The sequence below is a fragment of the Dunckerocampus dactyliophorus genome, chromosome 1, assembly GCF_027744805.1.
Source record: "Dunckerocampus dactyliophorus isolate RoL2022-P2 chromosome 1, RoL_Ddac_1.1, whole genome shotgun sequence".
In the NCBI taxonomy this organism is placed as follows: domain Eukaryota; kingdom Metazoa; phylum Chordata; class Actinopteri; order Syngnathiformes; family Syngnathidae; genus Dunckerocampus; species Dunckerocampus dactyliophorus.
Genome location: NC_072819.1, coordinates 3,330,441 through 3,402,529, shown reverse-complemented (window position 1 = coordinate 3,402,529; position 72,089 = coordinate 3,330,441). Strand labels below are relative to the sequence as shown.

The window sequence follows — 72,089 nt, the reverse complement described above, 5'->3', positions numbered from 1 at the left end:
GTGTCCACGGTTGTCTTATTCAGTCCCGTTCTATTTTGCACCAGCGCTATGATGTCCTGGAGGGAAGACAAACAGATCATAACAAAACCATCATTCATACGCCGTCACACGGAAGCCGTTTATGTCCACGCCCCCTTTCCAGTAACACGACCAACACCACGCCGGACCACACGTTGTTGCTGCTCTTGTTTGTTTTGTTTTTTGAGAAATGTTCCAAATAGTTCAGCTTTTTCATCAATAATCTTTTCTTCTCCTAACATCATGACTTTATTTCCATAATATTGTGACTTTATGCCCACAATATTATGACTTTTTTCCATAATATTAGTTTTTTCCAATAATATTATGTCTTTATTTCCATCATATTATGACTTCATTATGAGAAGAAAATGTAGTCAAAAAAAGTAAAAAAACAAAACATAACAAAAACCAGCATAAATGGGGAAAAACAACAGATGTACTTTTTTTTAGAATAAAGTCAAAATATTAAAAGAAAAAAAGTCATATTCTAATGAGAAAGAAGCTGCAATTTTACAAGAAAAACTAGTAATGTTATGAGGAAAAATAATAACATTTTAGTCGAGGACAGTTTAAATATTCAAGTTTTTTTAAAAAGTAATATGAGAAACAAAACAAAGTTTTTGGAAAATTAGTTTGGGGAAAAAGTGGGAAAAATAAGGGGAAAAAATTGTCATTATAAAAAGAAAACTGAGTAAAAAAGAATGTAAAAATAAAATTTGACTAGAATTAAAGTGAAGAATTTAAATAGTGGCAATTTTACGAGAATAAACTGGTAATATCCTAAGGAAAAATAATGTCATCAGGAAAAATAATGTCATTTTCGCATCATAGACTTGAAATATTGAAGAAAAAAAGACCTTGTAATAGGAGAAACAAAATAAAGTTTTTGAAATGTTAGAAAATGTCCATAATATTTTGAATTTATTTCCATAATATTGTGACTTTATTCCCACAATATTATGACTTACTCCATAATATTATTTTTAGCCAATACTATTATGACTTTATTCCCACAATATTTAGACTTTATTCGAATCCCATTATAACCCCCCCACCCTAATTTTCACAAAACGATAAATATATTTCTGAAAACTGCAACTTGATCCTGTTTTGCTTGTTTCTCATAACATTGTGACTTTAAAAACAAGTATTTTTCTTCTAAAATGAATAGTTTTTCCCCAAATTCCTGCTCGTTATTCCCCATTTTGCTGTTGTTTCATTTTGTTGGCTTGTTTAAAAAAAAAAAAAATGTGTTGAGGGTCAATTAAAAAATGTGAGGGGCCACCAAATTACTGCTCATTTTTGCTATTTCATTTCGTTTTCTTCATTTTTTTGTATTTCATAAACATTTTTAGTTTTTTTTTAGAATGTTCTGAGGGCCAATAAAAAAATGGCACAAGCCACCAAATGACCGCTCTTTTTTTCCCATTTTGCTGTTGTTTTATTTTGTTTTTGTTTTAATTTACACGGCTTGTCAGCATACCTTGTTAGCCGCTGTTACGTTCAGAAATTCGTCAGTGTGTTCCGTCTCGTTCATGAGCTCCTTGTAGCGTGGGCAATCCTCGAGGGGAAAGGACAGCAGCTGCAGAAAACAAAGAAAAAAACACACGTTGACTGATGCGTTCCACTGCTGGAGTGCCACGATATCCACGTGCATACCCTCTCTTCACTTTTTGGCACGGTGTGCACAGGAATGGGCTGCCACTTTATGTTTGAGGAGAAGAGCTGCTCGTCGCTCGGAGGGTAGAGCCCTGCAGGACGGCGCCCCCCACGCGCCCCCCAAAAAAAGGACACCTTCATATTTTTCCATTTTCCCACGCATTACTTGTGCCATGTCAATGCGGGAGATGAAGCTACACGACAAGCAGGGGGGAGGAGCAAACGGGCGGCATCACCTGCAAGGTTGGCCTCGGCGCTCATCAGGGTGCGATCGTAGTCCGTGCTGCGCACCGAGATCTGAAAACGCACAAAAAACTGCGGCTGAAAATGCCATTTTTCTTCAGACTACCAACACATTTCACACGGCCATCTTCCTGCTTATCATCAGGAACACACTCCCATCAATTATTATAATTATTATTATTATTATTATTATTATTACACAAAAACAACTACTTTGCCACTTTGATATTTATTATTTGATTTATTAGTTGTCACACAGGCGAAAAGGTCTTGTTATTGCTAGCAAATTTTTTGCTGTTGCCGTTTTCCCCCCAAAATATTTCAACTTTCTTCATTAATAATCTTTGTCATAATATTTTGACTTTATTCCCATCATGTTTTGGACTTTTACCCCAACCTCATTTTCCAAAAATGACAACTTTGTGTTGTTTTGTTTCTCATAATATTACAACTTTTAAAAAATTATTAAAAAAAGGAATATAGAAAAAAAACCCAGTAATTTTATGAGGATGTTGAATATTAGGCGAATAAGGGCATAACATGAGGGGGAAAAAGTAAAAATAACAAAGTCAAAATGTGATGGAAATAAAGCCCAAATATTTCAAATAAATGTTTTATATTTTCTTTTCATAATATTATGACTTCATTCCCATCATATTTTGACTTTTTCCCCCCCGCCTCATTTTGCAAAAATGACAACTTTGTTTTGTGCATTTCTCAAAATATTACTGGGGGGAAAAAATTGTAATATTACGAGAAGAAAATTTACCTGAGGAAGTTCAAGTATTTGGAGAAAAAAACAGCAAAAATGAGTCAGAATAGCTCAAAGAGTGAAGTAGATATGAATAATCTGGTTTTTCAGCTATATGACAAAGCTCAGATGCAATTTTTATAACTTCATAGCATATTTTACTAAATATCAAAGTGGCAAAGTTGCATCCTTTCATTTTTCACTATGTGGCCCTCATCTAGGGGGGAAAAGGGTTTGTGGACGATCCGGTCCAGGGGTCTCATCTGTAAAGCTCGTGTGTGCACAAAACGAGGCGAAAAAGTTGCGTACTCCGTGCTTCTTCCTACTCCTTTTGGACATGTGGAACTCTGAATTGTATTATGTGACGTATTCCACTGTAACTTGTATGCATGTTCAAATACAATTAAACCATTACCATATCCAATGCACTTCTGCCACCTTGTGGCCGTTTTTATGGGTTAAAACTGCTCTAAGAGAGACGTCCGTTACTGTGGTTGTGCTACAACATTAACTCCTCATAAAATAATTACCATAAATTCTAGTGTATAAGCCGCACCGGTGTGTGAGCTGCACGTGTCCTCATCATAGAGTGGCATACTGGCAGCTCTTTATTTGACAGGAGCCATTGGAGGACAAGCGGGATAGAAAATGGCGGATGGCGCTGCAATGCTGTCTCTGTCCACCAGATAGAGCCAGAGGAGCCCAGAGCACTGACGTCATTGCAGCGCCCCCAAGAGTTTGGTACATGTTTGCATATTTATCAGGTATCCCTATTGAGGGTTACGTTGCTGTGTGATGAGTTTAGTGTCCTTTGTAAGACGACAATCAGTCAGACTGCTGTCAAACTGTTACATATAATGACCTCCTGCAATTTCCAATGGCTTGACAAGGTCGTTGTGAGTCCACTGATAGCTCGTGATTGGCTCCTGCCAAAGAAAGAGCTACCGTTTCCTCACTGACTCGCGAGCGGCACAGTATTTAAACAACTAGTAGTAGTTCTGAAGTAAAGGAGATTAGAATTTAGCCATCAATTAGCCGCAGGGTTCAAAGTTTAAGAAAAAAACTAGCGGCTTATACATTGGAATTTAGGGTATCCATCCATCCATCCATCCATTTTCTATACCGCTTCTCCTCTTTAGGGTCGCGGGGGCATGCTGGAGCCGCGACAGGCGGGGTACACTCTGGACTGGTCGCCAGGGCACATATAGACAAACAACCATTCACATTCACACCTATGGACAATTTAGAGTCACCAATTAACCTAGCCTGCATGTGGGAGGAAACCGGAGTACCCGGAGAAAACCCTCCACAAAGAAATGCCCAAGGGAGAATCGAACCCAGGTATAATATACCTAATAGTTTGATGGTGTTATGGTCATCATTAAGTTCAATATTTTTTACATTTTTTAAATTACAGCAATTAATTTGTGGCATAACTTCATCCCCGTTTTGAGTCTTTGCATCCACCTTTAAATCAAACAGATTTTGCTCAGCTTTTATTCATCTAAAATGTGCTATCAATTAGGAAAAATGTACAAACCTGCTCACTAAAAATGGAAAAATGGCAGCGGACTTGCTAAAGCTTTTTATTGGTTATGCTTCAAAATATGGCACTTTTTCCTCATCCTCGCTGTCTTGCCGCCAGCCGTGATTCCCATGCAATCGAGGCTCTTGCCACGTTCACAAGTTACTTTGAAATTCACCTTCTATGGCCAAGCGGAGGCGTGGAAAGGGCATCACTCGAGGCGGAGTTGCGTACGCGCATTTCTCCTCAAGGTGGAATCTATCGGCCACAAATTGCGTAAATGAATATGTTCGTCCGTACGCACATTTTGGGTTTCCGGCGCGTGGAGACTTTTAGTCAGATTTCTACGCACAGCTTTATAGATGAGGCCCCGGGTCTAGGGGAAAGAGTGCAGCACCTACGTGGCAGGAGGCCCATCCTCCAAATGAGCAGCGAGAATCCCACACAGATGATGTGGGAGGTCATGTGACATCAGGCACTTACCTCGTGTCGGACATAGCTGTCATTGAGAAAGCCTTGGTAACGCTTCCTTAAAAACTGTCCCAGCTCCAAGTGCTGACGCATCCCTTCCTGGGAACACACACGCACACACACGACAACGGATGACTTATTTACGTTTTACTTAGGGTAACTTTCCCCCCCAACCTAATTTTCCAAAACGTTTATTCACGTAAAATCGTTAACTTCTTTTCTCGTTAGAATACAACTTTTTTCTCTTAATATTTGTACTTTATTCTGGTAAAATGACTGTTGTTTTTTCCATCTCTGTTGTTGTTGGGGTTTATTTAATTTTCCAACTATTTAAATTTCTTTCTTGTAATTTTTTTTCCTCGTAATTACAACTTTATTCCCATAACACATATTTTGATTTTCTTCCCAAGCTAATTTTCCCAAAATTACAACTTGATTGTTTTCTTTGTTTCTGGTAATGTTTTGACTTAAAAAAATAAAAACTTCTTGAATATTTCAACTCCACACTGCTAAAATGACACAGTTTCTCTTCATATTTTTAATTTGTTCTTGTAAAATTACAGCTGTTTTTTTTCCAAACTATTCCAACTTTCTGCTTTTAAATTTTCTTCTCATATTATGACTTTATTTGAATAATATTTAACTTTTTCCCCCAACCTAATTTTTCAAAATTTCCATTTTTTTTTTTTTTCTCATAATATTACAACTTAAAAAAATGACACGTTTGTTGAATATTTCAACTCTATTCAACTAAAATGGCATTCATTACCTTCCCTTATAGTATTACCAGTTTATCCTTGCGACTATTCCTTCTTAAATTTTTTAAAAACTTTTTTGGAAAATTACTTCAGATTATTCCTTTTTTCTCTCTTTTTTTTGTTTTCTAGTTAATATTTTTACAACCTGAGCTAATAAGGCATTTGACAAATTTCTTGTACTTGTAAGTACATCTGTAGTCAAAATGATTCAAGCCTCATTCTTTTGTTTTTATGGCAAACCTGCAGTAGTTTCCAAAAAAGACAAAATAACTGACAGAGCTGGACTGGTGACTATTTTTCATAACATGCGCATGGATATAAGGTCCTTTCGAAGGGGAAGGGGGGTGAGAATGAGAACGGTATGGCCTGCAGGAGTCCAGCATAAGGGAAAACAATCCAGAAAGTTTAGGTTGAAGGCTAGAGCTCGGGTTAAGGGTTAAGGGTTAAGGGTTAAGGGTTAGGGTTAGGGTTAGGATTAGTACCTGTGACAGCTGGCCAAAGCCTTGAGGCCAGGCGTTCTCTTGGTACGGGTCAGTGGGGTAGGCCTTGACTGGTGATCTGTCGCCATGGCGAAACAACTACAGGAAACAAAAGCCAGTTTGGTTACTCAAGATTGACAAGAATGCGTTGGCATGTGTTTTTTCCAGTTCTGCTTCCCCTCAACTATTTCAAATTCCTTCTTGTAAATGTTCTTCTCATAATTATGACTTTATTGCCACAATAGCATGACTCTATTCCCATCACATTAGAACTTTTTAGCCAACATCATTTTCCATTTTCCGTTCTTAGTTTTGTTTGTTCTTCATCATGTTACAACTTCTAAAAAAAAACTTTTTTTCTTTAATATTTATGCTCTATGCTACTAGAATGACATTTTTCTTCACAATATTTCAAGTTTATTCTTGTAAGATTGAGACTTTTTTCTTCTTAGAACAACTTTTTTCTCTTAATATTTTGACTTTGTTCTCATAAAATTGCATGTGTTTTTCCCCATTTTTGATGTTTTTTTTCTCTCATTAATTTGGATTTATTCTCATAAAATTGCATGTGTTTCTTCCCATTTTTGCTGTTTTTTTTCTCCTAATATTTTGACTTTATTCTCATAAAAGTCTATGTGCCCCCCCTCCCCCATTTTTGCTGTTTTCTTTAATTTCAATCTATTTCAACTTCCGTCTCATATTACAACTTGAAAAAAAACTTCTTTTCTTAATATTTCAACTCTATCCTAATAAAATGACATTATTGTTCCTCATAATATTGTGATGTAAAACGTTCTCATTAGATTACAACTTTTTTCTCTTAATATTTTGACTTTATTCTTGTAAAATGATTGCTGATTTTTCCATTTTTGTTGGGGGTTTTCGGTGTACTTTTTCTTGTTGGACACCCAAGTTGTAAATATTTCCATGGGGACGTAGAGTAAGCTGCATGTTGTCTGGATTGCTGCTGTGGTGTTCGTGTGTGAAATGACCGATGGCTCCTTAACTATTTCAATTGTCACATCCTCGACACATTCTATGCCTGCCAAAGAAAAACAAAAAAACAGCACACTCTGTGAACCTTGAAGCAGAAAAGATAAACACCAGCATGACGAGCATGCTGAGCACACAAACAACTTGTCAATCGCAACACCTCATCATATCTGCCGACCCTGATTTCTTTGGGTTATAAATACGCAATTTGCAATGAAAGCGTCGGTTATGCCACTTCTAATCTAATGTGTTTCCTTCACGCCGCGTTCAAGCGTGACCTTGATTGTATTAGGGCACATTAGCGGGATCCAAAGTGCGGCACACGGCTGTTTTGTTACTGGCCTGTGGCACAAAGAAAACTAAAAAAATAAGAGGAAAAATCTGCAGTAATTGTATGAAAAAAAAGTCAAAATACAAAGAATTTGGTTTGTAATTTAACAAGGGAAAAAAAATCCTAATTTTACAAGAATACCATCGAAAAATAATGTCATTTCAGTAGCAGAGAGTTGAAATATTAAAGAAAAGTCCAAATATTATGAGAAACAAACAGTACAAAATGAAGTTGTCATTTTTGGAAAATGATTGGAAAATTTACAAGACAAATGTTGAAATAGTTGGAAAATTTTATAAATAAAAAAACAGGAATATTTGCATATTATAGGGAAAAACTAGATGATAGCAATGTCTGAAGACATTGCGTGTGAATGCCCAAGCGTAATGCGGTGGTGGAAAAAATAAAATAAGGGGGAAAAAAAAGAAATAATAAAAGGAAAAAAAATTACACATTTCTGTAAAAAATGGGAATTTTGGGAAAAATTTGAAAACTTGAAATGTGAAAAATAGACACCCTTAATTGTGCAGAACTATTTGATGCATGAATGGTGTGAATCGGGTGAAATATGAAGGAGGAGTTAGCCCTGACGGGCGTTCACGCAAATTTTGGTAGCATGGAGTTGAAATATTAAAGAATTTTTTTTATATTTTTAAAACCAAATAATATGAGAAACAAAGAAAACAAAAACAAGTTGTCATATTTTTGTAAAATTAAGGTTGGAGGAAAAAAAAACATATAATATTATGGCAATAATGTCAAACTATTATGGGACTAAAAACAAAGTTCCATAATGTATTTACAAGAAAGAAGCTGAAACAGTCGGAAAATTAAAAAGAAAAAAAACAGCTGTAATTGTATGAGAATGAAGTCAAAATATTCAGAGAAAAAAAGCTGCAATTTCACGACAATAATAAACTCGTAATATTACGAGGAAAAATAATATGATTTTAGTTAAGTTTTTCAGTTGAAATATTAAGAAAAAATATGAATGTTTTTTAAGTGCTAATATTACGAGAAACAAACAAAACCATCATTTCTGGAAAATTTCTTTGGGGAAGAAGTTCTAATATTATGGGAATAAAGTCAAAATATTCCGAAAAGAAAACTTATGAAGATTATTTAAGAGGAAAGTTGAAATATTTGAAAAATGTTAAAAACTGAAATAAAATAAAGCAAAAATGTGGGGGAAAAAATTATTTTTCAGCTATATGACAAAGCTGAGATGCACTTTTTTTCTTGAAACAGATACAGTATATCATAACATATAAAAGGTTTTGGACACCCGTGGTTTATAGTAGAAATATGTTGAGTAAGTGTGTGAGGCACATTTCAGGATTAAAGGTGGATTCTGTTGTGAGTGAACAGTGGCAATGGAAGAGAGAAGGAAGGGGTTGAGTACGAGTGAAAGGTAAAACAAGTAAGGCCTGTAATGCAGGACTGACTCCATTCAAACTTCACTTGTGAAGAAAAGAGAGTCATTAAAAAAACAAACAGGAAGATAAAGACACTAATGGACACTCTTGAGACGGGGGTGTCCACAATGCTAAGAAGTGATACTACATTGTACATATTTCAAGAAAAGGGCTGCATCACAGCTTTGTCATATAGCTGAAAAAACATATTATTCCTATCAACTTCACTCTTTTTACCCAATTTTGCTGTTTTTTCCCCCCAAATACTTTCTTCTTCAATATCTCAGTGTTCCCTCGGGGTTTTTGAAGCTGTGGTGGTGGGCTGCATGGGAAGGCTGTGTCGTGCCGCTGCTGCGTCAGCCTTGTTTTAATCACTTTTTAATTTTTTTTTAATGGCAAGTAGCAATTTTTTGACTTATTCATGTATTAACTCGTTTGACCTTTTTCTCCAACTAGCAGAACATGAACCGAGAACACTGCATAACTAAAATGCAAAGTTGCGAGTTGAGAGCACTGCCAACATTTAAATTGTACTTTATTTACAAAGCACATCTCCACCCAGTGTGCTCATTTGTCATTGACTAAAGGTGTCACGTTTGAACACAACTCTTACTAGCGCACCAGCTGGTCAGCGCCCAGTTGGAGACCCCTGTGATAGCATCACTGCCTAAAGCCGTACACGCGACGTGTTTCCGTTGCACAACTTTCACACACAACTAGTGTTTTGAAGACAAGCCGTAACTATTATAATAACAGGACAGCAAGATTGTTAAGCGACACTTTCAAAAAGTAAGTTGTGATGGTGATCGTAGCTCACCCGTGGGACAAAAACCAGCTAGCTAGACTTTTTTTTAAAAAGTCATTTTTAAAGGTGTGGCGACTTTATTCCTACAATATTAGAAACTTTTCCCCTGACCTAATTTTCCAAAAATTACAACTTTTGTTTTTTTTTCCCCTAATAATACCAAAAAAAACATGTTGTCTCTAATATTATGCAAAATTCCGACTTGTTTTCCCGCTATAATACAACTTTTTTCTCTTAATATTTTGACTATATTCTCTTAAAATTACACTTACGACCTACAGTACTCTTTTCCCATAATATTATAACTTTTATTCCAATCTAATTTTCTACAAGTTACAACTTTATTTTGTTTTGTTTCTCATAATATTACGACTTCAACAAATGACATCTTTTTTCTTTAATATTTCAACTTTATGCTACTAAAATGTCACAGTTTTCCCGTCATAATATTACAAGTTTATTGTCATAAAATTGCGACTATTTTTCCTTAGAGTACGACTTTTTTCTTTTAATATTTTGACTTTATCCTTGTAAAATTACAACTGTTTTTTTACATTTCTGCTCGTTTTTTTCCGCCCCAACTACAGTATTTCAACTTTCTTCTTCTACATTTTCTTCTTGTAATATTTTGCCGTTATTTCCATAACATGATCACCTAATCTTTTACCAAAATGACAACTTTAGTGGTTGTTTTGTTTGTTTCTCATATTATTACGAGGTAGACAGGTAGACAGGGTTTTTTTGGATACGACTGCTTTAATGTTATATTATAATCTTTGCAATGACACCTTATTCACAGTGGCGCCACCTGCCTGCCCTAACAAGTTCATGCATGCCACTTTGAAATGGGATAAAGACTTTTATGATGAAATAAAAGAAGTTGCATAGTTTAGCACGGGTCGTGAAAGCTGTACCAGCATGCACGTGACGTTAAAGAAGCGTTTCCTGCTATTTTGCCCAATTTGGCAATAAAAGTCCATGCGGTTAGGCAAGCTGTAAACTGATTACTTTATACTGTATGTATTCCGTGAGGGGTGTACTCACTTTTGAGAGGTACTGTATGCTAGCCTTAGAGAGTAATAACACGTGTATTGCTTGCTCGACCGCGTGCATTTTCAGTCCAGTCACTGTCAACATACCCAGAGTGACTAAAACACTCACCACGGTTGCATGGTCCAGCTTTTTTCACCCAGATAAACACTCACCACGGTTACATAGTGCAGCTTTTTCCCGGCTGCGCTGTCTGCGCCGAGCAGCGAGCACATCGCCGACAGAAACAAAACCAATCCAGGGAACATTTCAGAGTCCGTCCAGACCGTCTTCGTGACCGTGTGTCACAAGACACGACGCGCTATTTAGTTACACAATGTGACGCTTTACTACACAGATAAAACACACGCACAATAGTGGTCCATTCCGATTTTCTTCTTCGTCTACGCTTGCAATTTCCACCACACGTCTACGCATTGTGGCTCACTGCTGCCCCCGGCAGGCGTCCAAGCGACATGCAATTGATTTGTGACAAACGAAGCCCAGTTTATGATACTTTTCATTTATCATTTTTTACGATTAATACTAGGTAACAAAAAGCTTAACGTGGACATTGTTAATGTACATTCTAAAAAATATAATTTAACAAAAGCATTTACAAAAACAATAACAAAAAGGGAAAAACCAGCAGTAATTTTACAAGAATAAAGTAAAACAAAAATGAAGAGGAAAAAAGTCGTATTTTAATGAGAAAAAAGTTTCAATTTCAAGAGAATAAAGAAAAAAAGAAAAAATGTTGTAATATTATGAGAAGCAAACAAAGACTAAATAAAGTTGTCATTTTTGGAAAATTAGGTTGGGGAAAAGTTATAATATTATGGGAATAAAGTCAAAATATTAATATTATGACTTTTTTCTTTATGACTTTTTTCTCTTAAATTGTCAACTTTATTCTTGTAAATGTACTACTTTTTTCTCGTAAGTTTACGAATTTATTCTTGTAATATTACGACTTTTTTCCTCTAAATTTACTACTTTTTTCTTGTAAATTTTCAACCTTATTTGCGTAATATTACAAAATTTTTCTCGTAAATTTACAAATTTATTCTCATAATGGTAAAACATTTTTGTGTGAATTTACTACTTTTTTGTCATGAATTTTCAACTTTATTGTAAGAAATTAGGATTTTTTTTTCTTGCAAATGTATGGCTTTTTTTACTTGTAAATTCACAACTTTATTCTCGTAAATTTACAACTTCTTTTGTCGTTAATTTACAACATTATTCTCGTAATTTATGACTTTTTTTCTCATTAATTTGCGACTTTATTCTTGTACATTTCTGAATTTATTCTCATAAATGTACAATTTTATTCTTGTAATATTAGGACTTTTTTTTGTAAATGTACAACTTTATTCTTGTAAATTTATGACTATTTGTCCCGTAAATTTATAAATTATGACTTTTTTCTCGTAAATTTATTCTCATAAAATTACGACTTTATTCTCACAAATTTATGACTTTATTCTCGTAATATTAGGACTTTTTTTCTTTTAAATGTATGACTTTTTTTGCTTAAATTTATGACTTTATTCTTGTAAATGTGTGACTTTATTCTCATAAATTCACAACTATTTGTCCCGTAAATATATTTTAATTTATTTATATATTTATTATCATAAATTTACGAATTTTCATAATATTACAACTTTTCCACTCGTTAATTTGCGAATTTATTCTTGTAAATGTATGGTATTATTCTATTATTCTTGTAATATTAGGACTTTTTTTCTTTTAAATATAAGACTTTTTTTCTCGTAAATTTATGACTTTATTCTTGTAAATTCACAAATATTTTTCCCGTAAATTTAGAAGTTTATTCTGATAAATTTACGACTTTTCTCACAATATTACAACTTTTTTCTCGTAGATTTATGCCTTTTTTCTCAAACTGTATAACTTTATTCTCGTAAATTCACAACTTTATTCTCGTAATATTAGGACTTTTTTTATTGTAAATATATGACATTATTTTTTTGAATGTGTGATTTTATTGTTGTGAATTCACAAATATTTTTCTGTAAATTTATAAGTTTATTCTCATAAATTTACGACTTTTCTCATAAAATTACAACTTTTTTATTATAAATGTACAACTTTATTCTCGTAAGTTTATTACTTTTTTCTCGTACATTTATGACTTTATTCTCATAAATTTAAGACTTTATTCTAGTAAATGTACAATTTTATTCTTGTAATATTAGGACTTTTTTCTTGTAAATTTATGACTTTATTTTTGTAAATGTGTAACTTTATTCTCGTAAATTTATGACTATTTTTACTGTAAATGTATAAATTTATTCTAATAAGTTTACGACTTTTCTCGTAACATTATGACTTTTTTTTGTAAATGTTTAACTTTATTCTCATAGTTTTACAACTTTTTTCTCGTAAATTTATAACTTTATTCTCGTAATTTTAGTAGTTTTTCTCGGAAATTTGTAACTTTATTATTAAAAATGTACGACTTTTCTCTTAATATTACGATAGTCGTAAATTTACGATAATAAAGTAAAAGTAAACTTTTTTCCTTTTAAATGTACTACTTTTTTTCTCGTTAATTTCCGACTTTATTCCTCGAAATCTCCGATTTTTTAAAATTTATTGAATGCGTTTAACTATGTGGCCCTCGCTGCTGGAGGATGTCTGGACGCCCTCCCTGGTGTTTGATTTTGCCGTGGTGGATGTTTATGTTTCTAGTAAATGTGTGACAAATCCTACCGGAGCGGTTTCTGTGTTTTGCTGATACAGTATGTCAGAAGGCGATCATGCTGAAAAAACCTAGCCCTGATCAAAACAGGCAAGGGGGCAAATGTCACACAAAGGCCGCAATCAACGTCGCCCACCACGACAGCTGAGATGTTGGGCTTAGCCTTCATCAGTGGGGAGATAGCAAGCGTCTTATCGTCTACAAATGTCAACATATTAACCCCTATGGTGACTGACTTACCACCTACTTGATGGAACGTGTGCAACTATTCTCCTCTGGTCTCCTACCTTATCTTTCCACCACCAGCACCTTTAGCTACTAGCATATAGCATCCTCTTCCACCTGTCATTTGTTGATGATTAGTATCGCAATAACACGCATGACAAAGATTTTAGGCATACAATATGCCATGAATACCGAATAATGTTTATTACATTTGATAGTAAAAAAAAGACATGTATTTTTATTATATTATTTATTATTCTAAAATATGATTTAAAAAATTAAACGTTTCCCAGCAGCTACTTCACTCTTTGCTCTCTCTTACCCCCATTTTTGCTTCTTTTTATTTCATTTTCCAAATAATTATAACAAAATAAATAAATAAAAAACAGAAATGAAAACATTTGTGATTTTACAAGAATGAAGTCACAACGTGGAGAGAAAAACTTGTAACCGAACGAGAAAAAGACAAAAAAAAACATCATTTTAGGAGCGTAAAGTTGAAATAGTCAAGAAAAAATATGTTATTTTTCTAAAGACGATTATTGAACGCAATTAAATGGAATAAATATACTTCCGGGTCTCAGGAAGTGTAGTTTGTCTGACAGCCCAGAAGATGGCAGTGTTTGTCCACCACATCAAGTCACCCTTCCTGTTTTTCCAAGAACATTTATGACGCATATTAAGCAATAACATCATGCACAAACATGAATTCCGTCACTTTAAGTACAGCTCGTTGATTAAAACAACACGTATTTATTATAATTTAATTTATTTATTATGAATATAATGGTTTGAAAACACTGCTTATGTAACAAGTGAGAATATAGAGCGGCATTAATGTTCAGCCTTGCAAAGGCTCAATCGTCCAAATTAACAGAAGCAATTTTTAAGTCCCCACATGTCACGTGACACAAATCACGCTGTTTTGAGAATAAAAAACCCGGATATTCAATGGGCTTCTGATGTTGTTTTTCTCCAAATGAGCCAAGAAGAAGGGGGGCGTTGCTTGCGAGCTTGAATGATCGAGCCAGCCAATAGGCGGCCACGGACCGGGATGATGGACAGGCACGCCCCCCTATGACTCGCTGTTCCATTCTGTTTTTAGAGCAACGCGTCACGTGTTGTTTTTCTCCACAACTGGATCACTCGGACGGCAGTTTTGACCGCAGCTTTGCCGTCCAACGCGGCGGACATGTTTGCAACGGACTGAATGACAACGCCGTCGCCTTCACAGCTTCCACCTTTGACTTGGCGTGACCCGGATTGAGAGCTTTTTTGCGGGAGAGCAATGGCAAGTCCTCCGGGGACGGCGGGACACCTGTTATCTAATGGCGTCAAGAAGTGCGGCTACCTGCGGAAGCACAAACACGGACACCGGCGCTTTTTCGTGCTCAGAGAGACGACCGAGGGCTCTCCTGCTCGGCTGGAGTACTACGACAGCGAGAAGAAATGGCGGAGCAAGGGCGCCGCCAAACGGATCATCGGCTTGGACTCCTGCCTCTGCGTCAACAAGCGTGCGGACGCCAAACACAAACACCTGATCGCCCTCTACACCAAGGACGAGTACTTCGCCGTGGCTGCGGACAGCGAGCAGGACCAGGAGAGCTGGTACGTGGTTCTGACGGACCTTCTGACCGAGGGCAGGATGTACGACAGCCCCGCGTCCACTTCCTCCCTGGTGGGCTTTGAAGAGGCCAGCTATGGACTGGTCGCCCCTGCTGCCTACAAGGAGGTATGGCAAGTCAATTTAAAATCCAAAGGTCTGGGTCAGGTCAAAAACCTCACGGGGGTTTTCAGGCTTTGTTTGTCCAGCCGGACCATCAGCTTTGTGAAGCTGAACTCAGAAACGGCAGCGGTTTGTTTACAGCTGATGAATATCAGGAGATGCGGCCACTCGGACAGCTTCTTCTTCATCGAGGTAGGGCGATCAGCAATTACTGGGCCTGGGGAGTTCTGGATGCAGGCGGAGGACTCGGTGGTGGCACAAAATATCCACGAAACCATCCTGGAAGCCATGAAGGCCATGAAAGAACTCTCAGAATTCAGGCCCAGGAGCAAAAGCCAGTCGGCCAGCACCAACCCGATCTCGGTGCCCTCGCGACGCAACCTCAACAACTTACCCCCGAGTCAGACGGGCTTGGTGAGGAGATCCAGAACCGACAGCGTGGCTGCGACGTCTCCGGGGAGGAAGTTTACATCCTGCCGGGTGAGAACCTCCAGCGAAGGAGACGGGAGTGTGTCGTGGCCTGTGTCCACGTCGATGCCAGGGACCACGAGTCCCACCAGTCCGAACACTGGCGCTCAACTCAGCAGCTCACACACTCTGAGCAGCGGGCGCACTTGCAGGATGCTCGAGTCATCCTCAAACCTGCATCACAGCCTGTCCATACCGACGCCCAACTCCCCTCCTGGTGCCTCCAGCCCCATCAGCGTTTCTCCTGGGTACCCCGGTCTCTCCACCCCCGACAAGGCTGGCCGGCCCTTCAGCTGCAGCGCCTCCATCTCTGGCTCCCTTAGCGACACCGCCTTCATGCTGTGTGACTACAGCTGTAGTCCGGTCGAAGCAAAGTTCACCCCTGACTCCCTGTCCAGCACCCCCCCGTCCCGTGACGAAGGAGCAGCGCTGGACAAAGCTTACAGGAAGCGAACCCACTCCCTCACCACGCCACGTCAACAGAAGGTGGTGACGCCGCTCTCCTCCGCCTCCCTGGATGAGTACACTCTCATGAGGTTGGCTCGCGATGGACACAACTCCGCTTCACCCAAAGTGAGCTATCCCGAAGATTACGGAGACATAGAAATAGGCTCGTCCAGAAGTTCAAGTAGTAACCTAGGCGACGACGGCTACGTGCCCATGACTCCGGGGGTGGTGCCACTCTCTGGGAAGGTAGACAACTACGTGCCCATGAGCCCCATGTGTGTCTCTGCTCCAAAGCAGATCGTCAACCCGAGAGTGCATCCTCACGGGGCGGCCACCAGGGGCTACAAGACCAGCTCCCCCTCCAGCATCTCACTGGAGGACAACGGTTACATGAGAATGTGGTGTGGCTCCAAGTCCTCCATGGACAGCCCGGACAGGCATGGAGAATACATGAACATGTCACCCGGAAACCCACCTGCACTCCAGACTCCCCCTGACTACTACACGGGGAGGGCGGCGTACCAGTCCAGCTCCTTCTCTCTCCCCGCCAAAGTCCAAGCCTCCAAGAATGACGACGGAAGCCAGTATGTGTTGATGAGCCCTCAAAGTTCCTTCCAGAGGGCGTCGGATTCCGACGACTATTCTGTGATGCAACCACAAGCCTTGCCGCTGAGCCCAGCCAGACACGGCTGGGTGGACAATCTGCCCCACAGAGGGAGGCAGGGCCGGCCCAACAGGCTGTCCCTTGACACTGTCAGGACCCTGCCTAGCATGAACGAGCACCCGCCGCCCGGAGAGCCCCGCAGCCCCGGCGAGTACATAAACATCAACTTCGGTGGAAACCGGTTCTCTCCGCCTTCGATGGGGTCTACAGAGAGCAGGCTGTCATCTTTGAGTCCGCTCGACGAGTGTTCCAGGAGGACTTCCTACGTCAAACTTGAGCTGGCCTCGCATCCACCGGAGGATGCGCTCCCGGAGTTGTCCACGTGTCCGAGCTCAGAAGAGGATGGGGTGTACCATCTGGATGGCGAGAACGGGGCGAGGGAGGGGACTGACGTGGAAAGTGACTACACGGAAAGGACGTTTGGGATGACCAGCTCGCCCCCGCAGCTTGTTCCTCAGGGCCCCACAAGGTATGTGCTTTTTTTCCAAGTCGTTATGGTCTCAGGCTGGGACTGTGCTTCTAAAAATGTAACAAATCCAAATAAGGTTTTTCACTGCATCTAAAAATCTACACCAAGGGTGTCCAAAGTGTGCCCCTGGGGGGCATTTTTGGTACCCAGCTTGGTTTTAATTTTCCCTCAGCAAATTGTAAAAATATATATATTTTTCAATCATAATGAGATATGTTATTAGATATGAAGCTAATTTACTTTGTCAGTTATAACACAGGGGTGTCCGGAGGCCATTTTCAGTCCGTGGCTGTTTTTTTTATTGGCCTGTGGCACATTCTAAAAATATCGTTTAACAAGAAAACAAAAAAAAAACGGCAGCAGCAGAAATGTAAAAATTTGCAGTAATTTTACAAGGATAACGTGGAAAAAAAAATGTCATTTTAGTGGCACAGAGTTGGAATATTAAAGAAAAAATGTTTTTTTAAGTCATAGTATTATGAGAGACAAAACAAAATAATGTTGTCATTTTTTTGAAAATTAGGTTGCGGAAAAAGTTTAAATATTATGGGAATAAAGTGAAAATATTTTGGGACTGAAGTCATTATATGACGAGAAAAAAAAGTACAAGAAGATATTTTGGGGAAAAAAACAGCAGAAATGGAAATAACAGCTGTGATTTTACGAGAGTAAAGACAAAATATTAGAGAAAAAAGTTGCAATTTTACAGGAATAAACTTGTTATTGTATAAGGAAAAATAATGCCATTTTAGTAATACAGAGTTGAAGTATAAGTTATGGTTTTAAAGTCATAATATTATGAGAAACAAAAGAAAATTGTCATTTTTTGAAAAATTAGGTTGGGGAAAAAGTTATAATATTTTGGCAATAAAGTCATAATATTACAAGAAAAAAATGACAAGACAAAAAAAAACAGCTGTAATTTTACAAGAATAAAATGAAAGTATTAAGAGAAAATAAATACAAAAATAAAATAAATACAAAATAAATACAAAATAATGGCATGTAAGTAGCATAGAGTTGACATTTTTAAGAACAAAGACCAGGAATTTTTTTTTTTTTAAGTTGTAATATGAGAAACAAAATAAAGTTGTAATTTGTGGAAACTTAGGTTGGGGAAAATGTATAATATTATGGGAATAAATTCATAATATTACAAGAAAAAAAAGATAGTTGGAAAATCGAAAAAAAAATCAACAACAGCAGAAATGGAAACAACAGCTGTAATTTTACAAGAATAACATCAAAATATTAAGAGGAAAAAGTTGTAATCTAACGAGGAAAAAAGTTGCCCTTTTACACAAATACATTTGTGATATTATGAGGAAAAATAATGTCGTTTTAATAGCATAGAGTTGGAACATGAAAGAAAAAATGTTTACTTTTTTTAAAGTCGTAATGTGATGAGAAACAAACTAAGCGAAGAAAAGGTGTAATTTTTGCAAAATGAGGGTGTGGAAAAAGTTCGAATGTTACGAGAATAAAGTCAAAATATTATGGGAATAAAAGTCATACTGTTCCGAGACGAAAATGAACAAGAAGAAAGTTGAATTAGTTGAGGTGGAGGAAGAGGAATAACTTTTTTGCTTAGGAAGGCGAGGTTCCACTGTACTTTATGACCTGCAAGACGTGCTGGGTAACTTCCTGTTGGTGTGTGCATAGGATTCCCAGCATGCCTTGCGGGTATAATTGTAACCGCAGATTTAAAAAAAAGAGCTAAATTGCAGGAATGCACAGGCTTTGTTAATAATAATTGATAATAATACTAATAATTAGTATTTGTTTATTGGCATGTGCAGTGGCGAGAGCAGCAGAGGGAGGAGGCATTCGCAGGAGGAGCCGGCCGTCGCAGAAGGCATTGGCGTCTTCCTCATGGGGGGTGCCTCCCCGTGCCTCCTGGACCCCGTCGGCTCGGCCAAGGTGATCCGCGCCAACCCGCAAGGACGTCGGCGCCACAGCTCCGAGACCTTCTCCTCCACGGCCACGGTGACGCCCGTCTTCCCTTCGTTCGCTCGCGGCGAGACCGGGAAGAGGCACAGCTCGGTGGAGAACATCTCGTCACGAAGCAGCGAGGGCTCCGACGAGGAGTACGGCAGTCCCGTCGACCGCTCGGCGGGTTACCCGCACGGACTCGACTACATCGCCTTGAACCTCCTGGATGGCAAACGCGACCGGTTGGTCGGCTTCAAAGCGGCGAGCAGCTGCAAAGGCGGCGTGGGCGGATTACACAGCACGCCGTACGCCTGCTTGGGCTTCAAGGAGGCTGCGACCACCGCCAAAGGTGAGACTTCTTACCCTTTCTTGCAGATCAAACACAATCACAGTGGAGTGGTGATGGAAAACTCCGTTCTCTTTACCGACTCGCGTGCTCTTGAGTCACTCATTGGAGTGAATGGGGTACTCCATCCACTAATGTCCCGCGTTTAATCACGCCCTGGCGCCTCGCCTGGTTTAGTTTTTTAAATTCAGCAAGCACGCATGCTGCGCACGGCTTCAGGCGGTTCCGGCAGTTGTTTTTCGGTGGGCTAAGCATTCGGATGTGTTGCACGTCAGTGCGAACTCCGCAGACCCCCTCGCCCTGTGTCCCGAAATATCCCTGTAAACAAAAGAGGCGAGCCTATACGTGGCAAACGTTGACGTGAAACGGGAGCCTGACCTAAAGGTTGATGGCGTGTCAGGCCTGCCGTCGGTAAACATGAAATATGTGTTCCTGAATGTGAGTGGGCGGCTCGGGAGCGGTTCTCGAAGAGAGGTGCTCCTTTTCTCACGGCTTCGTGCTACTCGAACAGAACAGTGGCTTCTTTTTCACCACCACCTCTGACGTTATTCTAAGGTGACGCTGACGTGCTAAACGTAAAAGCACAGCACGGACGCTGGCTTTTGCTTTAGAGTCTTGACTTGTTCCCTGACTTGCATAATAAATCAAGACGAGTTCACGTCCACTCATGTGCACGCTTGTCATATTATTTGTGGCCCTTTGTGATTTATTTGCACCGTACAAGTGCAAATACTGGCCAAGTTTGAATTCATTTCGAATGTTCTCTAGTTTGCTGAGGGTTAGACCAGGGCTTTCCAAAGGTTTCCTAGCGATGAGGGCCACAAAGTGAAAATGAAAGAATGCAACTTTCATATTGTGTCAAATATGCTAAGAAGTGATATATAGTTTGAGAAAAAAGTGCATATTTTCATATTTCCTCTTGTTTTTTTAATTTTCCAAATATTTCAACATTTTTCTAGTAATTTTTTTTAGTAATATGACTTTTCCCATAATATTTTTTGAGTTTATTTCCATAAAAATTAGAACCTTTTCTCAAGCTCATTTTCAAAAAAAATTCCAACTCCATTTTGTTTTGTTTGCTTCTCATAATATCACCAGTGGCGTAATCATGGTGGGCTGTGACGTGTGATGCCATGATGTTGTGGTGATATCATGATGTGTTGATGTCATGTCATGTTACAACATGCTATGATACCCTGATGTCACGCTATCGTGATATTCTAATATAATGTGATATTGTAATGACAAATCATGATGTTATAATATCATGACACCCTGATGCCATGACATTGTAATATGATCATCATGTCATCATGGATCGATGTGACGATATCACGAGGCAATATTATGATGTGATGGTATCATGATGTCATCATGTTATGATTACATGATTTCATAATATGGTGAGGTAATGGAGGGGTGTAATGATGCACTATGTGTGTGTGTGTGTGTGTGTGTGTGTGTGTGTATGTGTGTGTATATATATATAGTGATTTTTTTTCAGCCCGGTGCTCACACACACACACACACACACACACACACACACACACACACACACACATCTGTACCTCCTCTAATGACACACCATCTGCCGCCAAAGAGAGCTTGACCGTCCGCACGATGGAATTCATGGGGGAGATTAGTAACATTCGTGCCCATCTCCTCCAAAATCCCCCGTCTGCTTCACGTCGTTCACGCAGTCCCGTGATGTCATCTGGTGCTCATTCGCTGGACACGCACACGCTACACTTTCCCCGTTCCTTCATTCATGTCAAATACTTGTGTGACGCACCTGGGAAGCCAGGTGAGAAGAACACGTAGCACGAGGTATCAGTGTTGCCAACTTGGCCACTTTGTTGCAATATTCAGCGAGTCGACGGGGGGTGCCTAAAGTGACGGCCTTGGGCCATTTGCTGCCATTCTAAAAATATCATTTAAAAAGGGAAATAAAAACTAGAAAAATCAGCAATAAATTTAATGAGAATAAAAGTAAAATATTAAGAGAAAAAAAATGTAATCTAATCTTGTAACTTTATGAGAATAATGTTGTAATATTATGAGGAAAAATAGTCATTTTTAGTAGAATAGAGTTGAAACACAGTATTTAAGAATTTTTCTTTTTTTAAGTTGTAATGTATGTAATGTAATGTAACTTTTATATATTACTTTTATATACTATAAAAAGTTGTCATTTCTGAAAAATTAGGTTGGGGAATAAAGTCAAAATATTAAGATAAAGTCATATTCTAACAAGGAAAAAGTCATCATTTTGTGACAATAACGTTGTAATATTATGAGGAAAAATTATGTCCTTTTAGTCATATAGTAGTCTAGCTATGACAGTGGCTGAAAATGCTACTATGCTAATGTTAGCATGCTAGCTATGCTAACATTCTAACATTATCATGCTAACATGATAGCGCTGAGTCTTTATATAAGTATCTACTTATGAAAATGGCTAAATATGCTACTTTGCTATCTTAACCTGTTCGCAATCGTAACATGGTAATGTTAGCATGGTAACACCGAGCATGATTGTACAAAGTGTTTCTATATGTGTCTACCCATGAAAATAGCTAAAAATATTAGTATGTTAACATTAGCATGGTAGCAATGCTAACATGGTAACGTTAGCATGATAACACCTAGCATGTCTTAGTATGAAAATGGCTAACAATGGTACTATGCTAAAGGCTAAATGTCCCGAATGAGTAGAGAAGTTTGACTTTGGAACCGTCTGAATCGGTTGAGAAATGTAGAAGTAGCTAGCACTCTTTAGATCAAAGGCATTTTTCATTCCGAAAAATGGGAATGTCAAGAAAAGTGAGAATTCTTGGCGTGTGGAAAATGGCATGGATTAGTTGAATGCTTTGATGTTGGAACGGTCTGAATGGGATGAGAAATGTGGAAGTAGTTGGAACTCTTTAGATCAAAGGCATTTTGTGTTCCGGCCGTGGGAATCTTTGTGCTAATAGCATGAATGTCCTGACTTTGTTGAATGAGTTGATGTTGGAATGAGGCGAATCAGTTGAGAAACTTGGCAGTAGTAGCAGGTAATAATAATTACTTGTATTTTGGGAACATTCAGAATTTTGGATCACCCCCAAAATGTAAACAGTTCTTCCATTTCCCATTTCCGACAATTCCTGAAAATTTCATCCAAATCCATTCAGAACTTTTCAAGTTATTTTGAAGACAAACAAACAAACAGACAGATAAATGCGGAAAATGGGAAAATGAGGTTAAATACATAAACGGGCCGTGTGGGAACCTCTCTGTTTTTGTTGTTGGTCAACAAGCCAAGCTTTGGTTGCTGCGCTTTATGGTGCCTTTCCTCTCTCTCTCCCCCTCTCTGGCAACAACACGGCACGGCCCCTCCCCCATCACTCTGCATTACGTAACTGAGAGCGCGTGCAGTCGCTGGCGTGCTTGCCCTGCCGCGTCCCCAGAGAGAAGATGAAAGCTCGTCGTGTGTGTGTGTGTGTGTGTGTGTGTGTGTGTGAGAGACGTGTATTATGCATACGTGTGTGTGTGTGTGCGTTCCTTTCCTAAAGTTTCATCATTGCTCGTATTTGTCTTTCAGACTGAAGCGGACATCAACAAGACACCAGCACTGACCGCAAAAGATGGCACGCAACCTCCAAGCTACACACACACACCTAAAGATGGCCACCCTTTATGCATGTAGAAGGCAGGACTGATGCGTGTGCGTGCGTGTTTGCTTTTGCTGTAGCCCATATGAGCACGCAAACAAAGGTACCAAGATTCTATTTATTTTGAGGACTCCCAGCGTGAGTGCAGTGTTTCCCCTCCCATTATATTCGGGAACAGACGTCACGTAAGAACATGTCTACACTTCCTCCTTTTTTACATATTTTAGAACTAAATCAGGGGTGTCCAAAGTGCCGACCCGGTCGGGCCACTTGCAGCTTTTTTATTGGCACATTCTAAAAATAGTATTGAGCAAGAAGAAAAAAAACGTTAAAATCAGCAGTCGTTTTTCCAAGAATAAAGTTCAGATATTAAGAGAAAAAAGTTGCAATCTAACAAGGAAAAGGTTTACAAAAATAATGTTGGAATATTATGACAAAAAATTATTTTGTTTTGGTAGCACAGCAACGAAACTTTTAAAGAAAAAAATGATACATATTTTTAAAACACATAATATTATGAAAAACAAGCAAAACAAAAGAGTCATTTTGGGAAAATTAAGTTGCGTAAAAATGTCAAAATATTGTGGAAATAATGCTGTGCGCCAACGAGAAAAAAAGTCGCAATTTTCCGGGAATAACGTCGTAATATTATGAGGAAAAGTAATGTCATGTTAGTAGCATGGAGTTGAAATATTCCAGAAAAAAAAGGAATAAAATCAAAATATTATGCCAATAAAGACATAAAAATACAAGTAGAAAATGTACAAGAACAAAGTTGAAATAGTTGGGGGGGAAAAAAACAGCAGAAATGGGAAAAAATGCTGTCATTTTGCAAGAATAAAGGCAAAATATAAAGGGGAAAAAGTTGTATTCTAACAAGGAAAAACGTGCAATTTTACGAGAATAAACTGGTAATATTATGTAATAAAATAATGTCTTTTAGTAGGATAGAGTTGAAATATTTTACATAAGTCATGGCGTTATGAGAAACTAACAAAACAAAAAATTAGGTGAAAATTAGGTGGGAAAAAAGTTATAATATTATGGGAATAAAGTCATAATATTATTTTTAGAAGAAAGTTTACAAAAATGAAATAAAATAAAAACAAATCAACAGTAGAAATGGAAGAAACAGCATTTTATGACAATGAAGTCAAAATATTCAGAGAAAAAAAATTGCAATTTTATGAGAATAAACTGGGAGTATTATGAGGGGGAAAATAACGTCATTTTAGTCGCAGAGTTGAAATATGAAAGAAAAAATATGTTCTTTTTTAAGCTGTCATATGATGACAAACAAACTAATGCCATTTTTGGAAAATTAGGTTGGGGGGAAAGTTGCAATATGTGGGAATAAAGTAAAAAAACAAAACAGCATTGAAGGAAAAGGGCTGTAATCTTACGAGAATAAAGTCAAATTATTAAGAGAAAAGAGTCGTGTTCCAACAAGAAAAAAAGGGAAAATGAGGTTGGCGGGAAGTTATAATATTGTGGGAATAAATCAGAATATTATGGCAAGAACATTTCCAATAAGAAGGTTGAAATATTTGGAAAATTAAAAAAAAAAAAAGAAAAGGAAAGTGGCAGAGTTGCACCCTTTCACGTGGCCCTCATCTCGTTGCGGGGTGAAGGTTTGTGGACGCCCCGTGTCTATTCATCGACATGACCTATGAACTATTATCATATATTATTTATCAATGATTATTATTAAGTGCACGAATTAAATGGCACGTTTTTTTTGGACTTTTTCTATTGCTTTCTAGTCCCACAGCTACACACCGAGGGGAAACACTCGTGTGTGTGTGTGTGTGTGCGTGTGTGTGTGTGTGTATTAGTCAGTGTACACTGTCACTATGAAATGTATGCGCGGTACACGAATACAGAAGTATATTTATACAGTAAGTTAATTTATTTTGGGAGCATGAATGTCTACGAGGTCCCACCCGATGCCTTATTAAATGTCTACGTTATGTTTTCTATACATGAGAAGCTCTATATTGCTATTCTATGGTCCAAGTATTTTATGAGAGATGGTATAGAAAAGCACACATGGCATTGGAGCAGATCTATCCAAAGTATTTCTACGTTACTCGGAGAAGATATATTTCTAAGCGTGTCACGTTCCACCCCAGCACGCCACTGCTGTGACGTAACGGTACTACTGTGCTTGGGGACGGGGTGGGGGTGGAGGGGGGGCGGGCGGCGCAAAGAAGAGAGATAGTCCCAGTCGGACCTGAAAGGAGGAGCTTTGGGACAACCGGCTGCTTTGAAGGCCGGTAGCATCTTTGCCGTTGCCATGGCGACCACCCCATCCCCTACGTTTCCTCAGCATCCTTTTTGTTAGCATTCTGCCCAAACCCAAATCCTAACCCTCGTGCTTGCGTTGATTACATCACATACTTTGTCCATAGGTGTGAATGCTTGTTTGTCAGCATGTGCCCTGCGATCGCCTGGCAGCCAGTCCAGGCTGTACCCCCCCCGTCTCTCACCCCGAAGAGCAGCTGGGATAGGCTCCAGCATAGCCACCGCGGCCCTCGCGAGGACGAGCACTGGATGAAATGGATGGATGGATAGAATATGACTTTTTTTCTCTTAATATTTTGACTTTGTCATAAAATTACAGCTGTTTTTTCAATTTCTGCTGTTTTTCTTAACTTTGCTTTTGTAAGCTTTCTTCCCGTAATACTACCACTTTATTCCCGTAATATTTTGACTTTATTCTTGTAATATTACAACTTTTCCCCAGCCTAATTTTCCAAAAACGCTTCTTTTTTGTTTGTTATAATGTTACAATGACTTTTTCTTTAATATTTCAACTTTATGCTATTAAAGAGACGTTATTTTTCCTCATAAGATCACAAGTTTATCCATCCATCCATTTTCTATGCCGCTTATCCTCACTATTACAAGTTTATTCTCGGAAAATTGCGACGTTTTCTTGTTTGAGGCAAAATTGGGGGTGAATTGTTGTTTTGTAAACTTGATGTTGTTATTATTTTGTACCGAAAAAATGATAAATCTAAGCATAAAAATGTGACTGTTATATATTTTAGTAGGGGGGGTGGTAGAGCTATATTTTGTTGTTTATTTATTGGATTTGATTTGGGGTTTATTTACCACAGGGGCGAATACGTGAAGCGGGATTCCCGGTGTGTGTGAAGCGGGATTCCCGGTGTGTGCTTTTCCCCGCTCCTCCACGGTGCGATACAGGCATGCCGACTCCGCCCACTTCAGAGTACTAGAAGTAGAAAAGCTTAGAATAGAAGTAGGGTTCCGCTGCTGGTGTTTATGATCTACCTACGTATTTATATACTGTAAATATCGTCATAAAGAGTACACAGATTGAATACATATAGATTTGACAAGTATAATATTCCTGTAAAAAGGATTTTGACTATCTTTTTTTTTGTTTTTGGGGTTGTACTGTGTGTTTTATGCTTTCTCCTTCAAAGTGTAAAAAACAAAATATATATATTTAATAAATCCATCAAATGAATAATAAATCAATTGCCTTGTCGACAGACTTGACCTAATGGTATATATTTCTATATGCAATGGAGACATGAATACAAATATTATCACGTACCACAGCCCAACCAAATGTTTGTATTTCCATTTCATGGTACGTACTGTACACCATCCATATACTGTACGCATTCATCCCTTCTGATCCTCAAATATTTCATTTGTATAGACGGGGGACAACAGAGACATTTATTTATGTGGGTAAAAAATAAATGTATTTATTTCAACCAGTTCCTACTGCCTGGCTTTTTTTTTATTTCAAGTTTAGCACATGATTTATCAATGGAAAATAGATTTTGTATATATATATATATATATATATATATATATATATATATATATACTTTTTAAGAAAATGTTTTAATTTTTAAAAATATATTAAATACATTTTAAATATTTGTAATTATTAATTAATTATAATTTATATATAATGTAATTATTATTTAATTATAAATACATATAAATATCGAAAGAAACAAAAGAATAAAATAGAAATGATAAATATGAATACAGAAATGCAAAATACATCAAAATATAAAATAGAAAGAAATAATATATATATATAAAATAAATGTATATATACACAGTATATCACGATATTTTACTTAAAAAAATGTATACAAAATATTACATTAAATAAAATTAAAAGATTTTTAAATATATAAATAGAAAGAAAAAGAGACTAGAAAGAAAATATAAATACAAAAATGCTAAATATCTAAAATAAAGTAATTTATATTACTTTAAATAAAATGAAAATATTGTAATATATATATAAATATAGTGTAAATAAATACAGTGAAATAAAAAAAATAGAAGAGATACAAAAATATAAATACTAAAATGCAAATGTTATTTGTGACAGAAAAAAATATCTCATAAGAGTTGAATGTTTTGGCAGCACGATGCTGTAGCTATCATGCCAGAACTTCAGTGGTTTTGGTTATTATGAAAGTTGCTACATATCAGCTCTTACATGAATCTCTTATGAGCTATATCAAGAAACTGAGGAAAAATGATGAAGGAAAGAAAAAGTGTTTAATAAAATCCAAATGGATAAGTCAACCATGAAAATAATTAGAATGATGAGAAGGAAAATATTAATAAATAGAAAAAAAATACAATAAGGAGACTAAAGACAATGGATTACATAAGTAGTATTATTATCTGTACGTAGTTGTTGTTTTTGATCATTTTAAATTATTATTATTTTTTTCATGAACAAGTGAATAATAAAAAAACGTAATAAAATTAAAAAATGACAGTAAAAAATGACGATATGTACCTTGTGCAATGATAAAGAGCAAAAAGAAAAGAAAAAACAAAAACAATTTAAAAAGAAAAAATAAAATGGATAAGTGAAACATGAGAGTAAATAAAATAATAGTAAATACAATTCATAATAAACATAAAACAATAATTATTAAATTCATTAGAGAAAAAATAATAAAAAAAACAAAGGGATTAAAGTTTGTGCAGTCATGAAGGGAAAAGAAGAAAAAAAAGGTTCCAAAATAAAAATGGTTACGTGAAAATGTCACCGGCAAGGCCAGGCAGCGTTCCAAAAACAGATGAAAGAGGCTTTTCGAGCTCTTGGCTTCTCCTCGCCACTTTTGCCAGCCATTGCCAGACTTCCTACGGCGTCAAAGAGAAGCATGTGACCTGTGCAGGTACCGCGGGAAAGCCGTCAGACATATTTCATATGCTTTTTTCCAGCCGCGCACATTCCTTCCATGCATGCCAGCGCACGTCGACTGTCAGCGCTAATATGCAAATGACACGCGACACGCCTTCAACTACGTCCCAAACGCGTACCCGGAAACATTTGAAAATCTTATTATCGACGCCACATCATTTTTTATGCCTGCTTTGTTTACTGACTGGACTTTCTTAAAGGGACAGGACTCCGGCAGAGGTGCGGTCAGACGGGGGCCATGTTTGCGTGTGCGCTGACAAAGTCAATCATTCAAACATGCCAGTTCCGGGGCCAAAGCCAAAACAGGCCATGGACACACACACACACACGCGCGCACACACACTGCCAGAGAGAGGCTTAATGGGGAGCACTGGCACGCTAAGACGCGGACCCAAAAACACACCAGCAGGAAAGTGCAAAAGAAAAAACAATGAAAAGACGAGCAAGTCACCTGCTAGACGAACTGACCTGTCTCATTCAAATCGAATTTATGTTCTATTCTATTGTATTCTATTCTATTCTATTATATAAATAAAATAAGGGGTCAGCATGATATAAAATAAATACACAAATACATACAAAAACTAAAGCTAAAAATAAAGAGTCAGCTTGGTGTTAAAAAAACATAAATAAAAAACAAAAATTAAAAATAAAATGAAATATCTTAAAGAGTTAAAGACTTAAATAAATACAAAAATAAATTTTAAAAAAGAGTCAGCATGACATAAAACAAACACATAAATAAATAGAAAGTAAGAATAAATAAAATAAAACAAAAGGGTCAGGATTACATAAAGATAATAAAATAAAAAAAATACGGTAGTCTGCATGACATACAAAAATACAGAAAAATAAAAAGATCAAATAAAAGGAAGCATAACATAAAATAAATACACGAATAAAGAAAAAGTAAAACTAAATATAAAAAAAGAGTCAACTTGACAACAGTTTGACTTGCATGAGTCATCATCATTAAAGTGAGGGTTAGGGTTATAATAGGTATATATATATATATATATATATATATATAAACACTGTGTGCCTCCTAAACGCTAGGGGGCGATTGTGCTCATTTCAGACCATTTAGCTGTGTGAGGAAGAGAACGCTACATGCTAATAGCTAACTGCTGACCCTTAAAGGCAGAGTAAACAATCACTGACTGCTCCCGTAGTGTCTTAAATACTTTTACTACTACAGTACTTGCAAGTACCGCGTACATACACACACATAGAGGGTGGATTCAATACATTGTGAAGGATTTAAAAACATTTCAAAACAAACTACAGTATGTCCACGGCAGAGCTTAAACATTGCGGGAGGATGACACTGCAAAGTTTGCTATGGATTCGATACTAAGTGAAAGCAGGCCAATATGGCCGATAAGGATAGTGATACGTTTACTTGACATTTTTCAAGATCAGCGAATGATTTTGTGACAAATAGATTTTTAGTCAGCAAATAATAATATATGAATACAACAATAATGTAACAATATCAACAAAATACCCCCGTTCCGTGACGTCATGTGTTTACGCTCTTCTAGACGCTTGCAGTGACGTCAGGCGGGAATTATGTAACTCACTTCCGCGTGCACGCTGCATAACACGCGCTGTGTTGCAGAGGTGCACAGGGCGTCACAGAGTGTATGTGTGTGTGTGTACGTCATGGCTCCACTCCACATGACACCCCCTCCCCACACGCACAAACATTTCCCAGCATCCTCCACGGCAGCAGCAGCGAAGTAAACAACCCTGACAAGTCAGCATTTTCACCTTCACTGCGCGCTCTGTGGCCGCCCCCTGCTGGCCGTCGGCTGGAATAACACCTGTTTTTTCTTCATATTTGTAGTTTCCTAATGCACCTTTCTCTCATGTTCTTTATCAATACTTATCAATACTTTCAGCAAAATACATCGTTTGCTATGATTCATTCATTGATTTTTAATACACAGATAAATCACAGATAGACACATAGAAATACAGATAATAGATAGCTAGATAGAAGGCAATTGTGTGTGTGTGTGTGTGTGTGTGTGTGTGTGTGTGTGTGAATGCTGAAGCGGAAGTGAAAATCTGTCGAAAAGATACAAGTGTTGAACAAGCAGATAGAGAAGGTTGGAATTCACATTTCTATGTAGTACAAACATCCCATAATGCACAGCCCCATCTTGCAATCGTCGAGCCGTTCAACCACGAGCATCACCTCATGTTGCAGTATAATAAAGCACGGCCCCATGTTGCAACTGTGTCATTCATCCAAGAGCGTCATCTCATGTTGTGGCATGATAATGCACAGCCCCATGTTGCAATTGTGTCGTTCATCCACAAGCGTCACCTCACGTTGCGGCAAGATAATGCACAGCTCCATGTTGCAATCGTTATTCATCCACGAGCATCACCTCATGTTGCAGTATAATAAAGCACGCCCCCATGTTGAAATGCTTGTGTCGTTCATCCACAAGTTTTACCTCATGTTGTGGCATGATAATGCACAGCCCCATGTTGCAATTATTATTCAATCACAAGCATCTCCTCATGTTGCAGCAGGATAATGCACGCCTGCATTTTGCAATCGTGCCTTTTATCCACAAGCGTCACCTCATGTTGCAGCATGATAATGCACAGCCCCATGTTGCAATCGTTATTCATCCACGAGCATCACCCTAATGTTGCAGTATAATAATGCACGGCCCCATGTTGCAATCGTTGAGCCGTTTATCCACGAGCATCACCTCACGTTGCAGTATAATGAAGCACGGCCCCATGTTGCAACTGTGTGATTCATCCAAGAGTGTCACCTCATGTTGCGACATTGTAATGCATGGCCCCATAGCGTAATTGCTGTGCTCATCATGCTGTTCACCCACAAGCATCACCTCATGTTGTGGCATGATAATGCACAGCCCCATGTTGCACCAATTGTGCTGTTTGTCCACGAGCATCACCTCATTTGCAGCTGGATAATCTGTGGACAAATGTGAGGACATTGAGGATACTGCTGGTATGTTTTATTGTCAAATGGAATTGTATTTGTGTTGAGATCAGTCAGTTTGCAGCAACAATTCGTGTATTTTCTGCATTTCTGTTTGGCCTGCACTATTAGTGAGTGGGTAGGACTTCAACTCAAGTTATACTGGGGTTTAAGCTCCCAGTCATGTGGGGATCAGGCTTGATTTAATCCTCCAGATAGAGAGTGAGGTTGTGTGTGTGTGTGTGTGTGTGTGTGTGTGTGTGTGAGAGAGAGAGATTGAGGTAGCTTGTTAGTGTTGTCCAACTGTTCTGAAGTTGCGGTACATTTTTGGGTCTGCAACAGGCAGAGAGCGACTACAGCTAATTCTTCCACTTCCTTTTTGTGCCTAACAAGAGTTTTAACACAGACTTGTCACCCAGAAGGTTGTTTGCTTTCCACTTTGGATGTAAGCCACACTCTGGACCGAACAAAATCTTGCAGTGAGCTGAGAACTACCTCATTTATCAAAAGCTTCAAGTCGTCTTTGAATTCTGGACTCCTTATACGAGTGTCAACAGATCTACAGTCCAGGTTTTAATTTCCACATTTTCAATGGCTCAGTCTGACTTCTGGCCCGAACCGGATCTGTCAAACTCCACCCTGGTCCATAGCCCCGTCACTTTCTGTTCAGATGCAAACACACCGAGCGGAAGAGAAAACAGGAAAGGAGAAGATGAGGAGGTCGAAGTCGCCGACGAGGTGGGGGAAGATGTTTTGCTGATGGCTGGACCAGCTGGAGAAGAAAGTCCAGAAAAAGGTGAAGAAAGAATCCTCCCAATGCCGCTGATACAAGGTGATGTGACAAAGGAGCAAGATGGGGATGGAGGAAGGCAGGAAGCCAGTGGAGTACAAGGAGAAAAAGTGCCAGAACCAAGAGGTGAACAGAATGAGAACTTGGACAGTGTCAAAGAAGAAGAAGCAGCTTTACTGACATCGACTGTCGAGATTGAAAAAGAGGGTAGAATCCCGGACGGGGACCTCAGAACTCAAAGTTTGTGTGACATTTCACGACTGGTAGAAGATGAAAACTGCCAACACAAAGACGCAGATGAAGCTGGGACTGGAAACGGCAGACGGCAAAATAGTATAGCACACGGCCAGCAAGATAAAGCATCCGGGGATGAGGAAAGCTTGCCGGCCAAGGAAAGATCGTCCCACATAAACACAGCGCCCGAATGTCTTATGCGTCACTGTATGTCATCGGGTGAAGGCCAAGATGACAAACGCCAGGAAGTAAGAGCAGATGTCATGGAGGAAGGTGAAAATGAGAGTGTCAGAGCATTAGAAGATCACCAGATGACCAAGGATGAAGATGCTCACTGTGTTCAAGCCTCAGATACAAATTCCCAGCAGTCCCATGAAGGGGCACCGACCACGGATGGAGTTGTTGTTCATGACCACGTAGAAGGCGCTCACGGTGTTCAAGGCTCAGCTGCAAATTCCCAGCAGAACCACGACAGTAGTGACTCGGAAGTTGCCGAGACATCTACCAGTTCAGAGGACCAAATGAAAGATGCTAGCACGGAGGTAGCCATGCAGGTAAAAGCCCGAGCAGTTTTGCCTGAAAGCTGGGTTATCATACCTGTGATGGAAGCCGCTGATGATCAGACCATTCAGCTGAGGGACACGGAGAAAAATAGTCAAACTACGGCCAGCACAGGTCAACAGGAATCTATCGATAGCATCTCACGGCAGGAGCTCCAGGAAAAGGAGATCCTGGAGGGCGTGAAGGTCCGCACGTCTGCTTCAGATGCAAAACCAAGACTGGAAACTGAAGACCCACCTGATCTTGCGCTGGCATCTTCTTTGAGTCAACTAGAGGAAGTGAGTTGGATTGGAGGAGTCAAGGAGATGGATGGAAACGGAGAATCGGATCGCATCGTTGAGCTTGAACACCAGGTTGAGGCTGTACCACAAAATGAAACAGAGCACGACTTTGGACTGGAGACAGATGTGGACCTGAGGCAGGGGCTTGATCGAGACAACACAGAAGAACCTGTGACCATTTTAGATGATGACGTCGAAGAGATAGACAAGACTCCAAGCACAGGGCTGGAGACGACTGTTCAAGGTGAACGTGTCCTGCCAAAAACCCACAAGCTTCAGGAGCTTCAAAACGACAAGTCGGACGCATGTGAAGAAGAGAGGCCAGCTGGAAATGAGTTAGACGTGGAGACAAACGGTCGAGTCAAAGAATTAAAGCAGGCCATGGAGAATGGGGTACTTTGTCCCGAGCCACGGCCGGTAAGGAACGAGGTGAAACTGTTGTCCACGAGGAGAAAAGACAACGCGTGGATTCAAACAGAGCAACCACAACAAGAGCGGAACGAGAGTCACCTGAAAACAGAAGAACCTTCCACGGATCATCTCAGTCTACCTGTGAGGGATGCATGGATGAAGGAGCTGAAGTCCGCCATCAAAGACGAGGTTCTGTCCAAAAAGAGAGACCAGCAAGTGAAGAAGAAGAGGGTGGTGCTTTTGGAGGACGGCCAGTCGTTTTTCCCCCAACGGGAGAAGCCGACAGAGAGAAGACAGGAGGCGTCACACAAAGCGGTGGACCGACCTTTGCTTCCTGTCCAGGAAGACACTACAAGAACACCACCAGACCAAGACCACGAGATCTCACTTTATGTCAAGGTAATGATAGAAACATTGACAATACCGAAAATCTTCAACCCAAGCAACCAACTCGGGGGTGTCCAAAGTGCCGCCCGGGGGCCATTTGTGGCCCGCCGCTGTTTGTTAATTGGCCCGCAGCACATTCCAACAATATCATTCAACAAGAACAAAAGGAACAATCAGCAGTCTTTTTACCAGAATGAAGTCAAAATATTAAGAGAAAAAAGTTGCGAAATAACGGGAGAAAATGTAATTTTGTGTACAACGTCGTCATATTATGAGGAAAAATAATATTTTAGTAGCATAGAGTTTAATTATTAATTTTTTAAAGTCATAAAATTATGAGAAAGTAACAAAACAAAATAAAGTTGGGATTTTGGGAAAATTAGGTTGGGCAAAAAGTTATAATATGTGAATAAAGTCATGATATTATGCAGAGAAAATTTATAAGAAGGACGTTGAAATAGTTGGAAAATATAAAAAAGCCCAGCAGAAATGGAAAAAACAGCTGTAATTTTACAAGAATAAAATCAAAATATTAAGAGGAAAAAAGTTGTATTTTAACAAGAAAAAAGTCCTCATTTTATGAAAATAAACGCATAATATTACGAGGAAAAATAATATCATTTTAGTAGCATAAAGTTCAATTATTATTTTTTTAAGTCAGAAAATTATGAGAAACTTACAAAACAAAATAAATCTGTATTTTCTCCAACCTAATTTTCCAAAAAGTGTAATAATATTATGGGAGTAAAGTCCAAATATTATGACAAGAAAATTTACAAGAAGAAAGTTGAAATAGTTGGAAAATTAAACAATAAATATAACATAATATTATGAGGAAAAATATTCATTTTAGTAGCATAGACTTGAGATATTTAAAAAAAAAACTATTCTTTTGAATTCCTATTATCACGAGAAACAAAGAAAACAAAATAAAGGTGTAACTTTTGGAGAATTAGGTTGGGGAAAATGTTGTAATATTATGGGAATAAAGTAATAATATCACAAGACAAACATGTACAAAAAGACAGTTGCAGTAATTGCAAAATAAAAAAAACACTGATAGCAGAAATGGAAAAAACTGCCGTCGTTCAAGTCAAAATATGAAGAAAAAAAGAGCTGCAATTTTATTTTTTGCAATTTATTTATTTTTTACCCACTTTTGCCATAGTTTTTTTTAGAATTTTCCTACTGTTTCAACATTCTTCTATTTTTTTTTTACCCATTTTTGCCATCGTTTTTTTTTTATTTCCTACTATTTTGACATTCTTATAGTTTTTTGGTTTTTTTACCCATTTTTGCTATACTTTTATTTTAAATTTTCCTAATATTTCAACATTCTTCTATTACCTTTTTTTTTTATACCCATTTTTGCCTTAGTTTTATTTTGAATTTCCTACTATTTTGACATTCTTATAGTTTTTTTTTTTTACCCATTTTTGCCATCGTTTTATTTTGAATTTCCTACTATTTTGACATTATTCCAGTTTTTTTTTTACCCATTTTTGCCATCGTTTTATTTTGAATTTCCTACTATTTTGACATTATTCCAGTTTTTTTTTTACCCATTTTTGCTATACTTTTATTTGAAATTTTCCTATTTCAACATTTTTCTATTTCTTTTTTTTTCTTACCCATTTTTGCCTTAGTTTTATTTTGAATTTTCCTACTATTTTAACATTCCTCTATTTTTAAAAACACATTATTGCCATAGTTTTGTTTAAAATTTTCCAACCATTTCAACCTTCTTTTGGTGTTTTTCTCTCATAAAATGATGACTTTATTCCCACAACATTCTAACTTTTTTTGCAGTCATGACAACTTTATTTAGTTTTGTTTGTTTCTCATAATTTTACGATTTAATATTACAATTTTCTGTAATGTTTCAACTCTTTGCTACTAAAATGACTCTCACTTTTCCTCATAAATGTCCTCATTTTAGTGTTGTAATAGTTTCCAACTATTACAACTTTCTTCTTGTAAATATTCTTCCGGTGATATTATGACTTTATTCCCATAATACTATCATTTTTTCCCCCAACGTTTTCCCCTCATAATCTTACAGCATTATTGTCGGAAAATTACAACTTTTTTCTCCTAATATTTGGACTTCATTCTTGTAAAATGACTTCTGTCCCCCCACCATTTCTTCCTGGACAGCCCTGCTTTAAGACTTTGAGAAACTGCGGCTTGTCTACTTATACAAGGGGCAGTAAATTCCATACAATGTACAAAAACAAGACAAAACAGTGAAAGAGTGGTGTTGTGGCTTTGCATCCCAGGTGAAGAAGCTAAAATAAAAAGTGTGTATTGTACGATTCCAGCACGTTGTGAATGCGTGGGAAACAAGCTGAGTGTTGTGGTGCTGGAGGTAGAGAGCTAATCTTTGCATTCTCCCTTGCTAAGCTGATTAGCCTGCTGCTGCTTGGCTTCAATTCATTCCAGGCTTTTCCAGCACCTTCCTGTGTCGGAACCAACAGTGAGCGTGGTCTGAGTGGGTGGAGCTTTCTCACCCCAACATCTTTCTGGCATCTCAGCTCGTTCCGTTGATCCGCTGCAGGTTTTTTGTTCGGATGATGTTTTTTTTCCATGTCAGTGTTAACATTTTTAAGAACAATTCTTTGATTTTTCAGTGTTAACTTGCTGGTTTTGACTTACAGCCAGGGGTAATAATGCTGTCATCAAGGTTCGGTACCTACCTCTGTCATTGTTTGGCTTCTTTTGGGTTGGTGCTAGCATGCAAACTGTTAGCATGTTAGCATTTTGGCTAATTTCCTCATGTCTAAAGGCTGATGTAGCCGGTCTGTGCTGACACTGGCTAAAAATAGATTCTGCGTTGTGTTCTTTGACGTGGTGAGTGACGAGGGGACAGCTGCAGTTCTCTTGCCAGCCAGAGGGGGGCGTTTATTCTCTGTGCACAACACATCAAATGAACAGCAACCTGAATAAGATTCATGCACACGTCTCCTAAAAAAAAAGAAAAACACACGAAAAACGAACTCCCCAAAACTAGCTTAATTAAAAGCAATAAGTTTCGTGAGTTCTCTTCAAATGCTGTACATAATACAGAGAGCACACAATGGCATGAAATGTCTCTTTTATTCACATTAACACATTCAAACGTCGTTGCTACCAGATTAACATACCTCTCCTCAGCAGTCCATCTTCTTCTTCTTCTTTTAGTTTAATGGCGGGTTGCAACCATGACTTGAAAAGGTGCATACCGCCACCTACTGTACCGGAGTATGTAACATGGGCCATATACAGTATCTTACTTTATGCTATCTTAGATAGTGAGGAGACTACTTATACTACTACTAATAATAATCCTAATAATAATACTTATACTAAAATATTCTAATACTTATCTATATTCTATGACATAATCCTGTGTCCTTCAAATATTCTATCACTGCCCTCTGTATATCTCTTACCCCCTCCCCACCTGTTCCTAAGATACCCTCAATGCTCCATTCCCTTCCTATCTTCTTAATTCTTTTCCTTAACGTTACACGTTCTTCCCTGTATCTCTTGCAGTGTAGTAATATGTGTTCTACGTTCTCTATACTTTTGCATTCCATACATACTTTTGATTTACATTTCCCTATCAAAAACATCTTGTCATTTAAGCCGGTGTGATTGAGCCTCATCCTAGTTAACACTATTTCCTCTTTTCTGTTTTTTCTCTTCACCCCTTGTGCACTGATAGATTTTTGTACTTTATAATACTTTCTCCCGCTACTACCCTCATCCCACCTATTTTGCCATTTCTCCATCATTTGTTTTTTGATTATTGCCTTTACTTCGCCTTTACCAGCAGGTATATCTATCATTTCATTCCTTCTAATTCCCATTTTAGCCATTTTATCTGCCACCTCATTCCCCTCCACCCCTACATGTGCAGGCACCCAGCAAAATCTTATGTCTATTTTTAACATGTGTAGTTGGAATAAGTTTTGATGTATTTCTAATAATAAATCCTCTCGACTTGATTCCATATTTTTAATACTATATAATGCTGCCAGAGAGTCCACACAGCATACCACTCTATCTGGTTTTATTTCCTCTATCCATTGCAAGCCTATAATAATTGCCATCATTTCTGCTGTATAAACCGAGAGCTGGTCAGGTAATCTTTTAATGATGCTATAATTCATTGTTGGTACATAGATTCCAATCCCCACCTTCCCGTCTTCGCTTTTTCATCCATCTGTATACATATCTAAGTAACCATAATATTTGTTTTTAATATATTGACTTGCCTTATGTCCTTTTTCATTATCTTTCCATTTATTTTTTAACTCTGTTATATGTATATCTACTTCAGGTTTCGGAAATAGCCAGATAGGAATATTGCTTATGGGTGTAGAATTATTAATATGTATATTTTTTATGTTATATTTATCTATTTTATCTTTAATTACCCACCCAAAGCTATTACTTTTAGTTGTATTATACTCCCAACATTCCTCCATCACATTCTTGGCCAGATGTCCATGCCTACATCCTTTAAGTCTACTCCAGTATGTCAACATAAGTTGATCTCTTCTCAGGTCATACGCTACTTCTCCTAACTCCACCTGCATTGCTTTCATTGGTGTTGATGTGATTGCACCTGTACATATCCTAAATGCTTTGTGAATATTTCTTTCTATTTTCATTAAATGTGTTTTAGCTGCAGCTCCATATACAAAACTTCCATAATCTATATTTGCTCTCATCAAAGCTCTATATATATATATATTAGTGACTGTTTATCTGCTCCCCACTCCTTACCCGTAACAGCTCTCATTAAGTTTATTATCCTCTTACATTTCTCTTCTACCTTTTCCACATGGGTCTTCCATGTGCCTTTCTGATCTAGCCACATACCAAGATATTTAAAATGATCTACTTTTATCATGTTTTGTCCATATAGCATCAGGTTCTGATTTTTTATGCCTTTTTTCCGGGTAATCGTCATGTAACATGTTTTATTAGGTGATAGCTTAAATCCCCAGTCATATGACCATTGTTCTATCTTCTTTATTGCTTCCTTCATTTTACTTGTCACATTTATAGAATCTCGTCCCCTTGCCCAAATCACTCCATCATCTGCATATAGGGCCGACCCAATCCTTCTATCCAGATTCATGAATATATCATTTATCATTATGTTAAACAAAACTGGACTAATTACACTCCCCTGTGGTATACCATTTGCTATACTGTATTCTTCTGACATCTCTGATCCTACTTTAACTTTGAACTTTCTGTCCGATATGAAATCAAGGACCCAGTTATAGAACCTACCTCTAATTCCCATCCTATTCATCTTAATCAATAAACCCTCCCGCCACATGGAATCATAAGCCTTTTCAATATCAAAGAATACAATATTCATCAACTCTTTCATTTTAAAGGTTTTCTCTATTTCATTACTTACTCTAACTACAGCATCCTCAGCAGTCCAGAAGGCGACTGAAGAGGAGCGCTCCAGAATGGCAGGAAATGACATCACAGCGATGTCAAAGTTCACACAACAAAAAGAACGCAAGTAAAATAAAGACTCCCCATAAAAAGGCTTTTAACAAAAAATACATACGTGAGAAATGAAAAATGAATTATTGGTGAAATTAAATTAACTGAATTAACACATCGGTTACACTAATACAGACACGGCATGATGTAGGAACACTATAGCCTTGGCACATTTGGTGCTAGCATGCTAACTGTTAGCATTTTGGCTAATTTCCTCATGTCTAAAGGCTAATACAGACACAGCATGATGTAGGGACACTATAGGACAGCCTTGGCACTTTTGATGCTAGCATGCTAACTCTTAGCATGTTAGAATTTTAGCTAATTTCCTCATGTGTGAAGGCTAACACAGACATGGCATGATGTAGGGACACTATAGGACAGCCTTGGCACTTTCCATACTTAGTGTGATCTTGCTAGTTTGCTCAGCTGGAATGTTTTTTTTTCCTGTTTGGAGGAATGATACTTTGTTTTAGTTTTTTTTAAATATTCTAGCTAGAGGCCGCACGGTGGCATCGTGGTTAGCATGTTGGCCACACAGTCAGAAGATTGGGAAGATCTGAGTTTGAATCTCCGTTGGGCATCTCTGTGTGGATTGCATGTTCTCCCCGTGCGTGTGTGGGTTTTCTCCGGGTACTCTGGTTTCCGCCCACATTCCAAAAACATGCTAGGTTAATTGGTGACTCTAAATTGTCCGTAGGTATGAATGTGAGTGTGAATGGTTGTTTGTTTATATGTGCCCTGTGATTGGCTGGCGACCAGTCCAGGGTGTATCCCGCCTGTCACCCAAAGTTAGCTGGGGATCTGCTCCAGCATACCCGCGACATAGAAGATGGATGGATGGATTCTTGATCTACAGTATGACTGCGTACGTTTTTGACGTTTATGTGTTAGGCCTGGGGTGTCCAAAGTGCGGCCAGGGGGCCATTTGTGGCTTTTTTACCAGAATAAAGTCAATACATTCAGAGAGAAAAGTCAAAACAAACCAAGCACAATAAAGTTGTCCATTTTGGAAAATTCGGTTGGGGGAAAAGTTGGGATGTTACAAAAATAAAGTGAAAATATAACAGGAATAAAGTCATAATATTATGAGAAGAGAATTTACACACATTATTAAATAAAGGAAAAAAACACCAGAAAAACGGTGAAAAAAGAGCAAAGAGTGAAGTAGACGTGAATAATATGTTTTTTCAGCTGTATGCCAAAGCTGACAAGGAGCTTTTCTTGAAATATGTTTCACTTTTTAGCATATTGGACAAAATATCAAGCAACACTTCATCAACACAAGGTCGAAAAGCAAAAAAGACCACTTTGACATGCATCATCCATTCAAAGCAAGACTTGATGCTTGGAGATCATTCATGCCTTCTTTTCTCTCTCTGTGTGTGTGTGTGTGTGTGTGTGTGTGTGTGTGTGTGTGTGTGTGTGTGTGTGTGTGTGTGGGGGTGTGTGTGTGTGTGTGTGTGTGTGTGTGTGTGTCTGTGTGTGTGTGTGTCTGTGTGTGTGTGTGTGTAGGCAGGGAGTGACGGGGAGAGCATCGGGAACTGTCCTTTCTCCCAGCGGCTTTTCATGATCCTCTGGCTCAAAGGAGTCATCTTCAACGTCACCACCGTCGACCTCAAGCGGTAACCGTGGCGCCTTGTTCGCTCGTGTTCGCTCGTGTTCGCTTGTGTTCGCTCGTGTGCGTGCTCGTGCCGTTGGAAAAAACGACTTTGTCCACGCAGACAACAGAACGAACGTCCCTACCGAGTCACGAGTCAAAGCACCCCGAAAACCAAGTGCAAAACCAACATAGAAAGATAAAATATATAAAACCTGTTTACCACCTTCTAAATACACTTAAAAATCATTAGAGCCCTCTAGACATGAAATAACACCCCTATAGTCACCTTTACACTCCTATTACCCAATATACAGAAGACATGATAAGAGAAAATAAGACACATTAGGTATAATAAACCTGTTTACCACCTTCTAAATACACTTTTTAACATTAGAGCCCTCTAGACATGAAATAACACCCCTATAGTCACCTTTACACTCCTATTACCCACTATAGTAAACATAATAAGAGAAAATAAGACACATTAGGGATAATAAACCTGTTTACCACCTTCTAAATATACTTTTGAACATTAGAGCCCTCTAGACATGAAATAACACCCCTATAGTCACCTTTACACTCCTATTACCCAATATAGGAGACATAATAAGAGAAAATAAGACACATTAGGGATAATAAACCTGTTTACCACCTTCTAAATACACTTTTTAACATTAGAGCCCTCTAGACATGAAATAACACCCCTATAGTCACCTTTACACTCCTATTACCCACTATAGTAAACATAATAAGAGAAAATAAGACACATTAGGTATAATAAACCTGTTTAGCACCTTCTAAATGCACTTTTTAACATTAGAGCCCTCTAGACATGAAATAACACCCCTATAGTCACCTTTACACTCCTATTACCCAATATACAGAAGACATGATAAGAGAAAATAAGACACATTAGGTATAATAAACCTGTTTACCACCTTCTAAATACACTTTTGAACATTAGAGCCCTCTAGACATGAAAAACACCCCTATAGTCACCTTGACACTCCTATTACCCAATATACAGAAGACATGATAAGAGAAAATAAGACACATTAGGTATAATAAACCTGTTTACCACCTTCTAAATACACTTTTGAACATTAGAGCCCTCTAGACATGAAATAACACCTCTATAGTCACCTTTACACTCCTATTACCCAATATAGTAGACATAATAAGAGAAAATAAGACACATTAGGGATAATAAACCTGTTTACCACCTTCTAAATACACTTTTGAACATTAGAGCCCTCTAGACATGAAATAACACCCCTATAGTCACCTTTACACTCCTATTACCCACTATAGTAAACATAATAAGAGAAAATAAGACACATTAGGGATAATAAACCTGTTTACCACCTTCTAAATATACTTTTGAACATTAGAGCCCTCTAGACATGAAATAACACCCCTATAGTCACCTTTACACTCCTATTACCCAATATAGGAGACATAATAAGAGAAAATAAGACACATTAGGGATAATAAACCTGTTTACCACCTTCTAAATACACTTTTTAACATTAGAGCCCTCTAGACATGAAATAACACCCCTATAGTCACCTTTACACTCCTATTACCCACTATAGTAAACATAATAAGAGAAAATAAGACACATTAGGTATAATAAACCTGTTTAGCACCTTCTAAATGCACTTTTTAACATTAGAGCCCTCTAGACATGAAATAACACCCCTATAGTCACCTTTACACTCCTATTACCCACTATAGTAGACATAATAAGAGAAAATAAGACACAGTAGGTATAATAAACCATTTCTGATGCTGTGCATTTCTGATGTTTTTTTGTGTCTTGCCTTGTCTTGTGTCGCCAGGAAACCTGCAGACTTACAGGACCTGGCTCCTGGTACCAACCCTCCATTCATGACCTTTAACGGCGAGGTCAAGGTGGATGTCAACAAGATAGAGGAGTTCCTGGAGGAGAAACTCACCCCCCCACGGTCCACAAACACACGCACACGCTAATAAAGCCTGGAATAGCTGTCCTCACCGTACTACGTGGTAGTAGTACTACCATGGTACTACTACCCTGGATTGGACCCCAGGATGCTGACACAGAAATAGGATCGTCCAAACAAGAAAACTAAAAATAAAAAAAAACATCTAAAATCAGCAGTCATTTTACAAGAATAAAGTCAAAATACCGACAGACAATAATCTGTAATCTAGATGTGATTTTACAAGAATAATGTCATCATATTATGCGGAAAAAGAATCTTATTTTAGTAGCATAAAGTAGAATTTAAAAAATTATTAAGTGCTAATATTGCAAACAACAAAAAAAAAGATAATTTTGGAAAATTAGGTCGTTAAATCTACAGTGTTACAAGAATAAAGTAAAAATATTAATCGGAATAAAGTCAAATTATTATGGGAATAAAGGGATAATATTATGGGAATAAAGTGATAATATTTGGGAATAAAGTTATAATATTATGGGAATAAAGTTATAATGTTATGTGAATAAAGTGATAATATTATGGGAATAAAGTTATAATATTATGGAAATAAAGTCATAATATTATGGGAATAAAGTGATAATATTATGGAAATAAAGTCATAATATTATGGGAATAAAGTGATAATATTATGGGAATAAAGTTATAATATTATGGAAATAAAGTCATAATATTATGGGAATAAAGTGATAATATTATGGGAATAAAGTTATAATATTATGGGAATAAAGTTATAATATTATGGGAATAAAGTCATAATATTATGGGAATAAAGTTATAATATTATGGGAATAAAGTCATAATATTATGAGAATAAATATTATTCTAATAAGGTCATACTATTATTGTAATAAAGTCAAACTATTGTGTAAATAAAGTCAAAATATCATTCGAATAAAGTCATAATATTATGAAAATAAAGTCAAAACATTATGGGAATAAAGTCATAATATTATGAAAATAAAGTCAAAATATTATGGGAATAAAGTTAAATATTATCAGAATAAAGTCAAAATATTGTGAGAATAAATATTATGGGAATAAAGTCATAATATTATGAGCACAAAGTCAAAATATTATGGGAATAAAGTTATAATATTATGTTAATAAAGTCATACTATTATTGCAATAAAGTCAAAATATTCTGGGAACAAAGTCATAATATTCTGGGAATAAAATGTATGAAGAAGAAGTTGAAATATTCGTAAAATGCAAAGGAAAAGAAGAGTGACTCATGTCATGTCGTGTGTAAGAAAGCTGATCTGTACTTTGTTGTGAGTAGTACAAGTATGGCGTGTATACTGTAACTTGGACAGTAAAGTGTGTTCCTGCCAGCAGCTACCCCCGACTGGCCGCTAAGCATCGTGAATCCAACACGGCGGGCATCGACGTCTTTGCCAAGTTCTCTGCTTACATCAAGAACGCCAGGAAGGACACCAACGAAGGTGGGACACACTTGGCCTCGTTTATCCGTCCCGGCGGCCTTCTAGCTCTTCCTTTTGCGTTCAGTCTTAGAGAAAGCCTTGCTAAAGTCTCTGCGCCATCTCGACCACTTCCTGCGGACGCCTTTACCCGACGAGATAGACGCCGACGCTCCGGGAGACGTCCCGGAGTCCAAAAGGAGCTTCCTGGACGGGCCTGAGCTCACCCTGGCTGACTGCAACCTGCTGCCCAAACTACACATCCTAAAGGTTCGCTCTTCATATTCCGTATTCTTATCATGCTTATTGTTAGCATTCATAGTCATTCTCATGCTTTTCTTTGGCTTTTCCAGGTGGTAGCCAAGAAATACCGCCGCTTTGACATCCCGGCCGACATGACGGGCGTTTGGCGCTACTTGAACTGCGCCTACCTGAGGGAGGAGTTCACCAGCACCTGCCCCGCCCACACCGAAATCGAGTTTGCTTACGTGGACGTGGCAAAAAAAATCCAATAGAAATACATGACACATATACCACACATATACCACACATATACTACGCATGTACTCCGCATGTACTACGCATATACTATCATGTCTGTGAGTGTTGTGTGATTTTGCTAAAAGCACACGCACGTGATTGTTTTCTACGCCACTGCAGTCAGCCACCATACCTGTGATTGTCATCATCTTATGGATCCGACACCTTGATAAAAGCCCCCTCCTGACTATTTGGGCTTTTTGATTGTACACGAGCGTGCCTTGTCCTCATCCCGTGACCTTGCATCCTACTATCCTAACCTCCGTTCGACCCATTCACTCCTCTAGTACACACACACTACCACTACTAGTACTACTGCTAGTGCTAGTACTGGTCCAGTACACACATACTGTAGTAATAGCTGACATATACTGTACATGAAAGGAAAGCATGCCTTTGATACAAGGTGCTTTTATGCTTCGTTGTTGATGGAAAACATCTGCAAATACAACGTGGAGATGAGATTCAGAGTCATCATGTTTCCAGGAAGTATGCCAAACAATCATGGATGAAATACGCCGGCAAGCAGGGGTGTCCAAAGTGCGGCCCGAGGCTGGTTTTTCGTATCGGTCCATTCACGGTACATTCTAAAAATATCATTCGACAAGAAAACTTTAAAAAATAAACAAAAACGCTGGAATTTTATGAGAATGAAGTCAAAATGTTAGGAGAAAAATGGAGTAATTTTAGGAGAATAAACTTGTTGAACTGTTGGAAAAAAAACTTTTACAATTTTTTTGTAATATTATCAAAAAAAGACAAAAAAATTGATTATTGGAAAATTAGGTTGGGGAAAAAGTTATGGAATTAAATTCAAAATATTATGGGAAGAAGTCATAATAATATGAGGAGAAAGAAAATTGGAATAGTTGGAAAAAAAAGAGCAACAGCAGAAATGGAAAAATCTGCTGTCATTTTACAAGAATAAAGTCAAAACATGAAGGGAAAAAGTCATATTCTAATGAGAAAAAGCTGTAATTTAAGAATAAATTCATAATATGAGGAAAAACAATGTCACTGTATTAGCATAGAGGTATTTTTTTAAAAGATGTTTTTCTTTAAAAGTCGGAATATGCGACTGTCAAAAAATGTGGGGGCAAAATTAGATTGGCTAAAATGTATAATATTATGGGAATAAAGTCAAAATACTATGGGAAGGAGCTCATAATAGGACAATATTAGGACTTTATTCCCATACAATTTGGACTTTATTATGAGAAACAGACAAAAGATTTTAATTATTGGAAAAGCAGGCCGGGGAAAAAGTTACAATATTATGGGAATAAAGTCAGAATATTACGAGGAGAACATTTACAAGAGCAAATATTTGAATAATTGAAAAAAAAGAGCAACAGCAGAAATGGAAAAAAAAATTTCAAGAATAACGTCCCAATTTTACGGGAATAAACTGGTAATATTATGAGGAAAAATAACACCATTTTATTAGCAGAGCGTTGAAATATTAAAGAAAAATACATGAAAAAAAAAGTTGAAATATTATGAGAAACAAGCAAACAAAAAAAGTTGTAGTTTTTGGAAAATTAGGTGGGGGAAAAGTTACAATATTGTGGGAATAAGTTGAAAATATTATTGGAATTAAAAAAGAAAAAAATTTACATGAAGAAATTTGAAATAGTTGGAAAAAAAGACAAAAGAAACAAGTTGTAATATTATTTGAAAAAAAAAAACTCAATACATTTGTCATTTTTGGAACATTAGGTTGGGAATAAGTCATAATATTATGAGGAGAAAATTTACAAGAAAGTTGAAATAGTTGGAAAATGAATCATAAAAATGGCTGTAGTGTTATGAGAATAAAGTCCAAATATGAAGAAAAAGACAAGAAAAAATGTAGCAATTTTATGAGAATAAACTAGAAATATTATGAGGAAAAATAACATCATATTATTAGCATAGAGTTGAAATATTAAAGAAAACAGACGTTATTTTTGGAAAGTCGTAATATTATGGGAAACAAAAAAAAGGTTGTCATTTTTAGAAAATTAGGTTGGGGGAAAAGTTATAATATTATGGGAATAAAGTCAAAATATTGGAATAAAAAAAAGAAGAAAATTTGAAATTACATTTCAAGTAGTTGGAAAATAAATTTTAAAAAAGTTGTAATATTATGAGAAGCAAACAAACAAAAAGTTGTAATTTTTGGAAAACTAGGCTGGGGGAAAAGTTATAATATTATAGGAATAAAGTAAAAATATTACGAGAAGAAAATTTACAAGAACAAAGTTGAACTATTTGGAAAATGAATTTTAAAACTGGCTTTATTTTTATGAGAAAAAGTCTAAATATGAAGAAAAAACAATAAAAAAATGTTGCAATTTTCCGAGAATAAACTAGTAATATTACGAGGAAAAATAACATCATTTTATTTGCATAGAGTTGAAATATGAAAGAAAACAGACGTTATTTTCTTAAAGTCATAAAGTCATGGGCAACAACAAAAAAGTTGTCATTTTTGGAAAACTAAGTTGGAGGAAAAGTTATAATATTATGGGAATAAAGTCATAATAATATTGGAATAAAAAACGAAGAAATTTGTTGGAAATGTAAAAAAACAACAACAAGTTGTAATATTTTGAGAAACAAACAAAAGAAAATGAAGATCGCATTTTGAGAAGATTTGGTTGGGGAAAAAGTCCTAATAAAACAATTACCAGGAGAAAGTTGATTAAAAGAGTTGATTAAAAAAAGCTGCTATTTTATGAGAGTAAAGTCAAAATCAAAATGTTGCATTTTTCTGAGAATAAAGTGGTAACATTATGAGGAAAAATAACTTTTTTTATTAGCATGGAGTTGAAATATGAGAGAAACCAGATGGCAACAGCGCTAACATTAAGTATGAGCAATCCTTCCTGGTCTGTGTTGCTGTTGTGAGATGAAATGAGGCGCCAGGGGGGACATGAGGGACATGAGGGACATGAGGGACATGAGGGACATGAGGGACGCGGGCGTCTACTGGAGACATCCCATCATGGCGGGGGTGATGTCTTGCGGCGTGGGGGCTATTTTGGTCACGGCCAAGAGGAAGGCGTTTGGGTAACGGTAGTACTGGTGGCCCTTGAACACGTCCACGCCTTCCGGGCCGCACATAGCGGCGTCGACGTCGGACAGCGGCAGGGGAAAGTCTCGGGTCACGGCTCTGGGCGTGGCGGTGAGGTCCACGTCACGAATCCTGTTTCCTGCAGACACGCCCGATGCTTGGTGAAATCATCGTCATCATCGTCACGGAGGAAGAGTGGGAGTACCTTGGATGACGTGCACCGTGTGCTCGTTGGGACACAGGAAGGCGGCGTCCACACGTCCCTCAATGCCCAACTCCTCCTTCAGGGATTTGGGGTAGCCCTCCACGAGGGTGTAGTGCGCCTCCGACTTAAAGATGAACACCTGATCGTCCTGCCGGGACACCACACACACACACACACGCACACACGCACACGCACACACGCACACACGCACACACACACACACACACACACACACGTACTTCTACATATCTCATATATATTTAGATTATTATATATTTATTTATAACTTCTATTCTATTGTATTTATTTCTAGAAATATGTCTATATTTCTATGATTCTTATATTGTTTCTAGTTATACGTATTCAACATGTGAATGGTATATTTATCGTGCTAATGTTTTTTATATTTATTTGATCATTTTTATTTACTTTTATTTTTAATTAGGGTAGATGGTCATTTTTAGTTTAGTTTGAATGTATTTGAAATGATTTGTTACATTTCAAAATGATGACATTTGAATGACTAAAAATGATCGATTATTTATTGTTTATTTGTTAATGATCATTGAAATAATGTATACTATTATATATATGTATATATATAATATTTAGTCATGTTAATATATAATAATATGCATTTGTATGATTATTAGATTATTTAATATGTTTTCTTATATTCATATTCATATTAATGTATTTCATTATGAATTCTAATGTCATGTATTTGATTTATTTTTATTTTTAATCAACTTATTATATACATTTTATTATCATTTTATTTTTTGAATATTTTTTATTTTTATGTTATTATGAAATTATTAAATGTGAATGAATTATAATTAATAGTTTATTTAATTAATATGAAATGATAATATTATTTTATTATTATATCATACTTTTATTATTATAATAATTGATTATATTCTATTTTTTATAGATTTGAACATCATGTATTTGATCGAGGAAAAGGCTTCTTGAGACGTCATCTGTACTTCTGTGTAGAAGGTGTCGGACGTTTCGCTCCTCATCCGAAGAGCTTCGTCAGCAAACTAATAAGTGCTGGTAGCTTAGGCCTTAAATACAGTAAGAGTGGGCGGAATTGGTGTGCCAACACCCTCCTCCTATTGGTTCGTTACACTAAGCCTGCATTCCTCATCTTTACAGTGGTATAATCCTATCCTGTTATTCACACCTACGATAAAAGGGAAGTGTCGCTCCCTGAATTGGGTATGAACGACTCTGATACTGGCTTGTTAGCATCTATTGTTCTGGCTCGGCCCTGCCTTCACCTCATTTGCAAGACTAAGAGCTGTGGGTTTTGGTCTTTTTGGTTTTAGTCTTGCAAATGAGGTGAAGGCAGGGCCGAGCCAGAACAATAGATGCTAACAAGCCAGTATCAGAGTCGTTCATACCCAATTCAGGGAGCGACACTTCCCTTTTATCGTAGGTGTGAATAACAGGATAGGATTATACCACTGTAAAGATGAGGAATGCAGGCTTAGTGTAACGAACCAATAGGAGGAGGGTGTTGGCACACCAATTCCGCCCACTCTTACTGTATTTAAGGCCTAAGCTACCAGCACTTATTAGTTTGCTGACGAAGCTCTTCGGATGAGGAGCGAAACGTCCGACACCTTCTACACAGAAGTACAGATGACGTCTCAAGAAGCCTTTTCCTCGATGGACAACTCCTGTACGACTGAGAGCCTACACAGACATCATGTATTTGATTTATTTTTTTATTTTTAATCTACTTTGATTGATTTCATATATTTGTTGTATTGGAAAATGTTTATTTGTGAATTATCATTAAAATGAGTGATGTTATTATGACTCATATGTCTAAATATCAATTTATATGTCCATTTATATGAAAACGCATCCTGTATGTATCACATGCAATTATCATCTCATTTCTCATGATAAATATGTCATATTTAGAGTATTCTTGCATGTATTTTCTTCTACGTTCCATTTGAAAATGAATCCAATTGGATGGTAAAAAAAGAAGGGTGTATTTTTGATAGTTTATGTGTGAACGGATGATGAATGAAAGTGTGTAATCATAATCGTGTACATTGTGCATAGTGGAGTGTGTGGCGGACCTTCATCATGTAGATTTTGTCGGCGTAGGAGAAGACGGCGTCCACCCCGTGGCTCATCTCCTTCCAGGTCCTGCTGATGGGGAAGGCGTGCAAACCGTCCCGCTGGGTGTCCAGACGCATGTACATCTCACCTGTGGAGTCACGTCACCTTCAACTTCCAGACATCGTTTGCTTTCACGCTTTCATGCTTTCATGCTTTCATGCTCTCATCTGTTGATTGACTGATTGATTGATTTATTGATGTGACACCAGTGAGCGTACCTGCAAACATATATTTCTTGCCTGCGTCGTCCGTGGTGATGGCGTCCAGTTGAACTTGGCTGCACTTCGGCACTTTATAATCACCGCCGTGGCCTGCGAGGTCACACGCGGCAACGCACGACAACAACGACAACAGCAACAATGGGCAAATGAGCAGTCATTTTACAGGAATAAAGTCAAAATATTCAGAGAAAAAAAAATTTTAGGAGCATAAAGTTAAAATATTTTATATTTTACAAGAATAAAGTCAAAATATTCAAAGAAAAAAAACCCGAAATTTTAGGAGCATAAAGTTAAAATATTTTACATTTTACAAGAATAAAGTCAAAAATATTCAAAGAAAAAAAAACAAATTTTAGGAGCATAAAGTTAAAATATTTTATATTTTACAAGAATAAAGTCAAAAATATTCAAAGAAACCCCCCCCCCAAATTTTAGTAGCTTAAAGTTAAAATATTTTAAATTTGACAAGAATAAAGTCTAAATATTCAGAGAAAAAAAATTATAGTAGCATAAAGTTAAAATATTTTACATTTTACAAGAATAAAGTCAAAAATATTCAAAGAAAAAAACCCAAATTTTAGGAGCATAAAGTTAAAATATTTTATATTTTACAAGAATAAAGTCAAAATATTCAGAGAAAAAAAAATTATAGTAGCATAAAGTTAAAATATTTTACATTTTACACGAATAAAGTCAAAAATATTCAAAGAAAAAAACAAATTTTAGGAGCATAAAGTTAAAATATTTTACATTTTACAAGAATAAATTCAAAATATTCTGAGCAAAAAATTCTTTTTTAGTAGCATAAAGTTAAAATATTTTACATTTTACAAGAATAAAGTCAAAATATTCTGAGAAAAAAAAATATAGTAGCATAAAGTTAAAATATTTTATATTTTACAAGGATAAAGTCAAAACATTCAAAGAAAAAAAAAACAAATTTTAGGAGCATAAAGTTAAAATATTTTACATTTTACAAGAATAAAGTCAAAAATATTCAAAGAAAAAAACCCAAATTTTAGGAGCATAAAGTTAAAATATTTTATATTTTACAAGAATAAAGTCAAAATATTCAGAGAAAAAAAAATTATAGTAGCATAAAGTTAAAATATTTTACATTTTACACGAATAAAGTCAAAAATATTCAAAGAAAAAAACAAATTTTAGGAGCATAAAGTTAAAATATTTTACATTTTACAAGAATAAATTCAAAATATTCTGAGCAAAAAATTCTTTTTTAGTAGCATAAAGTTAAAATATTTTACATTTTACAAGAATAAAGTCAAAATATTCTGAGAAAAAAAAATATAGTAGCATAAAGTTAAAATATTTTATATTTTACAAGGATAAAGTCAAAACATTCAAAGAAAAAAAAAACAAATTTTAGGAGCATAAAGTTAAAATATTTTACATTTTACAAGAATAAAGTCAAAATATTCAAAAGGAATATAATATGCTCGGGACCCCCGCCCTGTTGAGCTCACCAAAGTTGGGGCAGGTCATGAAGTAACGGCGGGCGTCCTTGGGGTAGGACGCGTTGACGTGTCCTGACAGCGGGTGGAATCTGGTGAAGTTGTGTGCGTGGAAGCAGTAGTAGTGCTCCAGCCAGCGCAACACCGACGTGCACGCCGGCAGCTGCGACCACGTCTTCTTCTTCACCGACCTCGTGCTGATGTCGTACACGTGCACGTCCTGGCCTGTCAAGGACAACAGGGTCACATGTTGTTCACATTGTGTGTGTGTGTCTGTGTGTGTGTGGGGGGGGCCCAAATATTTCTACTTTCGTCGTAACTAACCTTTGCAAGTTCTCTTCTTGTAATATTATAACTTAATTCCCAAAATATTCCCATATTATTATCACTTTATTGCCGTAATATTATGACTTTATTACCATAATATTATGACTTTATTCCCATAATGTTAAGACTTTATTCCCATAATATTAAGACTTTATTCCCGTAATATTATGACTTTATTCCCATAATATTATGACTTTATTCCCATATTATTATCACTTTATTCCCGTAATATTATAACTTTATTCCCATAATATTATGACTTTATTCCCATAATGTTAAGACTTTATTCCCATAATATTAAGACTTTATTCCCATAATATTATGACTTTATTCCCATATTATTATCACTTTATTCCCATAATATTATAACTTTATTTCCATAATATTATAACTTTATTCCCATAATATTATGACTTTATTCCCATAATATTGTTGTTTGAATATGGCTTTTTCTTGTAACATTTGGACCTGTTTTTATTCATTTTCCAACTATTTCAACTTTCATCTTGTAGATTTTCTTCTTGTTTTGTTATGATTTTATTCCCATAAAATTATGACTTTATTCCCATAAAACTCTAACTCTATTCCCATCAGTTTTTTTCCCCTTACCCTTGAAGAAGAGAACCGAGTCGGTGGTGCACTCTCCTTTTGGACACTCCACGGCTGCATCCAGGTGTGACGGGATTCCCGGGAAGTCGTCCTGTATGGATTTGGGATAGCCGTCCTCCAGAGACTGGTTGTAGTAGCGGAACACCTTGTCGCCCTGGAGGACAAAAGGCAGCTCACGCCACGTCGCCCCGTCAAGTCTTATGTGCTCATACCTGGAAGAAGTAGATGTGGTCGTGGTGGTCTGGCTTCTCCGTGTCGTGCATGCGGAACGCGGCGTCCACGCCCTGGCCGAGCTCCTTGAAGGATCGACTGGAGAGCTGGGCTGGACCGTGGAAGCCCTTCCATAGGTGGGCACCTGCCAGGAACATCAGGTACATGTCTTTACCAGCGGACTCGAGCAAAGACTAAGTTACTTTCCTGTGATGGAATTCTTCATGACACACTCTATCACGTTCTCTGACTGTTTGCTTCTTCTGCCACGTTTAAAAGTCGGGGGTGTCCAAGGTGCAGACGGCCGACGGCCATTTGCACCCCTGCCGCTGTTTTTTTACTGGCCCGCGGGTGCATTCTAAAAATATCATTTAACAAGAAAACGAGAAAAAACAGCAAAAATGGAAAGATCAGCAGTCATTTTACAAGAATAAAGTCAAAATATTAAGAGAAAAAAAGTCGTATTCCAACCAAAAAAGCTGAAATAAAAAAAAAAAAAAAAAATGTTATTTGCTCTCATTTATTTTCTTCATGATGAGAAACAAACAAAACAAAATAAATGTGTAATTTTGGGAAAAAAAAGGTTGGGGAAAAAGTTATAATATTATGGGAATAAAATCTAAATAATATCACAAGAAAATAATTTCAAAGAATGTAGAAATATTAGGAAAAAAAACAACAACAGCAAAAATGGAAAAAATCTGCGGTAATTTTACAAGAATTGAGTCAAAATATTAATAGAAAAAAGTTGTCATCTAACAAAAAAAGGCGTCATTTTACGAGAATAACGTCGTAATCTTATCAGGAAAAATAACGTCATTTTAGTGGCATGGAGCTGAAATATTAAAGAAAAAAAGTCCGAATAATATTAGAAAGAAAACAAAAAAAATTGTCATCTTTGGAAAATTTGTTTGGGCAAAAAGTCAAAATATTATGTGAATAAAGTCATAATATTTTGAGAAAAAAATTCACAAGAAAAAAGCTGGAAAAACACCGGAGCAGAAATGAGAAAAAACTGCTGTAATTTGACAAAAATAATGTCAAAATATGAAGACAAAAAAGTCATATTCTAATGGGAAAAGAGGCACAATTTTACAAGAATGAACTGGTAATATGAGGAATAATGTCATTTTAGCAGCATAAACTTGAAATATTAAAGAAAAAATATGTTTTTTTAAAGTTGAAATATTATGAAATAAACTAAATGAAGTTGTAGGTTGTGGAAAAAGTCTAAATATTATGAGAAGAAAATTTATGGGAAGATTGAAATATAGAAGTTGATATTCCGGTAGTTGGAAAATTGTAGACAAAAAAAAAAAGAAGAAAAAAATCTGCAGTAATTTTGCAAGAATAAAGTCCAAATATTAACAAAAAATAGCTGCAATTTTAGGAGAATTAACACATAATATTATGAGAACAAAAGATTTTAGTCGCATAGTGTTGAAATATAAAAAAAAAAAAGACGTTATGTATTAAAGTTGTCCTATTAGGAAAAACAAAACCAAAAAAAAGCTGTAATTTTACAAGAATAAACCCGTAATATTATAAAGAAAAAATAACGTCATTTTAGGAGCACAGCATTGAATCATTAAAAAAAATATATGTTTTTGGTTTTTTTCAAAGTAAAGTTGGAATTTTTGGAGAATTCCGTTGAGGAAAAAGTTATCATATGATAGGAATAAAGTCATAAGTTGACATAGTTGGAAAAAGAAAAGAAAAAAAACAGCAAAGAGTGAAGTCGAAATGAATAATGTGTTTTATCATCTGTACGACAAGGCGAGGAAAGGGTTTGGACGCGCCCGCTTGAAGTGCTTGTCTTGTGTTTTTTGCTTGTTGGGGTTACGTGCACGTATAGCATGTGCATATTGACACAAGCGGGGTTACCGTAGCAACACAAAGGCAAGGACGCCGCCCCCTGCACTGGGGGCCGTAGGGTTTACCGGGTTATGAAGATTATTGAGGTCGTGGAATGAGTAAGGCGGGAAAGTGAGGTGAATGTGGTGCAGGTGTGAAAAGAGAGTTACCTTTGAAGAAGAGCGTGTTTCCTTTCTCGTCCGGTGTGATGGCGTCAAATTCGATCCCATCACATCGCTCGGGCGCGCCTTCCTCTTTATTAGAAAATCAACACACCGTACACTCCATATTAGTCTCCGTACTGTACACCATGCTCTGTGGACGTGTATGTTTATTAGTGTTTATTTTCATATACACCACAGCATATCATAAATACATCAGATCATCTTACTGCATATTTCCTTCTTTTTAAGTCATATTTATGGTATTATAGTTTGATTACATTTTGCAATTGGTTTAAATGATGGCATTTTTATTATTTGCGTTCGGCGTACCGTGACTGTCACATTCCACACGAGAAGTACCAGGAGGAGTTCTGGTTCCTGGTCTTTCTTGTCCTTGACCGTCCACACACCAACAATGTCCACTGGAACCATGACACTGCAACGTACAATAACCTTTAATAAAACATATTATATAGCAAAGACATGATGTTTTTCATATATTTAAGTATGTACCTGTTGAGGTGTGTATTGTCCGTTAGCATCACATTGAGGTACAAACGCTCCCACTAGAGGATAACCTTCTGGACTGCTGGTCTGGACACTGTCCCTGTGATGCTCACAGTGGCTTTTAAGACGTTCGTCTGGGGATGGAAAATGGAAGCACCAACATTCAAACAATGTTCACACTCATCAAATATTAGGGTATGTTATATAAAATTAATATTATACAAAAAGGTTTCATTTCCTTAATAATTATCCAAAATTATATAAAACATGTTTATTATATATATATTAATATTTATACATAATCACATATAAAAATGACAAAAACATTTAATTAATTTGAATATATGTTTATATTTTACTGTATATATTACATTAATTTATTTTTAAAAAATATGTTTCAAATATTTTTAAATAATGAATTGTGTAATGTCTTATTAACTTAATAAATGATTTATTAAATTAAACTGTATTTGTATAATGTATGTATGTTATATGTTCAGACTTTATGGACAGGTTATTATATTATATTATATTTATACGTTGTTATAATCCCAAATGCCCGATCCCAAGAACATCTTTTACATTTTTTTTGCGCGAGAGGCAAAAAGAGGTGATGGATTTCACTTCACTGCAGTTTTAAGCCGTAAAACTGGCCACAAGGTGGCAGAAGTGCACCTGATAAGAGCTCGGCAGGGATCATTTTCGATGAAGAATCACGCGTGACAGGAAGGAGGAAGGAGTGTGGCCGTGCAGAAGGTTACGCATTGTAGGGAAATTTTAACGCACGCACACGCGTGCGCACACATGCAGTTCAGTTCCAAATGTGAAAATTGTAACGAGTTCATGGTATATTTGTAAATAAGTGGTTATTTTCAGGTCAAACACCCCTTTTCTCTGTTGTTTTTGTTGTTTTATGTAGGTTTGGATGTTTTTCCTCCCTTCATAATAAAAAGATTCATTGAAAAACGGCATTTTGTGTTGAGTTGTGTTGTGATTGACTAATATTTCCATTTGTTTTTTAATGATCTGAAACATTTCGGCGTGACAAACATGCTGTCAAATACATGCAGCTTATTATTCTTATCTGGTGATGATATTCTCATACCCACCTTCTACTGGACGACCTGCAGGGAGCCTGTTTACGAGAAACAAACACAACAAAAACAGAACAAGAAGAGTGTTGCAATGATACAAAAGTCCGCATTTCAGGTCAAGGGAGGTTGAATCAGCATCTTGCATGACTCCTATTTGCTCAATCGAACCACTTTGTAAACAACAGTGAACAAGCAATCATTGCTCACTGCACAGAAAAGTGAAAAAACACACACTGTAAAATTCCTAATCATTATTCTTAAGAGCAAACACCTTATTATGATATATTAAGAACATGTATTGTCATTGAGGTAGTCTGTGTGTGTGTGTGTGTGTGTGTGTGTTTACAAGACCTGAAGGAGACGAACAACATCACAACTGGAGTTATGCGACATGACGACCTTGCAGATGATGCGCGTTATGAATAAGAATCGAAAGCGAGATGACTTACACCGACGCGGCGCCGGTCAGGCCGAGCGCGAGGCCCAAGAAGCAAAGAGCGGCGAGCGGCTTCATGCTGAGCGATCCCGATCGCTCGCCCTCCCGCTCACGTGCGCTTTTATACCTGCAAAAAGTGCGCCTTTGCATGTTTGCACAGGTGAGTCATGACCACGGGGCCACTTGTTCCCCACCTGCTGGAATGTTTGGAGTCGCTTTGTCATGTCATTGTATGACAGAGTGTCTCCAAACTTTTGACTGCAAGTGTTTTTCTTTTCTTTTTGTCCTCCTTTTGAATAATCAGAGCAACGCCATTGAGGTCAAACGTTTGTTTGCACAGTTTAGTTTGCACAGTGCCATATCCATCAACGAGAAGGGCGTCAAAAGCGGGAATTTCACATTGAAAAACAACACGGTAAACATACAAGCTTTGACAGATGAAAATTCATAATAAAAAAATCCAGATAAAATATTGTATTTTATTTTTCTGTTAAATCTCTTTTCAGTGCCAATACAACCTTTTTTTTTTTTTTCAAAGCCAAAACTTAATGGCGGTGTTCTGACTTTACCATCATAACCAAACCTCTGTTTTCGTATGCCCGACTTTTCGTATGATTCGGTTTGCGACGGACATTTTTAACAAAATCTTGTCCCATTTGTTACCCAGTTTTGTCCCAATTTTGTTACCTGTCCCGTTTTTGTCCGTTTGCCCGTGGAATCATTCCAGGGGGTCCAGGGGTGTTCAAAGTACGGCCCGGGCGACATCTGTGGCACACCAACGTTCTAAAAATACCATTCAACACAAAAAAAACAACAACAAACGACAACAGCAAAAATGGACAAAACAGCTGTAATTTTACAACAAAAAAGTCAAAATATTAAGCAAAAAAGTTGATACTTTTACAAGAATAAACTCATAATATTATGAAGAAAAATAATGTCATTTTAGTAGCATATAGTTGAAATATTAAAGAAAAAAGATTTTTAGAAAGTCTAAATATTACAAAAAAACAGACAAAAAAACTGAAATATTGAGTCATTTTTTAAATATAAGTTGGGGAAAAAGTTGTAATATTATGGCAGTAAGGTCATAATATTATGAGAAGAATATTTACAAGAAGAAAGTCAAAATTTTAAATAAATAAAAAAAGAAAGAAACAGCAGAAATAACAGCTTTAATTTTCCGAGAATAAAGTCAAAATATGAAGAGGAAAAAGTTGTATTCTAACAAGAAAAAAGCCACAGTTTTACAAGAATAAACTTGCAATATTATGAGAAAAAACAATGTCATTTTAGAAGCATAGAGTTGACATATTTAAAAAAATATGTATGTATTATTTTTAAAAAAGTTAAGTAAGTTAGTAAGTTAGTAATATTAAGACAATCAAACAAAATACAGTCGTAATTTTTGGAAAATTAGGATGTGGAAAAAGTTACAATATTATGAGAATAAAGTGTAAATACCGTGGCAATAAAGTTGAAATATTACAAGAAGAACTTTTGCAAAAACAAAGTTGAAATTGTTGGAAAAAACAACAACAGCAGAAATGTGATAAACATTAAGACAAAAAAGTAGTATTTTAAAGAGAAAAAAAAGTCACAGTTTTTTTCAATAATAAACTGGTGGGAAAAATAATGTCATTTTAGGAGCATAGAGTTGAGATATTAAAGAAAAATGTTTACTTTTTTTTAAAGTCACAAAATTATGAGATACAAAACAAAACAAAGTTGTAATTTTATAGAATTGGAATTTTATAATATTATGGGAATAGAGTCAAAATGTTACGAAAAGCAAATATACAGGAAGTTGAAAAATTTGGGGGAAAAAAACTGCAAAAAAAAAAAAAGGGTACGAGGTCGGATTCAAACATTAGCAGTACGAGGCCAGTCCGATTCAAACATGAGCGGTACGAGGCCAGTCCGATTCAAACATGAGCGGTACGAGGTCAGATTCAAACATGAGCGGTACAAGTTGGATTCAAACATGAGCGGTACCAAGTCAGTCCAGTTCAAACATGAGCGGTACAAGGTTTGATTCAAACATGAGCAGTACAAGTTCGATTCAAACATGAGCGGTACGAGTTGGATTCAAACATGAGCGGTACCAGGTTAGATTCAAACATGAGCGGTATGAGGCCAGTCCGATTCAAACATGAGCGGTACGAGGTCAGATTCAAACATGAGCGGTACAAGTTGGATTCAAACATGAGCGGTACCAAGTCAGTCCAGTTCAAACATGAGCGGTACAAGGTTTGATTCAAACATGAGCAGTACAAGTTCGATTCAAACATGAGCGGTACGAGTTGGATTCAAACATGAGCGGTACCAGGTTAGATTCAAACATGAGCGGTATGAGGCCAGTCCGATTCAAACATGAGCGGTACGAGGTCAGATTCAAACATGAGCGGTACAAGTTGGATTCAAACATGAGCGGTACCAAGTCAGTCCAGTTCAAACATGAGCGGTACAAGGTTTGATTCAAACATGAGCAGTACAAGTTCGATTCAAACATGAGCGGTACGAGTTGGATTCAAACATGAGCGGTACCAGGTTAGATTCAAACATGAGCGGTATGAGGCCAGTCCGATTCAAACATGAGTGGTACGAGGTCAGATTCAAACATGAGCAGTACGAGGCCAGTCCGATTCAAACATGAGCGGTACGAGGTCAGTCCAATTCAAACATGAACGGCATGAGGTCGGAATCAAACGTGAGTGGTACAAGTTGGATTCAAACATGAGCGCTACATGGTCGGAATCAAACATGAGCGGTACGAGATCGGAATCAAACAAGAGTGGTACGAGGTCAGTCCGATTCAAACATGAGTGATACGAACATTGCTACGTTTGTGTGTCAGATTCAAACATGACAGGTGCAAGTTGGATTCAAACATGAGCGGTAAAAGGTTGGATTCAAACGTCATCAAGTTGATCAATGTTGTTGCTATTGACGTCTCCACCATCATCCTCATTTGTAGCGATAGATCTTGATGGAATGATTCATGCTGTCCGACATGACCATGTGGCCATCAGGGAGCAGCGCGAGACCTCTCGGGCTGTTCAGATGATCAGTCACCAGTGGCCAGCCCGCACCCTTGGACGAGTAGAGGAGAACCCGATGGCGCTGCTTTCCCCAGTCTGCCACCAGAACATCCCCGTCGCTGTCGATACAAAGGCCCCAAGGGCAGGAAAGGACAGGCCCAAGACCAGAACAGACCCCAAGTATACGGATTGTGGTCCATCCAGGCTCCAGGACCCGAATACATGGCACACGGCCCGACTCGCTGCCCCTTTCTGACACGGCCATGAGACCAGTGATGAGACAGGCTGCCACCATGTAGGGCCGGTGGTAACCGGTCACCACTGTCCGCTCTAACCTGGCCCCGGTTTTGGGGTCCAGCTTCAGGGCAGTTAATGTGCCACGTTTGATGTCAGCGATCAAGAACTCGTCTTGACGGGTCAGAGTCACACCCCTGGGAGCATCCAGCTCCTCATTGGTGGCACCACTCATCATGCCTCCAAATGTTTGCAGGAGGCGTCCATGGCGACTAAATACCAACACTGCTCGTTCGGCAGCGCAGGTCAAGGCAATGAGGCCCTTTGAGTTCACAGCCACGTCAAAGTAGTTGCAGATACGGGACGATCTCTCCGTTCCTGAGGGAGAAACCTGCTGCACAACATTCTTCTGGGCGTCGGTCACCTGAATGCGTGCATTTCCACAATCCACCACAAACAGCTGCCCGTTAACAGTTGCATGTAGACCGCTCGGCAGGTTGAAATCAGTGCGACCTGATCCTTGTTTCCCAAACTGTTTAACCAGATAAGCCGTGTCAAGCGCAGTTGAACCTCCTTCTTCATGCTTGAATGCTGCCACATCTTTCTCTTTCTTGCCAGTCTTGTATTGCTGCCATTCATCCTCTCCAACGGCTGGCATGGACAGAGATTTGCTCCCGTAGTTTAAATCAAAATCATGTGGAACAGAAATATGGGGTCTTGAATATTGCTGAGCCGTGCATGTAACGTTACTGTGTGGTTCCGGCTCTGCACCAAGTCCTCGACCTTGCTCAAGAAGTGAAGGTTCGGATGCCAGTAGCATTCTGTTGACTTTCCTGATGGCTCCACAGTCACCCTTGTCACCATGGACAATCGAGCATGCGCTACCAGAAAGCTTGGCCGAGGACAGCGAGTGCTTCTGCTTGAGGGATCCATCAACATCCTCGGGATACGTGTGAGATGAATCCTCACTGTTTGCTGGGGAGGTGGGGCTTCCACTGTCCTTTGATGACTCATTTGAGTTATTTCTCTTTGATTGGGCTTGGTGAGAAAAGGAATGGCCTCCCATGGAATGAGATCTAGAACCAGGCCTGCAAGGTGACTCGTCGCGCCTTGCATCATTTTTTGTATCACTTTTTTCTGGAGGGCAAGATTGTTCTTCACATGGAACCAGGTCTTGGGCCTTTTGCTTTTTCTTTCCCTTAAGTGTGAATCGCTTCTTGGTTACACACCATCTGCCCTCCAATCCGTCATCTTCAGATTCTCCTTGGCTAGAGATTGCTGGAATAGTGAGGAAAAGGTCTTGACTGTGGACGTCTGAACACACTGACTCTGCTTCCTCCTCCTGAGAGGACTCTGATACTCTACAATGTCTTAGGGCGGGGGACCTTGGCGATCCAAACCCATCCTCATTCTCTGGAGGACTCGACACACGTAGTTTGCGGACAATTTGAATGTTCCCACTCTTGGTCTTGGTGCTCTCCTCTGGACTCTGCCTTTGCCCTCTGACTGCTTGAGGCTCTTTACGGATCTCGATAGGGGTGATGTTTGAAAATGTTGACTCTCCTGCGTGCAAAGCGCACTTCTGTCCTTGGACACCACAGACACCAATGGGATAAGTCATACCTTGCTCGTGAACAGTTACTTGCCCCAAGTTTAACGTTTTAGACTTGCTGTTTGGTAGGAAGCTGACTCTTTTCAGCGTAAGACAGATTTCCCAAGGTTTTGTAACCTCCTCTAAACCTCTTTGCAGCTGATGCAGCTTCTCGGAACCCCTAGCCATGCTGTCCCATCTCTGTATCTGCTCCTTCAGTCGACCCATTTTTTGGAGTTGCCTGTCGACAAGGGATTGAACGACTCTCACAGCCGCAGCGTTCTCCCTTCTCACCCGACTCAGGATCTGCTGGGCTTCTCTGTGGTCCCGCTCAACTTTCTCAAGAAGGCGGAGCTCTTCCTTTTGTGCATCAATGACTGCGCTGTCCAACTCCCGGTTCACCTCATCCGCCTCCGCCTGCTGCCGCTCCCTGAGACTTTGCAGTTCTCGCTCTCCTCGGTCGATGCAGGAAACGGCCTGTGTTACCCAGGGAGGTGGCAAAGCAAGAGACTGCAATGTCAGGATGGACTCCTTTGGGGCCAAAGATGGAGGTACTGTGGATCCAAGTTGTCTTTGTTGCGTTAATAGGGCGGAAAACCCAAGGAGGGGTCTCTTTTCTGAATGAGAGCGGAGCAACATTCTGGATGGTGGATGTAAAATCCTCTTTCAAATGGGATTTCTCATCGTCTTCTGTCTAGAAAGACACAAGAGAAAAATGAAACACCTTAGACAGTTGTAATAAAGAGTGCCACAGTGTGGACTAGAATCTAAACGAGGTCTTCTAGTGTTTCTCATGTGTACAATCACATGACACATAAACCCATCCAGGATCACGTGACTTCATTTTTTTCCCCCTAAAACTGGGACGCAGCATCGGCACTTTGTAACTTTATCCATGGCCTTCATCGCCTGCACAATATTCCCTTTCTCACAGGACTCATGAAACCACTGACCTGGTTCCCTGATTCTGCCCTCACCTGATTGTTATTCAGATCTCAACATATCCTGCTAAAAAGAGTCTATGGCCACTAAAATCATCTGAATTCTCACCTCACATGTGCCAAATCTACGTGAAAAGATACAATACCACAGACAACAACAGATTCGTCCAGTTCAAGGGTGTACAAGGTTTTCTCAGCGAGGGCCACAAGGACGTATCTTTGCCACTTTTGTCAAATATGCTAAGAAGTGATATATATTTCAAGAAAAAAGTGCATCTCAGCTGAAAAAACATTTTTCATTTCAAATATTTCAACTTTCTTCATGTTCTTCATATATTTCTTTTTCGTAATATTTTGATCTTATTATATTTTTTAATTTATTCCCAGTTAATTTTCCACCTATTTCAAGTTTTTGCTTGTAAATATTCTTCTCGTAATATCATGATTTTATTCCCACAATACGTTATTTTCCAAAAATGTAATTAAACTTTTTTTTTGTAACTTTTTTTTTGTTAATATTTTAAACTCTGTGCTACTAAAATGATATTATTTTTCTTCAAAATTGAATGTTATTCTCGTAAAATTGCGCCTTTTTCTCGTAATATTTGGACTTAATTCTATTTCAATTTTCTTCTTGTGCATTTTTTTCTTGTAATTTTGTCTTAATTTCCGTAACATTATGACTTCTTCCAAACTTCATTTTATGACAACTGACATGAAAAAAAATCTTTATGCTACCAAAATGACGCAGCGTTAATCTCTGAACATTACGACTTTTTTGTGTTAGATTACAACTTTTTTCGCTTAATATTCGGACTTAATTTTGGTAAAATTACAACATTTTTAAAAATATTTCTGCTTTTTTTTGCAGTTATTTCAACTTTTTTCTTGTAAATTTCATTTGCCAAACATTATGACTTTATCCCCATAATATTTTAACTTTGTCCCCAACCTTATTTTACAAAAATTATTATTTTTCATAACATTGTGACTTAAAAAGATAATGTTGTTTATCTTTAATAGTTCAATTTTATGCTACTAAAATTATTGATCTATTTATTTTTCTCATATTACAATGTGATTCTTGGAAAATTACGACTTTTTCTTGTTAGATTACAACTTCTTTCTCTCAATATTTTGACTTTATTTTTATAAATGACAGCATTTTTTTTTTGGGCAAATTTCTACTGTTTTTTTCACACTATTTCAACTTTTTTCTTGTAAATTTTTTTTGCCAAATATTATGACTTTATTCCCATAATATTTTAACTTTGTCCCCAACATTATTTTACAAAAATGATTAGTTTTGTTTGTTTTTCATAATATTATCACTTTAAAGATATCTTTTTTTTAATATTTCAACTTTATGTTACTAAAATGTATATTCCAATGTGGTTTTGGGGAAATTGCGACTTTTTCTTGTTAGGTTGCAACTTTTTTTCTCTCAATATTTTGACTTTATTTTTGGAAAATGTCTGTGTTTTTTTTTTATTTCTGCTGTTTTTTTCCCAACTATTACCACTTTTTTCTCGTAAATTTTCTTTGCCAAATATTATAACTTTATTCCCAGAATATTTTAAGTTTGTCCTCAACCTTATTTTCCCAAAATTTTAGATTTTTTGTATTTTGTTTGTTTGCCATAATATCATGACTTTAAAAGATAGTTTTTTTTATTCTTTAATAGTTAAATTTGATGCTACTAAAATGTCATTATTTTTTTCTCATAATATTATGATGAGATACTTGGAAAATTATGACTTTTTCTTGTTAAATGACAACTTTTTGCTCTTAATATTTGGACTTTATTCTCATACAGTTACATTTTTACAAAATCCCATTTTCTTCTCCTGTGAGCGTGAGAGTAAGAGTTTGGAGGCCATGTTTCCAGATGGGAGGTGATTGGTGAGCTTGCACAGACAACCTGACACCCCAGCCATTCATCCTTTGCCAAAGTCCTCCTGGGGCGTTGGGGGTGTGGGAGAGGAGTAATATGTGCACTGTGATACCCTCCATCCGTTATGTTGTCATCTTTTTTTTAAAAAAAAGACAACTTTATTGAGTTTTTTTGTTTCTCATAGTATTATTACATTTAAACATAACTTATTTTTTCTTTGATATTTCAATTCTATGCCATGAAAATGATATCATTTTTTCTCATAATATTGTGATGTTATTCTTGTAAAATTGTTCTGTAATAATAATTAGAAATACTATTACATGATATGATATTAATATTATATAATATTATTAGAATATTTTTCCTCATAATATTTTCATATTATTCTCGTAAAATTATGAGCATTTATTGTTTGATTACAACTTTTTTCTCTTAATTAACAGTTGACTTTATTCTTGTAACATGCCTGACAATTTTTCCATTTTTTTGCTGGTTTTCTTGTTGTATTATAGAACGTGCCACAGGCCAATTAAAAAAACATGCTATTTCCATTTTTCCTTGTAAATTTTCTTCTCGTGATTGTGACTTTATTCCCATAATATTTGGACTTTATGCTCGTAAAATTCCAACCAAATTTTTCAAAAAATTACAACTTTGTTGTTTTGTTTGTTTGCCATAATACAACTTAAAAAAACACAATTATTTTTCCTGACAATATTACGTCGTTATTCCTAATATTTTGACTTTTTCCTCATAAAATGACAGCATTTTTTCCATTTCTGCTGCTTTAAAAAAAATTAATCTATTTCTTTTTTCATCTATTTTTTTTCTTGTAATTATGATTTCATTCCCATAATATTTTGACTTTACTCTCAGAAAATTATGACTTTTTCCATCATCCAATTTTGGAAAAATTACAACTTTTTTCTCATAATCTTCCAACTTTAAAAAATATTAATATTTCAACTTTATGCTCCTAAAATAATATTATTTTTCCCCCGATTAGGATGTTATTCTTGTAAAATTATGACATTTTTCAGTGAAGTTGGCCCCCCCCCCCCCCACAAAACTCTGGTCAAATAGTCTAATTGGTTTGTGCTGCGTTTGTGCTGTTTCGTGCAAACAAAATGGACGTTTGTGCTGTTTTTGTTGTTTAGTTATTACAGTTTACTTTATGGGTCAACCAAAGTTCACACAGCCCCCATTTGCTCCAAATGAAACCATAATAGTCCCATTCGTTTGTGCTGCGTTTGCGCTGCTTTGTGCAGTTAAAATGAATGTTTGCGCTGCTTTGGTTTTTGCGATATTAATGATTTAAGTTTTGGGCTATTACATAATCAGCCCCCCCGACATGCTCAGAATGAAACCAAAATAGTCTCTTTTTTACCCCTCTTCGTTTGTGCTGTTTTGTGCAATTAAAATTAACGTTTGTGCTGTTTTTGTTTTTGAGTTATTGTTTATTTTATAGGACGACCAAGGTTCCGCCAGCCCCCCATTTGCTCCAAATGAAACCAAAATAGTCCCATTAGTTTGTTCTGTTTTGTGCGGTTGCTTTCGTTTTGCGATATTAACAATCTACAGTAAGTTTTGGGCTATGACATAATCAGCCCCCGACATGCTCAGAATGAAACCAAAATAGTCTCTTTTATTCCCCTCTTCGTTTGTGCTGTTTTGTGCAATTAAATGAACGTTTGTGCTGCTTCCGTTTTTGAGTTATTACAGTTCATTTTATAGGTCAACCAAAGTTCCCCCGGCCACCCATTTGTGCCAAAATACTCCCATTCGTTTGTGCTGTGTTTGTGCTGTTTTGTGCAGCTTTTTTCATTTTTGCGACGTTAACGATTTCAGTTTTGGGCTTTTACATAATCAGTCCCCCGACATGAACCCACAATAAAACAAAAATAGTCCCATTTTCCCCCCCTCTTCCTTTGTGCTGTTTTGTGCAATTAAAATGAACATGTAAGCTAATTTTCCCAAACTGGCCACCCTGCTTGACACATATTTCGTATCTATCCTGACCCACACTGCAATGATGAAGGGTATATTTCAGTCTTGTGTGGGCGTCACAAAGACACGCTGGTGAGCCGTGTGATGCTGCTCTCCGGTTACACGACATTAAAGTTGCATTAGTTGCTCGAGTGGCCAAGTTATTGAATAAAAATGCACGCACGCAACCACAAGCATGCAGGGAGAGGAGTAAGCCAACGAGCTTTTTGCAAGAATGAAACATTCCTTGATGAAATGGATAAAGACAAAGAGAGGACCTACCTGTACCTGCATGCAAGGTGCTCTGCAACTCGTCCTCCCACCTTCCTCTTCATCACTCACGCACTCTCCCCGCCCCCTCTCGTTTTTCATTGGCTATCATTGAAAAGAATACAGTGTTGTCAAACTTTTATTCTATTTGTGAAAATGCAATTAAGGTACATTTCTCTATGTTTTCAGCCTCAAGTCCATATTAGACCTGGTCCACTTTGAAAACCACTTGACCTAGACTTCTCAAATGTGGACTGGATTGATCAACAGACCCCAAAGGTTCACAAAAACAGTTTGTCAATTGAGAAACATTTATGCTATTTGTGAAAATGCAATAAAGGCACATTTATACGTTTTTTCAGCACCTTGGCCATAATAGACCCGGTCCTGTTCAAAAAACACTGGACCTAGACCAGGGGTCTCAAACTCAATTTTCCTGGGGGCCGCTGGACGTGGAGTCTTAGTGAGGCTGGGGTGCATCAAAAAGCATGCGTGCATGCTAGTGTGTGCGATCAACCGTTGCCAGTCAATTGCCTGACAGCAAAGGTAATGTCTTACTTACAATGTTTTCACACCGAGAAGTGTCACAAAAAAGTGACAATGAGTGGACAAACAGTCGCACTGTATATTTGGTTAACACCACCTTAAATGGAATCCTAGGATGGCGTATCGGAAGCTAACGTCAGCGTCTTGTGCGACCACTCAAAAGCAAGCGACTTCTTCCTGACTACGGAAAGTCATTTCAGACAAACTGAACGTAAATGCGCGCTTAAAAATGAGCTTTATAACACTAAAACCAACTTATTACAATTCCACCAAAGAGAGCCAATTTGAGAAGCATTACAATCATATGATGCTTAACGGGTACTTTGTAATTTTTAAGAAAAAGATACATTTTTAAACGCAAGCCTCGTCGCTCTGTGGAATGTTTCCGGTTCACCACGAGATGTGAGCAAAGACCACATTTGAAACAATTAACGCCGACATAAAGGTCAATACAATACAGTATTGATTGGAAACGACATTTAATGAAGAAACAAGGCAGCACTAACGAATGAAGCAAACCAACAATAAGAAAAACACTGTATTTAATTATTGAAAAATACCCCGCGACCCTAATTAGGATCAGTAGCATAGTAGATGGATGGATGGATGGATAGACAATAAAAAAAATATAAGAAAAGTAAAAATCTTAAAATTAATAACTAATTTAAACAAACAATTATTTTATTATTATAATTATTTGTTAAAATTAATAACATATGCATTTATTCCTTTGTGTCCAGCCATTAGGGGTACTGTGTATAATTGATGGAATGTCTCCCTCTCACCGCTAGATGTCAGCAAATACCACATTTAAGCCCCACATTAAGGTAAACATAATATTGATTGTAACAAACAAACAAACAATACATTTTTGAAACACTACAGACCAAAAAAAGAAAAAGTTTAATAGCAGAAAAACAAAAATCTACGTGGTGTCCATAAAGCCTAGATATAGATACACACATATACTACAGTAGTAGTAGCAATTAATTAATACAAAAATAAATAAGAAACAAAATAATTCATTATTTATAAATAATTACAATGGGAACAAATAATAAATAACAAATGAATATAATAATATTCAGCCAAATGAATAAAAAAATGTGTGTTGTATATTAATTAGTTTTAATTATTTATATATTAATTTATATTGTGTGATTGTGTTAAATTAAACCATTTTAATATTCTTATTTTCATTATTGAATAACATTTGCGTCCATACATTTGGGGCACCCTGTATAATTGAGGGAATGTCTTCCGGTCGCCGCTAGATGTCAGCAAATAGCACCTTTAAGCCCCGCATAGAGGTCGATAGAAAATTGATTGTAACTTGCAGTTCATCAACAAACAAGGCATTTTTTGCAGCGTTACTGGGTGAAGCAGAATCGTTCAATGGGAAGAATGATCAAGCACAATAATTCACGATGCACACAAGCACATTTATCTGCTTTTTTCCAGGCTTGAGCAGAGCGTGACAGGACAGCAGCAGCATAGCAGATTGAACAGCCAATTAAGCGATCACACATGCTTTATTTAGCAGCACGGCCACAATTCCCTTCCATGTTTTCATCCAATATTTCTCCCTGATTGGCGGAAGCAAGCTGTGTTGTCCCAGCTGCTTTCAACACACGGACACACACATTCATCTTTGCACCTCAAACACTCTCCTCTCTTTCACTTTCACTCCGCTGCACCTCAGGGGACACTTTTTGTTGGTTTGTTTTGTATTTGACATTCTTTTATTTGTCATCTTTTCATTTGATCGCCTGCTGATTCTTGTCATTTTTATGGTATGTGATTCATTTTATGCTTTATTCTCACAGGGAAACAAAAACGTAAAAATTAACCAGAAAAAGTAACCTCTCCACCACCGTGGGCAAGTCCAAAGAGCTGGCCTTAGTGACAAGAACGTAGACCTGCACAAGACTGCATTACGCAACCGGTCCATCAGCAAGCGTGTAGACCTGCACAAGACTGGAATAGGAAACAAGTCCACCAGCAACAATGTAGACCTGCACAAGACCGGGACGGGCTACAAGTCCACCACCGAGCGTGTAGACCTGCACAAGACCGGAATGGAGTACAAGTCCTCCAGCAATGATAGTGAGGTCCCCTTGTGGTCTGAGGCAGAGGAGGTCTTCCATGATAGAAAGCAGTGACGGATTCTTTCCATCTGCGGTGCTGCCAGCGCAAATGGAGAATGATGCGGGCCTAAGGTGGCGTGTGGTCTGGCCTTTGCTGTTTTTATGAGCATTATTATTATCATTATTATCATGATGATGATGATGTTTATTGTTAAAAGCGGCTCCGCTTCACTTGTGCCTTGAATGGAAGACGAGTGTAATTCAATGAGGCGGAGTCATAAAGAAAACAATAACTGCATGATATTTATCACTGTGATACATGACAGCCAGGCTAATGCCTTATTATTAGCATGCTAGCAAGCGGACCTGTTGCAAACAAACAATAAGAAGCAGTTAGCAAGGTTGCATCCAGAAGGTAATATGGGGTGATGAATATGCTAATGGTCTTCATCTCGGCTCCTGCTCTCCATTCCATTAATTCCTCTTCATGCCACTCCTCATTTTGCTACCCCGCGCGCCCACCTCGCCCCCGTTTCCCCGCTCACGCTGTCAGGCCGATGATATTAGACGAACAATCACAGAAACAAAACGAGCTGGAACAACCAAGATGGGAACAGATGGCACGTAATTGCCTGGCGGAGGAAGCCGGGGAGTCAATTTTTACCCGTCCCAGAGGAGTTGCACTCGCGGGGGTGGGTGGACGGGACGAGGAGGGGGAGGCCCGGGGTCCGGGGCGAGTGCAGGTGCGTTTGTTTTGATCAGATATGGCCTGGAGGAAGCACGTGAACAAGATTCATCACAAGCACATTAGGCGGAGTGCTTGAACAAAGCAGGCTGAGGCTTCAATCGGGACGTCGCTTCGCCTTCTAACCGCGCTCAGGATACGGCCCAAAACCTCTCAACTCAATTCTACCCCACCCGTACTATCTATACCCACCCAAGGAGCGCACCCATTCACCCTGGCATACCTATTCACGCTTCAAATTGATTTTAAATTCATAAATCATGCTGTTTCCTGCTTGAACGCTATCTATTATTTGCATATTTAAGCACATTTTACACCTTTTTGGGGGGGCCTAAATGAAGCATTTTCAAGCATTAAAATGTCAAAAGTAAAATGCAAATTGAAGGCATGCAGAAGACTCATTGAAATAGGTCATGTAGTATTCTACACTGGCCACTAGGTGTCACTAATGCTACATGAATGAACAACAGCTGGAAGTAGAAAAGGAACAACAACGTTGGTGATTCTTTATCAGGGGAGTCCTAATATAATTCAACAAGAAAACTTAAAGAACAACAGCAGGAAAATAAGAACATTTATCTTTAAAAAAATGTGTTTGTATTTTACGAGCGTAACATGTTTTTTTAAAAGTGGTAATATTATGAGGAACACGCAAAATAAGGAATAAAGTTGTAATTTTGGAAAATTAGGTTGCTGAAAAAGTTATTAATATTATGGGAACAGAAAAGATTGCAAGAAAAAAGTTGAAATAGTTTGAAAAAAACCCCAATCGAAATGGAGAAAAAACAGCTGTAATTTTACGAGAATAAAGTCAAAATATTAAGAAATCAAACGGGAAAAAAGTTGTAATTTTATGAGAATAAACACGGAATATGATGAGGAAAAATAACGTCATGTTAGTAGCATCGAGTTGAAATACTGACGAAAAAATATGTTGTCATTTTTGAGAAGAAGGACTAAAGAAGGAATAAAGAAGGAATAAAGTTATCATTTTTAGAAAATTAGGTTGGGGACAAAGCTGTACTATTATGAGAATAAAGTCATAATATAACAAGAAGAAAATGTACAAGAATAAAGTTGAAATAGTTTGAAAATTAAACAAAACAACAACGGCAGAAATGGAAAAAAATGGCTGCAGACTTAATTGATCCACAGGGGAAATTGCTTGGTTACAGTAGCTCACCGAAAAACTCTAAAATGCAGTGCCAGATGAATAAGATATAATAAAATAAAAGAATATATTTGCATATTTGCAAATAGCGTGTAAAAATATAAGTAAATACAAGTACATGTACACTTTATACTAGGGAGGGCAGACAGTACAGCGTAATAATGATCTTTTACAGACAGGTGGGGCTGTTGTAGAGCTGGATGGCGTGTGGA

At 37.4% G+C, this 72,089-nt stretch overlaps 5 protein-coding genes across 7 annotated transcripts in view; 2 read left to right on the top strand and 3 right to left on the bottom strand.

Moving 5' to 3' along the window:
* The window catches only part of acp2 (acid phosphatase 2, lysosomal), a 17,535-nt gene extending 6,639 nt beyond the window's left edge, over positions 1-10,896 (bottom strand). For 2 of the 3 annotated variants that reach the window (XM_054767227.1, XM_054767236.1), the window contains exons 1-7: positions 10,657-10,896; positions 5,911-6,006; positions 4,683-4,769; positions 1,917-1,977; positions 1,681-1,772; positions 1,505-1,603; positions 1-56 (exon numbers count right to left, since the gene is read on the bottom strand). The exon at positions 1-56 is cut by the window's left edge and continues 34 nt beyond it. In XM_054767227.1, the coding sequence (XP_054623202.1) occupies positions 1-56; positions 1,505-1,603; positions 1,681-1,772; positions 1,917-1,977; positions 4,683-4,769; positions 5,911-6,006; positions 10,657-10,749 (584 nt within the window). In that variant the 5' untranslated portion in view covers positions 10,750-10,896. Of the gene's footprint in view, positions 57-1,504; positions 1,604-1,680; positions 1,773-1,916; positions 1,978-4,682; positions 4,770-5,910; positions 6,007-10,612 lie in introns of all 3 variants that reach the window. The other variant, XM_054767246.1, reaches the window with a different exon arrangement.
* Positions 10,897-14,525: 3,629 nt separating this feature from the next.
* Positions 14,526-26,896, top strand: LOC129173393 (insulin receptor substrate 2-like). The gene is made up of 3 exons (XM_054764307.1): positions 14,526-17,210; positions 19,010-19,491; positions 23,072-26,896. The coding sequence occupies exons 1-3, from the start codon at positions 14,725-14,727 to the stop codon at positions 23,074-23,076; spliced, it is 2,973 nt and encodes a 990-aa protein (XP_054620282.1). The 5' UTR covers positions 14,526-14,724; the 3' UTR covers positions 23,077-26,896.
* A 4,659-nt stretch (positions 26,897-31,555) lies between these two features.
* Positions 31,556-48,876, top strand: LOC129173451 (uncharacterized). The gene is made up of 6 exons (XM_054764437.1): positions 31,556-34,009; positions 41,030-41,139; positions 42,959-43,084; positions 44,441-44,547; positions 44,612-44,793; positions 44,877-48,876. The coding sequence occupies exons 1-6, from the start codon at positions 31,925-31,927 to the stop codon at positions 45,036-45,038; spliced, it is 2,772 nt and encodes a 923-aa protein (XP_054620412.1). The 5' UTR covers positions 31,556-31,924; the 3' UTR covers positions 45,039-48,876.
* hpxb (hemopexin b) lies at positions 47,839-57,542 on the bottom strand. Its single transcript, XM_054766778.1, has 12 exons — positions 57,382-57,542; positions 56,948-56,973; positions 55,845-55,972; positions 55,662-55,767; positions 55,338-55,421; positions 53,316-53,458; positions 53,104-53,257; positions 52,180-52,392; positions 50,693-50,785; positions 50,432-50,562; positions 48,327-48,474; positions 47,839-48,260 (listed from the first exon to the last, which is right to left on the bottom strand). Exons 1-12 carry the CDS (start codon positions 57,516-57,518, stop codon positions 48,034-48,036), a joined length of 1,590 nt encoding a protein of 529 aa, XP_054622753.1. The 5' UTR covers positions 57,519-57,542; the 3' UTR covers positions 47,839-48,033.
* Positions 57,543-58,809: 1,267 nt separating this feature from the next.
* Positions 58,810-68,004, bottom strand: LOC129173517 (uncharacterized). The gene is made up of 3 exons (XM_054764558.1): positions 67,891-68,004; positions 67,341-67,433; positions 58,810-62,928 (listed from the first exon to the last, which is right to left on the bottom strand). The coding sequence occupies exon 3, from the start codon at positions 62,871-62,873 to the stop codon at positions 60,336-60,338; it is 2,538 nt and encodes an 845-aa protein (XP_054620533.1). The 5' UTR covers positions 62,874-62,928; positions 67,341-67,433; positions 67,891-68,004; the 3' UTR covers positions 58,810-60,335.
* Positions 68,005-72,089: the final 4,085 nt, after the last annotated feature.

What these genes read in the sequence shown, in the direction of transcription:
- LOC129173393 (XM_054764307.1), top strand. Translation starts at nt 14,725, where the DNA reads ATGGCAAGTCCTCCGGGGACGGCGGGACACCTGTTATCTAATGGCGTC. An exon ending in GTTCCTCAGGGCCCCACAAG is followed by an intron (nt 17,211 to 19,009) that starts GTATGTGCTTTT and finishes TGGCATGTGCAG; the next exon opens with TGGCGAGAGCAGCAGAGGGA.
- LOC129173451 (XM_054764437.1), top strand. Translation starts at nt 31,925, where the DNA reads ATGGCTCAGTCTGACTTCTGGCCCGAACCGGATCTGTCAAACTCCACC. An exon ending in AGATCTCACTTTATGTCAAG is followed by an intron (nt 34,010 to 41,029) that starts GTAATGATAGAA and finishes GTGTGTGTGTAG; the next exon opens with GCAGGGAGTGACGGGGAGAG. An exon ending in CCAAACTACACATCCTAAAG is followed by an intron (nt 44,794 to 44,876) that starts GTTCGCTCTTCA and finishes TGGCTTTTCCAG; the next exon opens with GTGGTAGCCAAGAAATACCG.
- hpxb (XM_054766778.1), bottom strand. Translation starts at nt 57,518, where the DNA reads ATGCAAAGGCGCACTTTTTGCAGGTATAAAAGCGCACGTGAGCGGGAG. An exon ending in CAAGAAATATATGTTTGCAG is followed by an intron (nt 50,563 to 50,692) that starts GTACGCTCACTG and finishes GTGACTCCACAG; the next exon opens with GTGAGATGTACATGCGTCTG. An exon ending in ACAAAATCTACATGATGAAG is followed by an intron (nt 48,475 to 50,431) that starts GTCCGCCACACA and finishes GTGTCCCGGCAG; the next exon opens with GACGATCAGGTGTTCATCTT.
- LOC129173517 (XM_054764558.1), bottom strand. Translation starts at nt 62,873, where the DNA reads ATGTTGCTCCGCTCTCATTCAGAAAAGAGACCCCTCCTTGGGTTTTCC.